Genomic DNA, 72,089 nt, shown 5'->3' with positions numbered 1-72,089 from the left:
AAATATTTTTCGAATTTATGTCCTCGAGAAAGCCCTAGATCGCCCCTGAGATAAATATTGAAAGCTGATTGGGGATTATCTCCTCGCCCTGATTTAACTTCATCCGAAAAACGAAAAGATTCAGGCCAGTGTTTCTCAGCACTGAAAAGTTTTGTTAAGTTCAAATGTTTTTTGAGTTTTTGAGGTACCCGAGACTTTGTTTTTGAGTCTTTGAAGTACCTAAAATCGTGCTTTAATTGTTTGTTGAGCCTTTGTGGTAGTAAAAACGCAAATTTTTGAGTGTTTTTTGTGCCTTTGTGGTACCTGAAATCGCGCTGAAAAAGCAAGCTATACACATAAATTCATTTCCACTCCACAAGTAATCGGCACAACAACCTACGCAAAATTTTACCCATGTAAGTTTCCAGATACTGCTAGTTGAAAAATTGATCTGTTTTTTAACGGATCTGCGTAGCGAAATATTAATCGATAGAAAAATTGATCTGTTTTTTAGCGGATCTGCGTTGCGAATTATAAATCAATATATTAATTAATTCTTAGGATATTTTTTATATATTAGAGACTCCATATAGTTTATTATACATCGATAGTGGGGAAAAATATATTAGTTTGATAGATAAATCCAGACCTGTATATAAAGAAAGATAAGCAACCCAAAAACCAGAATTGAAGAACCTATTCTGAGTTTTCAGCTTGAATTACATCAACTGCAACTTCCAGTTTCTCGACGCCTTCCAGAACATTCTCCTCAAAGTCATCAGTCGAGCCTGACAAATCGGTTGCGTAATCGATTATATCATAACACAGAGCTTTGATCTCCTCTTTGGTATCTTTTGCGTCTCGTTGCGACTCGTAAGTTGACTGATTGTCTTCTTCCACCATGTTAAACATGTCTCGGCCAGCCGTTATGATGTTCTCGGCATTCTCCAGAAACGACTCGGAAATATCTGCGAAGTCTTTGGCCGAGCAGTCGAGAAGGCAGTCGAGGTCTTTCACGTCGTCCTTTGTATCATCAACCGAGCTTGGCTCAGTTAATTCTGTTTCGATTATTGCTAATTTGTCTCGAATCTGATCGTCGCTTTTGTTGTTTTTCTCAATGCAATCATCTGCCAAATTGATTATTCCTGTAGCCTATTCCAAAACAGAGGAGTTTGGTACAAGTATGATATTTGGGTCTCTAAAATATAGTCGGGTTCCTTGAGAAAAAATATTTAGCTTTTCGGAACACTTTTTGCATTCGTTGACTTGAATTTTTGAGCTTTTTCTTGAAAATATGGACATATTTATCTTTCATACTTGCTTTTTTCTTAGACCCAACTATCAATCGTACTTTTACCGATGTTTTTATGTTTAAACGTATTTTGATCACAAAAAGGCCGTTTCAGTTAGCTGTCTGTACGTCGGTCTCATTACCTATTTTCGATCAGATAGGATTGTGCTGCTGCATAGTCCAATATTGCATCAAATTCGTTCTCTTATTGCTCTGACCCTTCGAAAAATATGGAGGAACTTTGTATTCGGGTGTGTTTTAGTTTTGTACTTTTTCTCTTTTTTCCACAAAAATCAGGTCACACAAATAATCATTTGAATGGGTAGAGTGATAAGCAAAAATAAAGCCCTTTCATTCGTGATTCGAACGACATTAAAATTTTTATTACGTTTTCGAAGTATCGAGAAAACTGGTTTAACTTTTTTGATTTTGATTTCAATGTTGCGAGTGAGCAGGCTAACAATAGCGTAATTATGCTTAATTAGGGCCCTGAAAACTTAATTTTTAGCTATTTAAATTAATTTTTGAAGTTTTGAGGGCCATTTTTGGAACCAAAAACTCGAAAAAAAATTCTATATTTTTTCTGCAGAAAAATCGTGAATTTTTTTCCTTTTTTTTGATTTTTTGCTCTTCTAGTCAATTACAACAAAATCTTGTGTTTAATTTGCCTATATTATTATGACTGTCTAAAATGCTTAAAATACAGTCTAGCGTCAGGTCCCTTTATCACGCCACGCAAAAAAAAAAACTTTTGGATCATTCTGTGCTACTTGCACACTAATAGGCTAACCTTGCTTTTTTTCGTATATAAATGGTAAAATATCTGTTTTGCGAGGTCGGAACTGAGATCAGAAAGCAAGTCTCTCTGCTTAGAACTTTATAATACTAACAAGAATAGCCCGTTGCTGTACAGCAAGCACAGAATGTTAGGATGTTTTATTAGGATCTTTTCTTCTCATTCAAATGTCTTAAGCGAGGTGTGATGAAAGAACTATATAAACGTGTAGAACAACAGTAATATAAGGATAATCGACAACAGTTGTCCTCAAAAAATGAACAACCTTTCCTTATGTTTTTTGCACAATGATTTTTTCAACTTTTTTAAGAAAGCTGTTACAGCCAATGAAGCGCTAAATGATATTATTTTTCGTAAGTAATATTAACTTTTTTGCCGAAAAGTTTCTTTTTTTATGAGTGTTCGAATTTAGACTCGCATGAGATGAGACTCGCTTAAGTCGATCAAAATTTGACGAAAACTCAAAAGATTCAGGCCGGTTTTTCTCAACACTGGGATCATTTCTAGAATATTCCACAATTTTGTTCAACCCATCCCTATAACTATTTGTGGTAGCCTAAAATGAAAAAAAACTAAAACACACCCAAATAAACATGGTTTCTTTTCATTTTCAAAGGTTGTAGCTATGGGTCTTGTTAGATGGATCATGATTGACAAGTTCAAACATTTTATCTGACAATATTTTCAGTAAAATTTGATATGGAGCAAAAAGCCAAAATTACAAAATTTTTAAAGCCAAAATTTACAGAGCTTGCGTTACAGTATGAAATCTTTTTTTTCCAACCTAAGTCGCAAATATTGTTACGACGCAAATATTGTTGCGACAAAATATGTTCAATTTGATCAATATCCAGCTATTAAGTACAGCCAATGTTGAGGATATTAAGACAGACTATTACATTACAAATAGAACTTTAGCTTCAAGGTATCATGGACCTGTAGAGTAGAGGTAGGTAAGGAGACCCGCTATAAAAGAAGAGGATTCGAACCCTGCATGGTCGGCTGTTTTTAAGGATTTTTTTGTATACTAGTTAAAATACGTCCGCTCTACAATTTGAGGCATGTTAGCTGGGAATTTTGTAGGCTCAAAGTTGTTTTACTCACTCAGTTTTTCCCAGTAGCGTTATTGGTCATATTTTGCATGTGCATGCGATGTGCAGCTTTCTTTCTGTGTAAAAATATTAAATCAGTTTACAGACGACATTAATAGCAAAACAAAATTTTCATGAAAATATTTTTGTACTGTGCCTAAAGCTAGAACTGATTTTCTCAAAAATCGCAGATTCATAAACTATGCTTCAATTTTGAAAAAGCAATATATTTTAGTCAATTAGGTGGAATTTGAAACAAACTGCAAAAAAAATCGTGAGATTATCTAAACGATCTGATTTGAAGATGGATTTTTGCTTGCATTATTCTTATAGCAGTAGAAAAGACGTCAACCATATTTAACATTCAACAAAAAACCAGTTAGTCTTAGAAAAACTTATTGGAAGTGTGTGGTTGTATGTTAAAATTTTTATCTGCATATATTTTGTCTTGATTTGGCTTTTTATCTTTTCGTAATTTTTTTAGTCTAATTTCATTAATTATTCCCTCCATAGCAAAAAGGAGTGAACGTTTGACTAGCATAAAAAACAACGGGCAAAAATACTGAAAATGTATCAATGAGCCCATTTCTTTTAAATTTTGGTTTAATGTTTCGTAAGAGATGCGAACAACTATAGTCAGATGTTAAGACATTTTTTTGAAATACCAGTATCTGAGAAGTATAAGCAAGTCGAAAAGTGAGTCATGTGAATGAAATGTGCATGATTTTGTTAACTGTGACATAATTGTTAAATAACTATTATGCAAGAGCTACGTATTTTCCGCTGATTTAAATGGTAGCTGGTTTGTCTACCACTGTCTGAATCTGTAACCTGTGAGATGATGTAGTCGATGGACACGTGTACTTCAGGGGTGACCAAGGGACTGGTGATGGTGATCTCGTCGTAGCCATCACTCGCCTGCAGCACGATCTCCTCTGCCTTCTTCTTCACCTATCACATCACCAGAAAAAGTATATGCTGGAGAAAGAAAGTAACGCAACCAAACAGTTTGTTAGGACTTTTCAAATTTCTTTGAAGAGAGCCTTTAAACATGAAATCTTTTCTATATATAAGTTTAAAAAAAACAAATTTGACCATAACTGAAAATGTTCGATCACATATAGTTTGCAAAAAATTAACTTTTAAGACGTTGAAACTTGATTCAGATAACAAATTGGTGGAATTTGTTAGTCTAAGGTGAGTTTTTGTGCACAGTAGTGCAAAAAAGTTTGAAAAAGTGTAGCTTACAGCTACAAATCAAAATGTCAAAAAAGGTAGTTTTTCAGAAATGAAAATAGTGCTTTGGGTTTAATTTTATCTTTTCGTACCAAAAAAAAACCTTTTTACTTGGGATGAACAATTGCCTCAATCAAAGCCAAATTAATAGCTACTACCCTAAAGATAACTGAAAAAGATTTTTGTACTATAGGAAATGTTTTTTTTTCAACTTAACTCGATGCGTTACTTCTTTCAGCAGTATATTATAGTTTTGCATGAAAAGCAAACTGAGCGTGTCAGAAAACTCACCTTGCCATGAAGTGTTGTCTTTCATGATTTACAGTCTCTTATAAGCTTTACAACCTCAAAAAAATTTGGTTTTTCTTTTTTTTTTCGTTTTCGAGGTGTCATCATAAGCAAACATTGGCGCGGTAGATATCCTAACTAATGAGTTATTGTCATCAACTTAGGCCCAATGCAAAACCCTTTATCGTTGCAAAAATGACCACATGTGATACACTTTTTAATTTTAAGCCCAAAACATCAATATCTTTCAAACTTTATTGCTGGTTTGAGTGCCGAAAAATGACTGGTAAAAAAACCCCCAACACAGATACTCCGTCACTTTCTTCGAAAGTCGGAACAACTAGATTGCCTTTACGCAACTAAAACCGATTTTTGAGTCGGACTTTATCACTGATCGCGCTTTAAGACCAACATTTGTTGCGTTTTGAGTATGCAAAAAAGGCCTGAACATTTCGAACCCCAAAATGTGCAAAAACTTGTCATAGAAAAAAAACTCATTCTTACATGCTCACCGAGATTTGGAACAATTATCAAAAAAAATTGCCACCATATTTATGAACAAAAAAAACTTGCCCGCAAAGAATCTTTTTTGTTGTTATCTTTATCTTTATGTGCCTTTGAAAGTCTATGGAAATTCGTTTTGTAGCGCATTTCTCAAACTTCTTTGTTCTGACTTATATTATCTTACAAGTGCTAAGGAACTTTGATTTGGGCGCTCAAAACAATTACGGTTTTTTCAGAAACCTTTTAATGTAGGCAGATGGATTACCTTGTCACAAAGTCGTGTTCTCTCGTCTCGTTCTTTTTCTGACTCGTAAGCTATCTCGACCGAGGCATCCTCGGCATCTTCGATCACAATATCCATTGAAGTGCTCTCACAAATGATGGGAGCTAACGACAACACAGCCACGACGAATAGGGCTAGTCTAAAAGACATCTCTGAAACACAAAACTAGGACACTAGAATTCTGGCTCGCTTGATACAATACATCAAAATTGAAGGATAAACTACAGTTTCAAGAAGCTTTTGCTTTTTGATTACTTATTTCTGTGGAAAAAAATGAAGTATATCTGATAAATATATGAGGCAAATTTCAATACAAAAGTATGGGTATTTTCGAAATCTCCTAAAACCGCTTGCTATAATTGTGTCATTCTGCTTAAAATATACGCTGAAATACTTACTTCAAAATCAAGCAGATGACTTATTTTTTCCTTGAGCACTTCGTTTTTATATAATTGCTTTGGAAATGACTATGTGGAAGTTTGGTGTTTATATATGAATTATGGAATCCAAACAAGAAACAAATTGCGTCTTAGAAATGGATCAGCGATCACAAGGACTTGAATCTTCAGCATCTCATTCTCATAACATTTTTTATAACTTTTGTGGTCATTTTAGATACATTTTTCACTACAGCATAACTACACATCAATTAACCATGTTTACATAACACGAAAACTATAGAAAGTGGAGATCCCTGGAAAGTCGACAGCCTGTTGTGATGGAAAATGCCCTGTCCCAGTGTTTTTCGATCTACAAACATATAGCGAACTGTTATTGTGTTTATTTGCCATTTAAGCTATACTTAAACATTGACTACCTTACTGTATATAAACCAATGGAAACAAGAATAATATTTGGAAAAAAAGTATGTGCGTATGGCTGCCCGGACTGACGTTCATTTAAGAAAAAAACCTATCATGCAATTTCATATATAATGAGATCTATGGAAAAAAAAACTATAAAAACGATTACCATAAAAAGAAACTTTATGACCCGCATTATTTCAATCGAAGTTTTTGAAATTTATATCAAATGATTTTAAAACTCAAACAAAACAAAATTGTGGCACTTTTTGTTATATCAGAAGAACATTGGCAACAAAAAATAGTTTGTCACATAATTTTCATTCCAGAAAAAGAAATGATATCCATTTTTTCACATAGTAAATGTAAAATTTTTTTGCCCGTTGATTTTTTTTCCCGTTTTTTATTGTCAACTCGCTTCTATGCTCAATTAAAAATTTAACGAAAAAAAAAATTTTGCCTAAAAATTTGATATGTATTTGTCTATAAGACAGTCCAGGCTGAATTTTCTACCAAAAAACAAATCCAGAAAACTTAAGCAAAAATTGTCAGACGCAATATAAAAAAACCGATGATCAAGATGATCAAACGTTTTTTACTGTCTTTATATGCTAAGACTAACCTAGATCTGTCAGACAAAAGGCAATATTTTTCAACCACTGAGTTTCGCTGAACAAAAACCAATTTTTTTTTAAAAAGTTTCGAACAAAAAAGGATTATCATACATTTTCATAGCATGGAAAAACTGCGTGTCATACAGCTTTATAGTATTCTTTTGTGTATGCAATTTTCATAAAAGTTTTATTGAAAAAAAGTATGGCAAAAACCATGTTATTTCTTTACAGATTGAAAAAAAATTGCTTACTTTGCTTTTTTTGTACTTTCTTATGAAACTGTAGAAATTACAGTGAATTAATCATCGAGTATACGCTCCTCAGGTGTTTTTTGTTCAAAACAAGAGTTAGCTCTTTACTTCACGCGCTTCGCAAACTTCTCGAAAATTTTATCGCATCATAACTGTCTGAAAATTTTTCAAGCCGCCATCGATACTACTCTTAGTAGGCTTGGCTAAGTAGGCATGGCGGCAAAAATCAGAGAAAATGGCATCTGATTTATCAAGATATTACTTAAGTAGGGACAAAATTTTAGTGCCATTGTACACTCTAGACCAAGCGGCACTGAAAACAGAGAAAATTTTCATCTCCACAAGTAATGTCAACTTAAACATTGTCAAAGATATCATGTCTATGTGAAAATCTTGAAATAAAAGTTTTAAAAAGAAAAATAAGGAGCTCCACTTGCCCACATTCTTCAATCTCAAGACTCTTCTTTCGCTTAGGCGCTAGAATCACCGCATTACTACCCTGAAGCTTAACCGTTTATCACCGAACAACCACAGAGCCATAATAAATTGCTTGCAAGCTGAGGCCTTAAAACGACAAGAGACTCCGTCTTGCAAAATGTTGTCATACTATTGTTGATTTGTTTATCTCTCAAATTAGGCCATCATCAAGTTTATTTCAATTTTAGTAAATTTCCATGATATGAAGTTAATCATTTGAAAATTGGAAGAATAGTACTAAAATGAAATGAAATGTCTCAGAGTACCTAGAAAGCCAGATCTTTACTCAAAATTTGAAATCAATATCACAAAACGCCAATGCTTTGTACAGAAAGCGGTTGAGAAAAATCATGAGCTAATTACTGGATTACTGTGGCCGTTAAATGTGAAAACCGAAATAGATTTGTATCTGCACATGGTGTGTGGCTTCAATAACTGACTCTGAAAAACGATACTGTTTTGCATACAAAAGCAAATGTCTCTGACCCAGCCGAGAAGCACGAGGCAGATAACGTCTCTAAATCTCCTCATCCGCAAATCTAAGTTGACTAGCAGATTTGTCGGCACATGGCCGGCCACCCGATTCCAGCCCTTCAGTATCTTCCTACTTTGCCAAATGCGCTCGTCTTCTAGGAATCGAGCAACTCATTTCATTTGTGATTACAAAAGAGGTTATAGTGGAGAGCATCAGTCCTAAAACGTTTATGACAGATCCTATAACGTTATGGACAGAACGACTTCTTCTTTTAAAAAATGTTCACTTATTTCTATTAGGTGTTTGCTTCTGAAAATCTTTCGTTTAAAAACTTCCATATTATCCTTAATACTCAGTTTTGAGGCCAATTTCTTTCTCGATTGCTATATCCGGCTCTGGTCGATTTACAAGTCTATTTGTCCGAAATAACAATTGAAAACTTAGTGTTTCCGCTTTAAGAAATGAAAACTCAAAACAAAGATCTATGCTTCTTGCTCGTAATGTAGTTTTCCCAGACAGACCAAGTTACTTTTGCTGATCAGAATTCGGGCTAGAAACTATCATTGAGCTTGAGGAAAGTGGGTGAGTGAATGATGTTTACTAGACGCAATTCAATCACATACATACTTTTGCAAATCCAGTAATCCAGCAAATCGCTCTTTTGAAATCGATTCAATTGAATTTGATCATTTCGAGATATTCAATTGACAAAAAAACTGATAAACAAGAAAACAAGAAAAAATAGATAAGCAGAAAAAAATTGAATAAAATTAAAAGACCAGCAGTACCGACTGAAGATCTACCAGCTAGAAGAAAAAAAATCAGAATTAGAGAAATGAGAAGAAGTTCGATTAATATGAAGTGAATGTTTTTGAATTGGAACACAAGCTGTCGGACATGACGGAAAAGAATGGTTTAACATAAGTCAGTCCGCGTCATTTTTTGAATTGGAGGAGAAACTGTCGGATATGAGGGGCGAGAATAGTTTACCAGAAGTCGGTCCGCAGCTTGTTGCCAAACATAAACATCTTAGACTTGACTGGGCTTTTAGTATGGTTGAATGTTTATCGAATCCTACTGCAGTTTCTAGTCAATCACAAGAAGTAAATCTGGTCAGCCCAGAAGAAAATCAGATTGCAATCACTTTTACTTTTTAAAAGCAAATTTTACAAAAAAATGAATACTGGTCAAACGGCAACCAAACATTCGTAACTGTTTTTTTAGAGGATCCGGTGTCTTAAATACTGCAAGTTCAAGCACAGTCATGTAAGTTGTTCCTTATAGTTAGTCTCTCTAACAAAATTTGGCACTTTTGCTGCAAGTTTTGCACCGTTCATTTCTGCATTAAACGTACCTCAACCTGAGACCCTACCGGTGAATTTAGACTTGCATAGGCCCATGACTGCTGGCTACCAAATGCCTGTAACCCTATCACAAGCGGTTTTAAGTGTAGCAGCTGGCAGTTCGAACTTTTGGATTGAAAATCAAAATCATTATAGCCATTTAGCAAGGCCAGCTGTTACTGCTGCATTGATGGCACCTTCAAAAGACCTTGCTGCACATTAATGTGTTAATCCGTTCAATACCCTAGTCCCTATACTTGCTCAGCCCTTTACGCAGATTCATGCAAAGCCAGTGCAGTTAATCATTGCTTTTAATCAAGTTACCATCAAGTTTTTCATCAAGTTAATCTTAATCAGTCCTGCGGAGCGTCATTTGAGCATCCACTAATATTAGGGGAGTTGGTATAAATGTTTATGCATAGCCGCAAGAAACATATAAGTGAATGGAAGCTTACGCAGTTTAATCATAATCCTTTTAGCTGGCATCAAGGATTTGGCCAGTTCAAGTCGTCAGTTGAGTCAGCCACGCTCAGTGATGATGAAACCTTCACAGGTTTGAAAATTTTGTTGTGGATACTGGCAAATTCTGACTCGCCGGAATTAACTAGAAGAGAACTTTATGTAGAGATGATTTAAAATCTTCATGGAAACATTGGGCAGCCCATGTTGTAGTAGGAGTGAGTCTGGTTAAATGGACTAATTTTTCAATTCTGAAAAGTCACAACTGATATATTTTGCAACGTTTTTCTTCAAAATTTTTTGGACTAGTCGCTATTGTCAAATCTTTGCTTTACGCCATGACTACGAACTTTCAAACCTAAGCCAAGCCTTCAGCAAGTTTCCTACAATTATTTCCAACACCAAAGGAGGAGAGCTATGAGAGGTTCAAATTGCCTAACTCTAAAAAAAAATTCAGGACACTGTCGAGTTGAAAAGAGCCACTACGTTGGTTGCAAGTAATACTAAGTAAGTGTCAAAACTAGAAAAATACGAAGTTTTCTCCTTGTTTTTTATGTAAAGGACAACATGATCATTAGCACTGTAATGTTTCTAAAGAAAAGATTGCCACACAACAACCAAGTATGTCGCTAAACATACACTTTTTTTTATTGTTTCCAGGGCAACCATAACTTCGAAAAATGCCCAAAATCTAGAAAAAGATTGAAACCTTTAAAACACAAAATGTGAAAGCACTCACAAGGTACTTCTTCACGTACTTCCGTATGAAACTTTTTCTCACCCAGTTGGGTACAAAAGACTTTTCGTAACCAAGAGATGCAATCACCAAAAATGTGTCCATAATGAGGCCATCGGTGATGTCATTAGATGCTGAGGAATCAACCAAAGTTCTCTATCTAATTGCATCACTTGCCAGAAAATCCAGGTAGTCAATTGCAAGTTCTCTGTTATAGTGATTCCATGCGTTCTTGGCTATCCGCTGCTCTGGTAAAACCCTGTAAATTGGTTGGCATCTCCGTTTTTATCACCACAAAAAAAATCAATTCTGCTACAGTGTCAAAAAGTCATCTAAAGAGATTTTAAGTTTCTGCAGAAGCTCGTGTTATCAAACAAAAAAAAGAGGAAGTTGAGATAATCATACGGCAAATTTTCTTGTTTAAAATTAGAACCGTTGAATAATTTCTATGGGAGGACTCAAAATTACGGTGCGCCGTACGACTTCCGATAGCTTGAGCCGTTAGCGGTTGGTTACACCCGTCCGTCGGCTGAAACTCGTTTTGCTTTAAGTATATTGTTGAGGATACTTCTTTGGCTGATCAAGTTGAAACCTTGTATAGGTCGAGGCCATTTGGAATTTTCGGGCATGTAAACGCCAGTTCCGCTGCTGAAAAACATGAATTTTCAATTTTCCTAAATGAAACTTTTCACAAACGTGAAAAGTATGTCATAGCATAGGTTTGAATTCAAAATTAAATTGACTTGCTTGAGATTTATTTTTCTCCAATGTCACAAATTGTGTTGTTAAAGAACATAACGAACGAAGAACTGGCGCTTAGCTGAAACTGTTCAAAGACAAACACGGATGATATTAGGAGGAGATACGTCTTTACCATTTGCCCACATAATCCAAGTTTGTGAACCGACCAAGATCTGTATTTCCTGCATCATCCAGTGATGAATCCGAGCAAAACTGGCAAGGTACGCCGTGTCCTCAGTAGATCAATAAATTCAATGGATTTTCCTGGATAAATCTCTGTTTTTGGGTTCGGATCTTCTGCAATATAAGTATGCCGTTTCAGTTTTTCTTGAAGAGTTTTTGCCACTTGGAGTTTTCAAACGAGAACAACTTTCAATCCGTTTGTGTGGCGGGAGGACCCCACATTGAATGTGATTTTTTTACCTTTACACGCTGCATTTGTTGGCTCTCTTGATTCGACAATAAGATATGTTTTCACCGACTAAATCCATCTCCATAAAAAAGCTTAAAACTGAGGCCTAAAAACGAAAAGTTACTCTGTCATGCAATTTGTTGTCATATTGATGTCGACATAATTATTCAAAAAACTGTTCACTTTTAAAATTTGATTAAAACTGAACAAGTTTCTGTGATATGAACCGCATAACCTCGGTGTAAAATGGGACGATAAAGAAGATATTTTTCTAGTTTTTAGAGGCGTTGATAAATCACTCTACAAAGCAAAACCCCCGTTCAAAATTGAATTTTGTATCCTCGGCTTTTGATTCGAATGAATAATTAGCTCCAAATATCGTGCGGGCTTGCCTGCGTTATAAACAAATATGTACAACCATCAAAACGGAACGGTGATCTCCGAAAAAAATGAAACAGCAATTCCCTGAGTGGCACTCAGTACTTCTTTTATCAGGCGCACTGACAAACGTTGTTATTTCATAAAAAAATTTTCGACGAAAACGAATTTGATTTGTTCAGTGATAGTTCGCAGGATATATTCAGCGCCGTATGTTTCCTTCGTGCGCGACTTACGAATTCGCACTAGACCAAAATAGCCTTCCCGTTTGTCACATCACAAGTAGCGCCCAGGAAACTGCTTCAGGGTCCCAAGTTAAAGCTTCAAGCAGCTGTTCTGGCAGCACGCTGGAAAGAGGAAACCTGAAAAAGCCTTCTTTTTTTGAGTTACCGACGTCTTTAAGACAACAGAAACCGACGTCTTTAAGCAGTGGCGTAACTCGTGCAACAATTTACTCGTGTTTGTTGGCCATCGCTTTGTTGTGATTCTTATTGGCATCATGTACACAGTGGCAGTTACCCATCTGATATCGGTACACGGTGTTGTTTTCAAAATCCCTCAAGGAAAGCAGTTTGGTTAATGGCCCGAACATGTTGAGAAATAGTTATTCAACTTGCAACCCGAACAAAAAGTGCATCCGTTTTTTCACCGAAATTATGCACAACAATATTAAGAGATCTCTGTACAGAAAATGGAAAAACTAAACTCAATTTTAAGAAAAAAACATGCCATAGCATTTTTGTTGCGTCTGCTACCATTGCATAAATATTTTCGCGCGAACACTATCAAGATAACTGATCCTGCTGAGTGGGATGTAGCAAAGCAGAGCAATCTGAATTGTTTCATGTCAAAATGAAGTTCTCTTATGTCGAAATGAAGTTCTACTAAAACCATTACAAAAAAAACTGAGTTGCCAACCATTTAGTCTTCAGTGGCCCAGCTGGCATCAATCGATTGAAATGATGAATCAGTCGTTTCGTTGATACCGAATAAGCAGTCAATGAAACTTGATGCGAGCCATCTTTTGGCTCGGTTGATGATGAGACAGTTGCATGTAAAGCATTTTCATAAAAGCTCGGTATATATGCATGCAATTGTTTGAATTTCACCGTTCTGAAGTTGGCTACTCTGTTGCCTACTCCGAAAATTTCAAAACAATTGTTTGACATTCCAAAAGCACAAGCCAAATTTGTCTGCACTAAAATGTCTGATCTGCCGGTTGAAAGATTGCGTTACAAGGAAACTTCTTTCCTCAAAAGCGGTCTTGATTACTTCGGTCCGTTCCTAGTTCCGATAAACACAAACACTGAGAAAAGATGGAGGTTTTCTTTTACTTGCTTCACCACTAGAACGTTACGCACATCGAAATCTGCCCATGCAATAACACAAGCTCCGGCGCTGTGGGCGTCAAGTGATTCATTGCAAGGCGCAAAACTCCCTAAATCGTTTTTGCTGACAACGGAACAAATTTTGTGGTTGCTCGGAAGTTTCTAGCTTGCCTTGAGAATTGGAACAGACTTCCTCCAGCAGTTTTTGCTCAAAAAAATCAGTGGAGGTTGAGGTTATCCAGTGATCCACATCAAAGTGCGGGATTGGGAGATCTGTGTAAGACAAGACGAGTCAAGTTACTTTTATATGACATCCCAGGAAACAGGAGAGTGACCGATATTGTTTTAGAAGCAACACTTTGACTCCAAGCTACTTCGTACTATACCAAAACACAGCCAGCTTATCGTTGCTGATTTTCGACAAAACTTTGAGCACAAGAAGCGTTTTGCTCGGGCATAATCGTCCACTAAGTCCTTTTGTTCATGCTGGTTGCGCGAATATGTACTTCCCTGAAAAAAAAAAGTGGCAAAGCAATTTGAACGTCACTTTGAAAGCTGGGGACTTAGTTTGGGTAGTTGAATCCGTAATTTCTTGTGTGCACCACCCACTTGCACCTATATTCTAAATGCATCAAGGTAAAAATGGACGTCCGTAACCATTTTTACCGTAACTCTTTCTTTGAAACCGAGAAAGAGACCAAAAGAGACCAAAAGCCCTCACTAGCGAAATGACCCAAGCGACCCGAATTTAAATAAGGGAATGAAGATACTCGTCAAATGGAACTATAGTTTACTCATTGTCTGAGTCTTTTATAGACTTTTATAGACTAGAAACCATAGAAGATTTTTCTTTAGGTTTGAGCTCTCCACCTGTCCATGTTTTAACATTCTAACAAAAGGTTCACATCCCTTTTGACCATTTATAGCCTTTAATGCTTTCTTTTCAGTTCAGCCTTGATCAAAACTACCCGTCAAAACAGCGATTTCTTTTGAGGTCAATCACCGGTTCATTTGCCTTGTATCGAAAAAAAATTAAAATGGTTTGTATCGAAAAAAATTTATGTCGTGAAGATGATTTCGGTTTTGCTGATGGACTAGGAAACGGAATGCTTATTTTATCAAAAATGCAAGCAAAATGTTACAATTCGATAAATTTTAATTTGGCTAAAGGAAAAAAAGTTTCATATGCCTTGATACGAAGAGTGTTGTTATTGTTTTGTGAGCTTTCAGGTTGATCAGTTTCGTTGTACCTCCTTGCTAAAAAATCAAAATAGTTCAACAAATATGAAGAACCCAAACATAACAACCTAATTCAGCTACTCGCTGAGTTTTTTGTGGCTTTACGTCAAAGCAGGATACCCATAGCCAAAAAAAATTGCTGCCAAAAAGAAAAAATTTTTCAAAAATTTTTCATAGCTTAACATTTATCCATGGGAGAGACTTGTGTTCCTCCATTTCACCAAGCAAACTTTTTTGAGTCGATAACTCCTCTGCTATAGCTGTTTCCCTGTGAAAAGCGACGATTTGAACTGCTATGATATTTTCAACTGCTTGAAGAAAAGAAAACACTAAAAAAACAGTCACGAAATGCAAGAAAACAAGAATAGTTGATTCTTCTCCGCAATTTTAAAATTGCACCGGGTGGTTATATTTGAAGAAAAAGCTAACCCTCCCTGAACGCTATTATTTTGAAACTGATTTTAAAAAAGTTTTTCTGTGTTTTTTTTCGAGTTTGAGGTTAATCATAATAAATTTTTCAGTAAATTTTTTTAAGATTTCTAATCGATTTACACTTTTCATGAAATTCGGTCAAATCAACAAAACAAAATCAAGTTTTTGACAAATCAAACAGCAGCAAACTAAAAATTGTGAAAGCAAAATTGAAAAAATAAATTCAAATCTAAAAACCTTTTCATTAAAAAAATCATATCAAGATGTTCAAATCGACAGAAGTTGTTTCTCGGACTGGAGGCAAACCACTGTTGTTGACAAGCCTTGTCTGGTCATAAGTTGGTTTTTGGACTAGTTGAGGCTAGTTACAAGCCGGCGATAGGTAACATGGAGGCTGCAGATAGACGAAGCACGGAAAATTTACTGCCTTTCATCAAAGCAGTAATAAAAAGAAGTAGGGTCTATTATCCACTAGTTCAAATGGAAGTCTTGCAAAAAGCTGAAAAAATTTACTTTTTGTTTGCACAACTGTCAACCATTTTGTCAATTTGTTGAGTCGACCACTGCTGTTCACATACAAATTAAGAAAATTTGCTGGAAAACACAAAAAAAACGCAATTCAAGTCACGCAAAAAATCGCCCCAATAGGTTAAAATGGTAGCCACATTCAATTTTTGGAGCAAACAGTATGCAAGAAACAATGATTGAGTCACTCAAACTAGGATCATAGCAATTTTTTGCAGGCGCTTGATCATCGAAATTGCTTACTTACAGTTTTTATTAGGAGAGGGAAGATTTTTGAAAAGGTTCGATAGGGCGAAGAGGATTTTTATCTGGACCCCTGGGAAAATTTTAACTTTTGGTGGATCGTTTGTCTCCAAAAGTTCCAAAGTACGAAATTTTTTTCTGATTGAAACAGTTTATGCTATAACTAATAGTCAGTGTTGTGATTGTCTTTATTTCATTAACTTATTTTATTTAACTGGTCTATTACGACCCTGTCTACCGCTAGCGACTTCCATCCGAGTGAGCAAGCTTCAGGGCTATTGTGTTTCAGTAGGAAACAACCCACGTGTCAATTGAACTCTGTTCTTTACCTCTTATTATTCTAAGCTTAGTTGAGTTAGAGCATTAGTATGACGCAAACATCTGTTAATGAATCTGGCATGAGGGAATCCCTCCATTCTGGCAAACGCATACGATCGATCACCCGACCAATAAGGCAAACTGGAGGGATATATTCCAATTGGCCTTAAAAGCAGAAGAGAACTTCAACTAACAAAGTTGGTTGAAGTTTCCTTTGGAATTGCTAAAACCAGAATTTCTACAATTAGAGGAAGAACCACAAAAACAAACGACAACGGCAGAAACGCAGAAAGGAGTAGATTCGACGAATCCAAAACCGCCAGAATTGAACAAGAAACCAAGGCATTCAAGGGAATGCGAATGGAAGAAACAGACTAGTAGATCCGATCTATGCCATACTTAGCACTCAGTAGCGAGGGTAACAGAATTTTCGCACAAAATTTCTCAAAGATCAAAGTCCTCCGGATATATTTCGCTGAACTTTAGGATCTCCTAAACCATTGTGACATTCGAACGCCACAAGCTACTTAATAGACTTTTATAGAAAAAGAGAAAACTTTGAACTATTCTGGGGCGCTGTAGCGGAGATGGCTAAAAAATGCGACTTATCCAGCGGAAGGAATTTACTAACGAAACCTTACCACCTCAAGAAGCTCTAAAATTTGTCCTAATATATAGAAAGGAAATCTCTAATCAACTAAAAATGACAAACAAATTTAAAAATTCTTACCCTGTACATATTAATACTGTAAATAATCACCGTAATTTTAAAAAACGGGAACCAACTTTAGCAGTAGATAGATGAAATTCCTGCATAATAAATTGAAGGAAATTTGTAACGGAACACCTTGCCTTGTGTCCGGCGAAAGATGCGATTTGGACATTTCGTAGTTTTAAGTTCATTTATAGATATTGTAAGCAATCACGAAATTGTAGATACCAACTTTGTACATCCGTCAGATCAACCTGCTGTATATAACCACGTAAATAAAGCATGCTGTGGTGTAACTAATGCATGATCGGTGACAGGACAAAGTGACGGCAACGCATTTTTTGTATTAAACTTGACTGAACTTTTTGATAATGATTGAAAAGAAGTAAATAAATTACTGAATATAGTAATAGGAAAGGAAAGTTTTGTGCAACTAAACATCCAGGTCGACTCAGCAAGACCAGTTAGTTTTTTAAAAAAAAAAACACGCATTACACGAACTGAAACTACGCGAAACATACTTGAAAAACAATGCAGTCGATCAAGCTACGAAAGATCTCTACTGTGGCTTCACAGACGACCCGATAAAGATAGTAGGCCAAATCATCGTACCAATCATATCCAAAGGATGGTCTTACGAGACTATTGAAATGAAATTAAAACTAATTTTTGTACGGTAGCTGACCACAGTTCCAACGGATTAGTAGAAAACTTGTACATACCGTTTAAAAAAAATTTCCAACGATGTTTTTGGTACTACCGAAGACTTCACTAATCGACTCCGTTCTTAAAATCATTTGGAATTTACGGAGCACAAAACAATCAAAAAAAACTTTAAATCAAATGAAAAAAATTCAATTCAACAGAACACTAAACATTCTCTGGAAGACCTTGATCAGTCAAAATGTAATGACCCTTAGACAACGGAAAATCAATTAGGCCAAAGAATAGGGCACACAACTGGGCTTCTGATGACAGAGTAGAGGACGGTTATCTGGATACTACGATGGACGACATAAACCGTAACCCCGAAGAGAAATGATACGACTACACAGAACCAGAAAATCCCAGCGAATTCTGGATACTCTGATGGACGACATAAACCGTAACCCCGAAGAGAAAGGATACCGCTACACAGACCCAGAAAATCCCAGCGAATTCTGGATACTCTGATGGACGACATAAACCGTAACCGCGAAGAGAAATGATACGACTACACAGACCCAAAAAATCCCAGCAAAATGTACAAAAAGACTTTTACTTTCTAACCCACTGAAAAAAGGTAATATCTTTCGAAAGGTTTTAATTCGAATGAACGGGGCAACCTACTAACAACCTCCTTTGAGCAGAAAAATCAGACACTCTTTTGATTCAACAGTGAAACTAGTGAGCGGAGAATCCTACAGAAACCAGATATAGCTATTCGAAAAAATGTATTCGAAACCACCAAAACTTTTTATTTTAGTAATTATTCTGAAGTAGGATAAAAAAAAGTGCAGAAAACAAAACAACTCGAAGAATTCTTCAAAATTCCGAAAACCGACTCAGAATACGACGAGATTCCAATCGAAATGGGCCAAACAAAAGATTATTTCCCACTTTATTTAAAATTTTTCTTATATCTTTTGACAATTCTGACGTTAGCGATTAGGAATGGGTTTTCCTTGCAGGATTGTATGCAGGGAAAGGTTCATTAGTGACCTTAATAATCATTCACCACACCCTAACAACGAACAAGTTTCACCGGATAATCAAATTACACCAGAATATATAGATTGAGATTGAAACACACATGGACCATCAAAAGATAAGCATAATAATAGCACATTTTCCAAACCGCACTGGAGTTTGAACAAATTGAAGTTGAACACATCACTGAGGAACAACCAACAGTGCCAGTGATACTGGAATTAGACGACGAATCTGCATCAGAAATCCCGGTGTACGAAGAGTAGACTCCCCAGAACGTAATAACCGAAATTCTTCTAAACCAAGGTTATATATAGACCAAGGTTTGTTCTAGACCAATGTTATCTATAGATGTTGTAGTTGAACACGATGTCGGGACCGCAGATAAACCATTCATAATAACCGAGAACACAGCCAGCGACAACATTTCGGAAAACGAGAGGAACTGCAGGAAAATCTTGGTTGCACAATCGGTCGAACAGTCTGGCCCCATAATCTCACAAAGTCCGACGAAGTGATTCCCAAAACGAGGACGTTTTTTTTTGACAAAAATGTACAGGAGCTACTCATCTCATTACCACCTTCTGCTGCAAAAAATTCCGAACTTCAGACATCGATTCAGATGTAATCAGACAATGCCAAAAGTTTCTGAAAGGTATTGACCCTGTCTCAAAAAACTAAGACTACTCAAACCCCTAATAGTCTTCCTCTGATTGGGCGATATTCACATCTAAATCAAGAAAAAAGCCTCAAACTTCAGATGAAGCCTTTTAAGCATTGGTGTAGATATTTAATTTTCAATCAAAAACGATTTAAACAAAAAAAATTGATAGTCATTCGGATTATTCACAAAAACCTCATTTGTGGTTTAAAACTTATTTCTTTGCTCCCGCTATACAACTTTGAAGGCTTTGTAATCTTTTAGTGATGTAGATTTCTTTAATTTCAGGCTCCTTTTACATGTTTGCGGATTGAATAAAAAAAAACCAATCGGATAATTAATAGTAATTTAAATTATCAACCTAATAGTAACCTAATAGTAATTTAAAATTTTGCAATTACATTAATTCGATTAATCTTATAAAGTGTTGTACCAGAAAACTTTTCATTAACTACTATCGAGTTTTAGTTAATTTTGGTTTCATATTTTTCTCCTTTTCTAGAAGGAGAAAAGGATCACCCATTTTTCACGCTTTAGGTTCGAATTTTTCTCAGTTAGGGGAAGTGTTGGAATTATCTATATTTCATTATTTTTTTTAATTGGTCTTTTATGACCTTTTCTACCGCTGACGACCTCCATCGTAGTGAGCAAGCTTCAGCGTTATCGTGTTTCAGTTAGAAATAACGTACTTTTTAATTGAACTCTTATTTACTTCTTATTATTTTTAGCTTAGTTTAGTTAGAGCGTTAGTACATTTTATTAGTCATTTTGCACTTGTGAAGATTCCAAGTTTGATTCCGAGGATTTTCTGCTGAAATAATTAAATTTTGCTTAAATTGGTCGTTTTCGTCTTGACTATGACGTTTTTGATATGTGCGTTTTCCATTTTATAACTCTTGAGAGAATTCGGATCTGAAAAAAAATTGAGCATCTTAAGATTTTGGATTTGAAAATTTTTTTTCTACTGACTTTTTTTCCTTTTCAGCTCAACGGGCGTCTAACTAAGTTTTGTTGGCTAACTGGCCGCAAGTTCAGTGAATTTGAATGCTTAATAACGCTTGTGTTTGCGTTTTTTGCTGTTGTTGCGTTGTACATCGAGTGTTGCGGCAGAAAGTTTGAGATTTTTTTTTGTGAAAATCATCCACCCACATGCCATATAAAGTATAAAGTGATAAATGTTGCTGCTAGTAAATAATGAATTGTGGCAAATAAGCCTCTTGGAACGATTTCTAAGACGGATTAAATCTCCGCTTACGCGTTAATAGCGCGAAAAATATCGTCCCAAATTGGCCAAAATGTCAACCTTTGAATCCCCATAATTTTACGAAAAATGATCAGAGGTGAAATATCTTTGCAAGTTTAAATTCAGAAGAACAATCCCTCTTGAATGATATAAAAAAATTTGGTCAAAAAAGGCTAGGTAAAAAGTCAAAATTTGTCTGAAGAAAAAAACCACCCCAAGCACAAATATTCGGAACAAAAAGCAAACTTATTTTTTTAAATGAAACAGCCACTTAATCCGGAACAGCAATAGATTTACTGAAGTAGCCGATTTATCTCCAATATCTACTTTAATCATAAATGTGAAAAGTTGAAATCAGTATATTTTCTGCAATTTGAAGCAAAAAAAAACAAGAAAAAGAGTTCATTTATCCCAAAGACTCAAAAATTTTTGACAGATTAAGGCATACTTTACTAGTTGAAAGGGTAGATTCTTGATTCGAGATAAATAAGATACAAGGATTTGTCTTCAAACTCCACAAACACTAGATAACTCCTCGTTCCGCAATTCTGCACTTGTTTTTCATGCGGAGTCCACATATGCGGAATCAAAAACAAATTGCTAGTCGTTCGTTGGCGACTTCGCGGCAGAATAGTTTTTTTACGAGCATTTTTGGTGGATTTCGATATATGTTGGTTAGTGGATTCCACATACAATTTTTGAGATGTCGATTCTTGAGACATTCTAGATTGTACGTCGATTCTAGAGAAATACAGGCCAACGGGCGCCTGATAAGAGCACAGTTTGGCCTGTTTAGCTAGGACGTTTGGGCAATTTTTTAATGCATGTTTATGGCTCCAGCTTTCCAAATGAGTTTTCAATGAGGAAAGTAATTACAATTAAAAAGAGTTCTGCTCCAACTTGCTGTACGTGAGGAGAAAACTAAAGATTAGTCTCTTTGACCAATTTTCATCAATGCATTTTATGCTGAAAGGTAAAAATGCGGACTTCGTTTGCAAAAAATGTTGAGCTCATTTTCAAAATTTGACAAACACTTCCGTAATTGGGCTTCCTGGAAACTATCCTTTTTTTCTATTTTGAACCACCGGCTCCCTTAAATTAAGCACATACAGGCGACGAAGGCATTGATAGATAACCTTAGGTGCTGCCGGAACATATTTCAGGCACATTTTTTTGAATTAATTTAGGCAGCGGGCTTTCAGTTAATAAGAGATGGAAAATGAATATTATTGAAAAGATATTTTATTCAAATGCTGCAAAAGATTTTTAAGGGCCGGAATCGGAATTATCTTTGAAAAATTTCTATTCCATAAAGCTAATTCTCTTTCAGATTTTTGCGACACCTTTTTGTGAGCTTTCAGAAGCGACACCTTGATTAGATAATCTATATGATTCTCAATTCAATGCCATGGTAATGGTCCGAACAACAAATTATAAATCGGAGTTGATTGAGTAATATTTCAGGGTTTGTTTGCATTACTTTGGGGGATAAAGGCGGCGAACTCCAGTTGTTTTTGATGACAAAAACCTGTTAATTTCAGGAGATTTATATCATTATGTGTATATGTATCAGACGATGTTCGCACAACTAAATGTAAAAAAAGATTAGGAGTGACTCGCCATTTTTATTTCCCCTCAAGTTATCTTTCTCCATAGCAAAAATCTCGGTCTAATCTCTAACATGAAGAAGAGTTGCTGAAATTTTTGTTTGCTTCAAACTTTATATAAGAACCTTTACCATTTGCAACTCTTAATGTCCTTCGAAAAAATAAACAGACCTCGAAATGGCAGTGTAACAATAAAATGGCAAAACTGAATTATTCTTAAGGCCATAATCACTGATGTTTACGAGGCGCAAAGTTCACAACATTTTCTTTCAATAAGCATAGCGGTCAGATAAATTTTAAGTTTCAGTCGCCTTATAACATTTTGTACCCGTTTTGTCCAATAGACTCTGTTGTGTGTTCATTTCTTTATTTTGGAAACTTGTATAGATCCACTTAGAAGATGGTTTTGTCAACTGTTTTAGTTATTTTAATTTCCGCCCACTTTTTGTACCCAATCTTGGGGAAATGCCCAGATGAATGTCATTGCTATCCTTTCAAATGGGGAGACGCATCGGTTGGGGTAGATTGCAAGAGCTCAAATCTTCAAACTATACCAACCAATTTGCCATGGCGTATATCGAAAGCAGACTTCAGGTAAGTTTTTCGGTAAAAAAGCCACGGTTTTAAAAAATTGCTTCTTATATACTTTAGTTCTAATTAATTCTACCTTTACGATAATCTCTCCGAATGATTGAAGATATTGCGTATAAATGATTGTGTAAACCTCTATTTGCTTACACAAAAATTGAATCCAATTTTTGACAAACAAATTTGATTCAAAAAAAGTTCTGACTTTATGATAAATGGTATCCATAAAAATAATAAATCAAGATGAATTTCAACAGCATGAACAAACTTGGAACAACGCAAGATTTCAAGATAGACTTGCCATTCTCTCCTTCTGTAAAACAACTGGATTTTTCTGCCAACTTCCTGGAGTCCAAGCACATCAAAGATATCCCCGACTCAGTCGAGATTTTGGACCTATCGGCTAATTCGATAACCGATTTTTCGTTGGACGACTTGCCCAGACACATTCGAGGGCTAAACTTGGCGAAGAATGGCGCCAATATATTGAATGGGTGTGGCAGGGGGAAGAAACTTGCGAGCAAGGAGCAAATATGGATGCGTTTTGACTACAACTACATTCCAATTATCATCGGTGGGTACTTTGATAGGAAAATAATACAATTATGATTGATTCAAACTAGATTTCATCTTTTGGTTACATTTCAAATTTCCTCGCACTTAATTTTTTGTTTAATTTTAGTGGTTTTGCTCAGATAAGATTTCAACCGTTTAAAATTATATACTGATGTTTCAGCGGACACTTTCGCCAACTGCGGGGCTTCGTTTGGCTATCTCGATTTCTCCAGTAACAATTTGCACACCATCGAACCCCACGCCTTCCGTGGAGTAGCGCCTCGCGAAAACGAATCGCTAGCAATCGACCTCAGCTACAACCAGTTGGAGACTATACCCTTCGAGGCGCTGCAGGATTCCATCTTCGAGAACTTAGGGTTCAACCATTTCTCACTGGATCTGCGGAAAAACCCGATCGTGTGTTCATGCAACATGAGCTGGGTTCCTATGGCTGCGGAATATTACAGGAAAATTGGGCTTAGAGTCACCATTCTGGGAAACTGCTTCTCCCCGTTGGAAAAATCTGGCATCCTTTTGGAAGGTTAGGTTTTGTGTTTAGAGCCAATAACAAAATCGAAAGAATCACGCGTCGAATGGAATAAAGTTTTTTCTAACCATTTCTTAAGATATATACAGCGCTGTTAGAAATTATCCAGGCCAATATCTCATTTAGGTTTAGACAAAAACTGACATAGTCAAAAATTGTGTCGGAATAAGTATAGTGCAATTACTTTGAAAATCTTGGATACAAAAGTTCACCCTTAAAAATGTTCTTTTTGGATGAAAAACAATGCAAAAAAACGGACTAAAGTGTGTTCAAATTATATCATAATGACCCCTCATACTTAACCCAATATTGTTTAAAAAGTTATAGCAAGCGGGCTTCCAGGGACGTTAAATGAAGCCCATAGACTTCAGGAAAGTGGCGCTCCCTTCGCCCACAAATTCACCCTTTTGCGAGAGCCTTTTTACGGACAATTTTGGCACTAACCCAAAAACTGGTATTTAAAAAAACCGTCAGAGGAGCTTTTTGTTCTGATCACTCTCAAAAAATTGGAAGAAACTATGACGGTCTAAGCAGGTTGTTTACGTACCTCGAAACAATCCCATTTGTTATGGAGCTCCAAGAGTTTGAAATCGAAAAAGATGGTTCAAAAGACGTTTCAGTGTCAAGAAATTACGACACAAAAAAAACTCTGGTGTTTTGACAAGTTTTCAACAGGGAAGCGATTGGCAACAATTGATATCTTTTTCAGCTAAGTTATAATAGCTGGTAAAATATACAAAATTGTACGGATTTTGTAAAAACTCGAATTTTCTACGAAGTTTTTCCCTAATTGAGTATGAACTGTCGATTTCTCTGGTTCAATTAAAAAAAAACACATAAAAAGACTTTTGCAAACATTCAAAGGTCTTTTTTGCTCTGTTAGAGAATTCCTGAAATGGTCGGTTGAAAAGATAAACGTCTTACTTGTACTATTCAGCCTAAAGTTATATCTTTAAATTCTTTGCACAAAGGTGAAGCTGAGCTTTGCACCACTTGTGATACAAATATGACTGACTATGAAAATCAAACGGAAAAAAAACTCAAAAAATCGTTTTTGTCAAAAAAACTGCAAAAAATGGCCAAAATGTTGCCTGCACCACAAAAAACTCTTTAAAGAGCTTTGTGAATGCTATACAGAAGCCAAGCTGTCTGAAAGACCTTTCTGCGGAACTAAGCTGACAACAAAAATAAGCAGACAGGCAATAATGTAAATTAGCCAAAACTTTTTCCAAAAAAACATGTCTCAACTGGAATTAAACTCCCAGGCTTTGTCACCTTAAGCATGGGGGTTTAAGAATTAAAGCAACTTGAAATAAAGCTAAACCATCGAGCTACGAGAACTAAGCCGACAAAAATAAACAGACGGTTGATAGTAGGAAAAAGCACAAAAACTCAGTTTGCAAAAAAAGGGTCCGGCCGGACTCGAACCGCAAATCTTTGCAGTCTCAAGTAGTACCTCTGCTCCAGATGCGCCGAATTCTGATTGGATTCGAATTTATAATTATCAAGCGGTAACAAAGCCGAAAAAACCTGAGCAGAAACCCTTCATGCCGGAAAGAAATTCGAAAAAGTTCTAAGCTTATAAGAAATGACGAGTCCCTTTTATCTGAGAGCAGATACATGCGCGCTTTTTTTGCACGTAACGACGCAATAAGAGGCCACTAAGTTGATTCAGCCGAAATTTTTTAAGCTGATGGAAAAAAAAGGGAAAAAACCAATGGAAAAAGAAATATTTCGATCCGGCTAGATTTTATAATGCTAAAAACAACTGCAGTGAAATTCATTTACAGCTAAAAAACAACAATTTTTACATGTGGCAACTAAGCCGACAAAACATAGGCAGACAAATAACCGGCCAAAATTTTTTTTAAATCGGAACATTTACCTTTTGAAAAAAAACGGGTTCTGGTCAGATTCGAACCCAAGACCTGTGCAATCCCAAGGGTATTCCTTGCCACCAGGCTAGGTGTGCGAGAAACAGTATAAAAATTCAACTCATTATGAACCAATGTACCACCAGGAGTCCAATGAGTCCTGTGGTCAAAGTTGTTTACGGGGAAAAAGTCTGGTACCCGATGGCAATACCCTTGCTATTGCAAGGGTAAAAAAACTTGTAAGATAGATTGTGCGCATAAATTACTGGATGATATTTTAAAGAAAAAGTTTGCAGGCTTACAACAGTTTTTCGATGATTGCAGATAGCCACAGTAGCGGATTTGGGGGGGGGGGGGGTGGCGGGGATGCGGACGATTCTTCTTAGGAACTCGAACCCCTGCCGACACAATGTCCCCAATCCCCAATATTCCATTTAAACAGCTTAACAAACCGAGTAAAGATGGTTTTCTCTCGACAATTACACCTCAGATTTTAATATGTTTATGCCAGTCATGTAAGTTTTTGTTTGCCACGCAAAGTCAAATACCACAAGTAATCATTGGAATGGGTTGAGTGACACATCATATTAAAGCCCTTTTAGTCGTGATTCGTCACATTATAAAAATTCCAAAAAAGTTTTCCCAGTTTCGAGAAAAACCGGTTTGGAATTTTTGATTTTTCGTCTTAAGTAGGCTTACAACAGCTGAATTATGCCCAAATTAAGAGCTTAAAACCTTATTTTTTACGGAACATTCTGCGCTACTTGCACAGTAATCGGCTGGCCTAGTTATTATATGCTTTTTGTCAAAAAATGTTTTGCAAACAGTTTTAATAATGCTTTAACTTATTTTACGAGCTATGTTTTTGAAAATTAAATTTGAAACCATGAAGCCAATTTTTTATGATTACAAAAACCAATCTTCTAATTTTCCTTTGAGTAATTACATTAAAAAACCATTGATCAGATGCTTATGAAGTCTCCAATCCTTTTTCTAAACGAAGAGAAGTTTTCTCAAAAGAGATGAACGAGAGCCCGCGAATCCAAAAATTTTAATTTACAATTGTTAAAAACGAATCGGCTGCAATAATTAATCAGCCAGAGGATGAAAAGTGTAACAACGTCTTATTCTCATACAAATTGTTACAAACTATTTTGAATTAGTTAATGATAAATGAATTCACTAAAAAATCAAGACAAAAATTGAGAACTATTTCCTTATATATAAGTCCGATTTACATCAACATATCTTTTTTAAATAACTGTAACATTTTCGGGTTTATGGTTTTTCAAGGTGTCCCTGTATGAGCCTCAGGGTTTGTGAGCAAACCATGCAAGTTAAATGCTGTATACGTAAACTTTTCTCACTAAATTCAAATTCAAAAGGTCAGTCAGCCAAAAATGGATATCTCAAAACAGTACAAAGGGTGCTTTTGTCATCAAGCTGTCCCATCGAACCTATAAAAAAGTTTTTTTTGGCCATAATCCAGTTGAGTTTTGTTATGTATCATGGCCACAAAAATTCAGGAGCTTTTTCGATTGGTTTCTTTGACTCATTGGGCTCGAAAACTTAAACTTCACTAATTTAAGTAACTAGTATCTAAGCGCTTTATTTTTTCAAAAAATAAGTAATTTGTACCATTTATTTTTTGTAGATTTGAACAAACTCGATTTCAAATCGTGCAGTCAGTACAACTGGCTCAAGGCCGAGATGAAAGAGAGGACGGATCAGCGGGTGATGCCCTTTTGGCAGGTGTGCATTGTCGTTCTTGCTCTGCCCGCACTCGTGGCCGCAGTGGTGCTGGCAGTGGGGATCCGGATGCACATGAAGGACTACAGACGCTACAAGGTAGGGGCGTACGATTATTTTGCTTTCTCCTCAGACTTTTAATATTTCATTCTGATTGGCTGATATTATTTTTCCAATATTTGGTCCCGAGATTCACAAGAACCCCCTCTCGTGCACCATGTATATTTACTTCATGTATTATAATCAGCTTAAGTTAATGGTATAAATTTTTACGCAATCAACTATCAGCCTCTATTTTATAGTATTTGAACTAAGCTCAGTGACGAAATCAAAAGTACTGTTCTTCTAAACTATTATCTCTTTTCATGTAGGATTACATCACGATCAAAAAGCAGAGGATGATGGCACAGAAAAGACGCAGACACTTCCGAGCCAGCGGGGCGATGGGGGATGTGTTGCTGAATTCTTCAAACAAACACTTTTAAACTTTTAAATCTCGAGAAAGTCGATAATAACTTGGAAATTTTTAAGGGACCTAGCAAATGCATTCATATCTCGTAATTGCCCTGCAATTGTGGGCGCACTTGACTATACCAAGATTACCATTTGAATGAGGTTTTTTCTCTGAATTTTTTCTAACTATCATTAAATTCAAACTATTGATGGTTATTTTGATTTTAACCACCTTCAGCTTGCTTATGTTTTTCCTACATCGATTTCCTAAATATTTCAGAGTTTCAATAAAATTGTCTCAAAATCTTCATAGTTTTTGATGGATTATAAATGTGTATAACTCTATAACGTTCAGTTAATTGAGATCATTAATAGTTTCAATTTTAATTTCAATAATATGTTCTCTTGAACTTTTGTAATCAATTTTGAGAAAAGGCTACTGGAAAATTTAGAATGCCCCTTCTTTCAGGAATTCCTTCTTTTTTGACACCTAAAAGAATCCTCTGATCTGACGGAACGATTATTGTATTTTGGCTAAATGGTGACTTCATTGATATATCTTCCTAACTGCCACTCTTGTATGTGTTTAAATAGCTTTCGGTACTAAGTTATAAGCGCTAGAAAAAAAAAGATTTAAAAATTTGAAGGTTTTTTGAAAACCTTCCGCCACATAACATGAAAGGTTGAACGTAATCTAAATAGAGTAACCTGACAATAAAAGTAATCTGAGAAAAAACACACACTGCCGAGATTTCAGCTGCATTTTGCTGCAATTTCAATAAATCACAGATTTCAGTATGTCATCAGACCAACCCCTAATTGTGTGGAGAAACATTGGCGTAGGGTGTGCTTTTTACTGCAATATCAGATAATATGCCCGAGTTCAGATGTTTTTACCCGAGTTCAGATGTTCTTACCCGAGTTCAGATGTTTTTAAAACGAGAATGCTGGTCTGAACTTTCAGCTAATCCGACACAGATTTCGAGATGCGGGGATGAAAAAGATGTCTTCATTTAATGAATAAAATTTTGAAAAGAAAACTTATTTGTTTGTTTTATACGCGTGGTGTTATAGCATTTTTGAAAAATGAGAGAATGAAACTGTTTTTGTACTTTCATTCAAAAATTTTTTGGGCATTGATGAGCGGTGCAATTCACCGCTCTGGGCATTGATAAGAGCGGTGCGTTTTTTGTGAATTTACTTTCCAAGTAGTCTTTCAGACTGATGAGAATAGTTTAGGGGGAATGAGCGCATTTTTGATCAACTTCATAAAAGTATTCCGTGTCGAAAGAGTGCACGCCATCGAACAACCTGTAAATCTTCTTTCAATTTTCTCAATTTACACAGGTTAGAAGGCATACACTACCTAACACATAAAGGCCGTTAGCTATTTACTTTTTCAACAAATAATTTGAAGCCCTCTGTGTCTCAACATCAAAATTTCAAAAAAGACTAACCTCCCGAAACCTAATAAAGACCTTAAAATGTCAGAATCTTGCGCCGGATCGCAATTTTAAGCCCAGCTATAAAAAAAACTTTGGAATCTTTAAATCACCCAATCTAAACAAGCACCTGCCCAAAGCCGACCATCAACGGCACTTATCCAGCCCGATGCACTTAATCACTACGGCATTATCACTTATCAATTTTTTTTTATCAGTGATGGATTTAGACAAGGCCATTTTATTACATTGTGTCCTAACGTCCACTATATTAAATTTTACGTGCATGATGCACCATTATCCCCCATCTCCGAAGTTAAACTACAATCATACGCCGACAATTTTAACCCCTTCGTACAGTTGAACAGTTTCCAAAGTCCTCCTCTACTGTATCGAACTACTTAACTCATCAAGAGAGACAATTCTGGTCACCTCCTAGACTTCGGTCAGGCCAATTTTCAATAACGCATGCCCTACATGGTCCCATGCCGCCAGTTTCACGTTAACAAATAAACTAAACAATAAATAAATAACAAACAAAGTAATTTAAAACGCCACTCTCCGCACTATAAAGGGTTCTACAAAATTGAATTCCCCAGAACTAGGGCCTGGGACAACAAGCCGACGGGACTTCAAGCCGAAGGGACTTCAAGCCGAAATTAAAACTTTACAAGCACCTCAAAACACTATTTTATCATCTGTAAAACGTTATTTTTCAAAAGTTTTGGCAAGTTTAGTCGATAATAAACGTTATTCATGACGATGCACCACTTGTGATTGGCATCCGTTAATAACATCAGCCGGTTTTTGAAATGCATAAATTATAAACATGAAAAATGCCTTCAACTATGTTTTACTTTTCAACTTTCCGAAACATCATTTGGAGGCTTAAATTTTATGAAAACGCCAATAACTTGTGAAGAAAAATCATGAAATTCAGAAATTCTTCAAAAAAGTTTTCAAATTAATCATATTTCACGAGTTTATAAAGAACTATTCGGCTTGAAGTCCCTAATTTTACGATTCGGCTTGAAGTCCCGTCGGCTTGATGTCCGGCACCCCCAGAACTTACATTCTGAATGTAAAATTTTTACCACCGTCATCAACTAGTCTCCGCTCAGTTTACCCTATAAACTAATATCCCTCAAACCCCTTCCTTTTTACCGCAATCACCCGAGACCTCCTCAGAACACCCGTCATTCATTGAGATAAACAGTCTCGCACTAGAACATCCTCCAAGATACAGCAAACCCACCTTTAACTATTTTGAGTGCTTTTAACGAACTTAGTTCTTTCGCCTGCAGTTTAAAACAAGTTTCGAGCAGGCAATTGCAGATGCACCTCCCCTAAAAGTCCGCTCGAGGCTAATGACACATTATGACCAGATGCAAAGTGACTAACAGTATCTTCTAAAATAAAATATTTGGCTAGTTCATTTGCAGTGATACCACTAGCAGTCATTGTATGGGACAACAAAGAAAATTTTAATGACACATGTTAAAAAAAAACAAATTGTGTACTCATGAATTCGACATTAATGACTAGAAAAAATTTCAGTTCAGTCTCTCGAACATCTTTCAGTTTCCTCAGCTTTCAGCAAGTATGCGGGATTGTACACATCCCTCTTGCCAATAGTCTCCACAAACAGTTCTGGGTTCTTTTTCGTTCTGGACTTGGACCCTAGACTGGTGTATCCCTGGTCATACAGAATACAGTAGGGTATCTGGAGAGTCCTGATGATGTTCCACACTTCGGAGTAGCGCCAGTTTAGAATTGGGTTCACCCTCAGAAAGTTACCGTATTGAGGATCACATGGCTGGAATTCAGCGGCGTTCTTCCCGCCTGGATCTGTACTGCGAGTTCCCAAAATGATGGCGTAGATATTTGGGCTGTCTTTGTTCAGCTTTTTCAATCCTTCGATTATGTTGGAGCTTTTGATGTGGTAATATCCACCAATTGAATAGCGCTTCTGAATAAGAAACAACTATGATTATTGAAATTATACAACGCGCTGTTCGGCAGAGAAAGTTAATCCAAGGAAATCACACCATTACTGTATGTTTTATCCATAGCAATTTGTACCTGTCGATAAAATAAAAACATACAAAATTGTATAAAAAATCTCAACAAGCGTTGTTCTTACTTTTGAGACAAAATTGTTCTTACTTTTGTAGCTTCAATGAAGTTTTCCAGTTCTTCGAAGGATTCTGCTGTTTCTATGAAGAGCAAATTCGCCTTTTCCGTCGGGAAATGTTTTCTTAACACCGCCTCGTACATATGAAGTAACAGAGTGCAATCTTTTCCTCCGTTGAAAGAAAGAACCACGTTATTTGGCCCATGTTCTTGCAAAGCCTTCTCGATAAGGCTCACTACATTTTTAACTAAACACTACAACGAATCACTACAAACAATAAAGAATATTATTTTATGTTTGTAAAAAATGCTTTCAAATATTACCTAAATCGGAATCAAAATTGTACACAGATTGAGGTAGTAATTGAATTGGGTCATCAATTATATCGTGTCTAATCGAACCTTCCGGAAGTAATTTGGATAGGTAATTTTCGACATCATCAAGAAGTTGCTCGCTTAACGCGTCAATTGTGAACTTGGTTTTGTAGTAATTACTTGTCCAACTGGGGTACGAACCGAGCTGTACTTCTGGTAGCTGGAATTTCTTAAAAACTGCATTAATCTCATTTGAAATTGTCATCTCGCCTTTATCTATGTACACATATCTAGTGAATTTCTCCGAAGTTCCGCCCGTACTTTTGAACTGATCTTCGATCAAGGGAAGCATTTTCTCAAAAATTTGAGGGACTCCTGGTACATTGACGGGCATTGATATTTTAAATTTTACTGGGTCTTTTTTGGTTTCTAACGTCGTTTTTTGGTCAAGACCTTTCGATCTCAAAGCAGCCTCACAATCTAGTCAATGTAAAGACCAAGTTCTACACAGGTGATACAACACAAAACAATGCGTGACATAGTGGAATGAAAAGAGAAACTTGTATGAAAAATTTAAGTTGAAAAATTTAAGTTGAAAAATTAACTGAAACATAGCCAACAGACAAATGGAAAAAAGTTCAAAAAATTTGTTTTTGAAAAAACTTCAACTTCCGAATTTCAAACAAAAAATATACGGCTTCTCTGACTATACGTAAGTTCTCTGAATTTCAAGGGCAATTTATAATTGCCACTTTTTTGTCAAAAGTAAACAAATTTGATAAAACTGGGTTAATAGGAAAAATTTTATTCCGCTGGGAAATCTTAAAATAAAATTCCACCTTTGAAACTAGGAATCGATCATGTTTTTCGTGCCATTTCAACTTCCAAAATTGGAGAGTCCATTTTGTCTACCTTCTAGTAAGTGAACTTGAATTGAACTCAAAAATGCAAATATTCATATGTGCATTTATAAGTATGAATTTATTTTGTTATTTGTCACTTGAAAACTTTTCCTTAAAAACCATAGCGACTTATCTAAGAATCTGAACTGCGTTCAACGTCTCTTAAAAGTTTGAAAACACACCAATGAAAATTATGAAAACTTATGTAATTTATTTATGTAAATTTATGTAATTGTGAAACTTACCGAGGGGCAATTAACGCTACAAAATTTGGGTCGATCCCTGTTGAGCCGAAAAGAAAACTGTTTTAATAAAAATTGAGCTTGAAGTTTTTACGACCCATTGGTATTGAAAAAAATAAAGGCATAACGAAATATTTCAATCTCGAAACTACGCAATATATTTTGATTAAGCTGATAGAACATAAGCCGAAACCGTTTAATTGCACATAGAAACACACTCAATTCAGAAATTAAAAAACTTTCGATGTTGAAACAGTTTAAATTAATGAAAAACGATGCTTGGGAAAGAAAGCCCTAACAAAGTTATCACACAATATAAATTGCATTAAAAAAAGGAAAATGAACTGTCGGAAACTAGTACAGAAACCACGAATACGACAAAACATTTAGTTGAAAAAATAACTGCCTAAAATGACGGTAGTTTTATTTGAATTCTCAAGAAATTGACCATTTAGCAGTCTGCATGACAGCAGTCGTGAAATCCGCCATTCCAAGTAAATTGATCATTCTGTGAACAAACTTATTTACAGGAAACAACAGTCTAGTACCCGATTGCAATGCCCTTGCTAATCGCAAGGGCAAACAAAGAGTTGTTTCATCTGTTCAATATTATTACCCGCGGCGGTTATAAGATTTTCGAGAAGAGACGAATTTAAAAAAATTGAGACCTTTTTTAAGACATAACTGGCATTCCGAGGTCTCCCAAATCACGTTCAAGACCAGTTTTCGACCAAATTTTTTGCGCTGTAGGCAAATTTTTGAAATGTTTTGACCAAAAATAGCGTTTTTCGACACGCGCTCCTCGCACAAAATTTTCTACACCCCATGCAATCTTTCGAAAAAATAGGCCAAAAAGCGTTTTAAAGGACTTTTTGTATCATTTTGACCGAAAAGGCGCATTTTTTCGGAGCGCGTTCCCTCATCAAAATTAGAATATATTGGCGCCGAAGGCGATTTAGAAAATTTTCAGGGTTAAAAAACCAAAAATGGATATTTTAAACTAGTACCAAATGTGAGCCCTTGGGTCCGCAGGGGCTCGAATCCCTGTGGGAGGGGGCATCCCCCCTAAATCCGCTACTGATAATTACTATTGATGAAAATAAATTTCCAATTAGCTTTCGCGGTTTTTAAATGCTCGTCAATTTCCTGGTAGGATGAAGACGTTTTCAACAGTAACAATAGGGTAGTCTCTAGATGGATTCCAAACAAGTTTCGAGTTGGAGGGAATGTTAGCTAGCCTGTATATGGCGTCACTCGAATCTTTCTTCCCAAAAAACGACTCAACTGCAGCTGATATTTGGTCGTTCAGTTTCAAATCGACACCAAACGCCTGAAACAAATAATATTACTATGAGTCAATTACAAAAGCTAAGTTCTTAGTCATCTGTTATCAGGGATTTACCTTCATTTAACTTGATTATAGGGAATTATTGAGGGTAAGTCGAAGTACCATATCAATAAGTGAGGGGACCAATGATCAATAAACTAAGCGCATTTGCGACTTAAGCAAATTGTGAATTAATTGTTTTCACTGGTTGTCGCAAACGTTTGTTGCCATCGTTTCTCGATAAACGGAGTTTGCATTTGTCTTAACAAAGGAAATGAGCCGAACTTAAAATTAAATCAAAAGTCAAACCGCGAAAAAGTATTTTTGAGCCTGACCAAACTTAAAGAATTTTCATGAAGAAAAATCATCGCGACCATATAGAGTCTGAACTAAGTTCATCATCTCTTAAAAAGTTTATCTAGTTTTTTTTAGAAGCGTGCATTAAAATGTATATCAGGACTAGGATGAACTTTTTTATTTCAGGCTACGGCGTTAACCTTCGGTTTTTTGGAAAATTAAAAGTGAATTCGATTTCAAAAAACACCTCCCGTGTTAATCGATTTAGAGTTATAAAAAACAAAGTAGCCAAAAAAAATAAGTGTGTCGATTACTCATTTGCTCTGAACGAGATGTCAAAATGTCCGAAGATGTCAAAATTTTCCCGAGCAACTTCTAGACGAGCAGAAAAAGCATTAACCTCAACTATAAAAATAAAACCAGCCCACCACAAAACATACAGCAAAAGAAGCTAGGGGAACATTTCGTTGATGACAAAAACAACACTGCTTCTTGGCAAAAACTTCAAAACACAATAAAATAATCAAAGAAAGGTTGGAATTTCAAGTAAACGCAGAGGCGGAGCTTCGCAGAGACAGAACTTCGTACCACAGGTGATATCACCAAAATAGAGCATTGCAAGCTAGCAAACAAAAAATGAACCAAAAGCTACTAAATCCTAAAAATTTGAAAAAATTATCTAAACCACATTTGCAAAGATGATAAATGTGTCAAACATGTTGAATTTGAGGAAAACACATTCAGTAATACAAACGCCGGCGCGAAATAAGTATACAGAAAACATTGGTGAACGGAAACTAAGTTGTATACAATTGGTTTAGCTCCCGTTGAGCCGAAAACAAAATTGTTGTCAATGTTCTGAAATTGTAGATTTTTATCCTTTTTGTGTTTTCGGAAGGAAAGCAGACGTGAGCTATAATTTTTTTTTTTCAAAAATGACGCAAACTTAGGTCACTACGCCAATAAAAAATAAGCTAAAAATTGTCTGTCCCTTTGAGGCACGCGAACTAGCGTGAACTAACTTAGGAACCTTTTCCGAAGAAAAAATAAATTATTACGACCTATATGAGAGCTCATTCTATATAAGAGTTCACCTATAAACTATGTTCATTGATATTTACAATACAGACTACGAGTTTCGAACCATGAACTCCAGAGCTACGGTCACTTGTCTAATATTGTTGCTAGTATTAGCCCGATTTTTGAGGCGCGTCCGACGAGCTCCCGCCTAGTCTATGGAGCGTCCTGGCCTCCATCGGCAGGAGTCACAAGTCAATTTGAGTCAGGAAAAATGGGTTTTGCGGTCAATTAAAAAGATTTGGGGCTGTTAGGCAGTGAGGGCAATTAGGATTGGCGTGCAGTCTGCCCTATTTTAAAGGGTATTACTGTTAGGGCTGTAGCCGGATCCTATTTGTACGAGAGTGCTCCTTGTTGAGCGAGGAGACTCAGTTCTCGCTATGTCTTTGAGACTTAGGGAGTCTTATTGTGAGAAATTTTGGTGATAGGAGGGGCTGGTGCTTCGTCAATTGCTTTTTAAAATTATATGAGAATAAATGAGCTTTCAAGATTTAAGAACGCTGGGAAAATTATTTTTTAGAATTGGTCTCATTTGCTTCGTCCTCTGGTGAGTATGGTGAAAATTCAATGGTCTTAACGCCACTTAAGCTTTGAGGGTGAACTGAGATGCGAGCAGTTTATTGAGCAGCTAATCTATGAGTGGTCAATAGGGCTCATTTTAGCGCAACCCTCACTATCCCAATAGCTGCATTTTTCACTGTTTGCAATTTATTAATTGAGTTATCACTAGCGGCATGCGCCCTGACTGTTCCTCCAAGAACGATAACCTTCGCTGGGTTTTTCAGATTTTCTGCTGATAAGTTAACTGCTGGGTCGAAATGGACGCCGAAAATTTTAGGGTCCTTCAATATGTGCCAATCTTTTAGGAAAAAAGGACCCACAGTATAACAAAACGTTTGCACGCTAGTTCTCTTGTGCAGATAACAGAATAAAGATTGCGTTCTCTGGTCTGCTGCTTTCGCTCAAGAGTCTGTGGGACGCCGATAAGTTTTATGTGGAGAAGCTAAATGATAGTATCGAAGATTAAAATGAGAAGTTGAAGTAGTTTTTGAGAATATAACTTGTTTTTATAAAGTTTAAAGAACAGCATCAAATTTCACGTGATTTACAACATCAAATTGGCAAGCAGGCGCATTTCAACTCTCCTGTATCCGCTTGAGACGCTCTTGTAAACAGCCCAAAAACAGCATAGACTTTTCTTTCGATTTGAGTCATATGAACTCGGTGAAGAAAATCAAAACATTTATCTACTCGATTTGGCTTTCAACTTTCTGCAAAAAAATGGAAGTTCAATGTGATGCCTGGATTCTAATCCACAATTGAAAAAAAACGTTTTCAAGTTCAGTTGAGAGATTTTAATTATTCAAGGTTGGGTTTGAAAAAATCTTGAAGATGCAGATTTAAAACTTAAATTCAAATCTGAGAGCCCGAGGCAGACACGTTATGCCACAAAGATGTGTCATTGCAGCCAAAAAAAATCATAAATTGAGTCACAGCAATTCCATACCAAGAGCCAGCTTCAAACAAATTAGAGGAAAACAGAACACACAGCTCATACAAGGAACAGTGAAAGCGAAAATTAGAAGAAAAAAAGCAAAGCGAAAATTAGAAGAAAAAAAGCAGAAACTATAGACTGCGAAAAGGAAGCTGTAAATTGGCTCAATGTTGAACGCTTCAGTGAGTTATCGTTGCACATGAATAAATCAAAATTTAGTAACCAGTGAACAAGTATAAAGGGGCTTTAGCATCCAAAACAAAAACTGAAGCCCAAAATCAGGAGTAGTATTAATGAGACACATAACTAAAAAAAAAGGAGTATAAAATCAAAAAACATCTCTTAGCATCAAAAGAAATGCTCAAAAAAGCCAGGATTTGAGCTTCAAATGATATAAAAAAAGTGAATAAAATTATCCCAGAGCATGATTTAGTTCAAGCATGCATGTTTAAATAAAAACAATGCGATTTGGCACAAAACCGATGCTGGGTGCAAACTCGCAGCGCAGCAGTAGCGCTTAAACATATTTGCTCAGCATAGCTCTATAAATATCGACTATGTAGAGATAGCGTATAATGCTTATTACGTAACCTTGGCTTAACACAGCTGGGAGATGTCTCGCCCAGTTAATTTTTATGGTCATTCTCAGAAATGTACAATCTAGACTGTACTCTCGTCACGATTTTGGATTTAGATAAAAAAATCTTGAAGATGCAGATTTAAAACTTAAATTCAAATCTGAGAGCCCGAGGCAGACACGTTATGCCACAAAGATGTGTCATTGCAGCCAAAAAAATCATAAATTGAGTCACAGCAATTCCATACCAAGAGCCAGCTTCAAACAAATTAGAGGAAAACAGAACACACAGCTCATACAAGGAACAGTGAAAGCGAAAATTAGAAGAAAAAAAGCAAAGCGAAAATTAGAAGAAAAAAAGCAGAAACTATAGACTGCGAAAAGGAAGCTGTAAATTGGCTCAATGTTGAACGCTTCAGTGAGTTATCGTTGCACATGAATAAATCAAAATTTAGTAACCAGTGAACAAGTATAAAGGGGCTTTAGCATCCAAAACAAAAACTGAAGCCCAAAATCAGGAGTAGTAATAATGAGACACATAACTAAAAAAAAAGGAGTATAAAATCAAAAAACATCTCTTAGCATCAAAAGAAATGCTCAAAAAAGCCAGGTTTGAGCTTCAAATGATATAAAAAAGTGAATAAAATTATCCCAGAGCATGATTTAGTTCAAGCATGCATGTTTAAATAAAAACAATGCGATTTGGCACAAAACCGATGCTGGGTGCAAACTCGCAGCGCAGCAGTAGCGCTTAAACATATTTGCTCAGCATAGCTCTATAAATATCGACTATGTAGAGATAGCGTATAATGCTTACTACGTAACCTTGGCTTAACACAGCTGGGAGATGTCTCGCCCAGTTAATTTTTATGGTCATTCTCAGAAATGTACAATCTAGACTGTACTCTCGTCACGATTTTGGATTTAGATAAAAAAATCTTGAAGATGCAGATTTAAAACTTAAATTCAAATCTGAGAGCCCGAGGCAGACACGTTATGCCACAAAGATGTGTCATTGCAGCCAAAAAAAATCATAAATTGAGTCACAGCAATTCCATACCAAGAGCCAGCTTCAAACAAATTAGAGGAAAACAGAACACACAGCTCATACAAGGAACAGTGAAAGCGAAAATTAGAAGAAAAAAAGCAAAGCGAAAATTAGAAGAAAAAAAGCAGAAACTATAGACTGCGAAAAAGAAGCTGTAAATTGGCTCAATGTTGAACGCTTCAGTGAGTAATCGTTGCACATGAATAAATCAAAATTTAGTAACGAGTGAACAAGTATAAAGGGGCTTTAGCATCCAAAACAAAAACTGAAGCCCAAAATCAGGAGTAGTATTAATGAGACACATAGCTAAAAAAAAAGGAGTAGAAAATCAAAAAACATCTCTTAGCATCAAAAAAATGCTCAAAAAAGCCAGGATTTGAGCTTCAAATGATATAAAAAAGTGAATAAAATGATCCCAGAGCATGATTTAGTTCAAGCATGCATGTTTAAATAAAAACAATGCGAGTTGGCACAAAACCGATGCTGAGTGCAAACTCGCAGCGCAGCAGTAGCGCTTAAACATATTTGCTCAGCATAGCTCTGTAAATATCGACTATGTAGAGATAGCGTATAATTCTTAATTACGTAACCTTGGCTTAAACACAGCTGGGAAATGTCTCGCCCAGTTAATTTTTATGGTCATTCTCAGAAATGTACAATCTAGACTGTACTCTCGTCACGTTCATGTTCACAAAAGTGGCCGCTATCCATCCCGCAAATCTCTACCTTACAGTTTCTGGCATCATACAACCAAACTGACAAATATATTACCCACCTGGGTAAACTTCTACAACAACAATGGGTTACAGAGCAGACTTTTGAAACTTTTTTTTGAGCTTCATTCAAAGCTCGTTTCATCATACTGGTAACAGGTACCTGGCTTTCTCTGCGCTGCTGCTTTCGCTCAAGAGTCTGTGGGACGCCGATTAGTTTTAAGTGGAGAAGCTAAATGATAGTATCGAAGATTAAAATGAGAAGTTGAAGTAGTTTTTGAGAATATAACTTGTTTTTATAAAGTTTAAAGAACAGCATCAAACTTCACGTGATTTAAAACATCAAATTGGCAAGCAGGCGCATTTCAACTCTCCTGTATCCGCTGGAGACGCTCTTGTAAACAGCCCAAAAACAGCATAGACTTTTCTTTCGATTTGAGTCATATGAACTCGGTGAAGAAAATCAAAACATTTATCTACTCGATTTGGCTTTCAACTTTCTGCAAAAAAATGGAAGTTCAATGTGATGCCTGGATTCTAATCCACAATTGAAAAATCGTTTTCAAGTTCAGTTGAGAGATTTTAATTATTCAAGGTTGGGTTTGAAAAAAATCTTGAAGATGCAGATTTAAAACTTAAATTCAAATCTGAGAGCCCGAGGCAGACACGTTATGCCACAAAGATGTGTCATTGCAGCCAAAAAAATCATAAATTGAGTCACAGCAATTCCATACCAAGAGCCAGCTTCAAACAAATTAGAGGAAAACAGAACACACAGCTCATACAAGGAACAGTGAAAGCGAAAATTAGAAGAAAAAAAGCAAAGCGAAAATTAGAAGAAAAAAAGCAGAAACTATAGACTGCGAAAAAGAAGCTGTAAATTGGCTCAATGTTGAACGCTTCAGTGAGTAATCGTTGCACATGAATAAATCGAAATTTAGTAACCAGTGAACAAGTATAAAGGGGCTTTAGCATCCAAAACAAAAACTGAAGCCCAAAATCAGGAGTAGTATTAATGAGACACATAGCTAAAAAAAAGGAGTATAAAATCAAAAAACATCTCTTAGCATCGAAATTAATGCTCAAAAAAAGCCAGGATTTGAGCTTCAAATGATAAAAAAAGTGAATAAAATTATCCCAGAGCATGATTTAGTTCAAGCATGCATGTTTAAATAAAAACAATGCGAGTTGGCACAAAACCGATGCTGAGTGCAAACTCGCAGCGCAGCAGTAGCGCTTAAACATTTTGCTCAGCATAGCTCTGTAAATATCGACTATGTAGAGATAGCGTATAATTCTTAATTACGTAACCTTGGCTTAAACACAGCTGGGAAATGTCTCGCCCAGTTAATTTTTATGGTCATTCTCAGAAATGTACAATCTAGACTGTACTCTCGTCACGTTCATGTTCACGAAAGTGGCCGCTATCCATCCCGCAAAGTTCTACCTTACAGTTTCTGGCATCATACAACCAAACTGACAAATATATTACCCACCTGGGTAAACTTCTACAACAACAATGGGTTACAGAGCAGACTTTTGAAACTTTTTTTGAGCTTCATTCAAAGCTCGTTTCATCATACTGGTAACAGGTACCTGTCTTTCTCTGCGCTGCTGCTTTCGCTCAAGAGTCTGTGGGACGCCGATTAGTTTTAAGTGGAGAATCTAAATGATAGTATCGAAGATTAAAATGAGAAGTTGAAGTAGTTTTTGAGAATATAACTTGTTTTTATAAAGTTTAAAGAACAGCATCAAATTTCACGTGATTTACAACATCAAATTGGCAAGCAGGCGCATTTCAACTCTCCTGTATCCGCTTGAGACGCTCTTGTAAACAGCCCAAAAACAGCTTAGACTTTTCTTTCGATTTGAGTCATATGAACTCGGTGAAGAAAATCAAAACATTTATCTACTCGATTTGGCTTTCAACTTTCTGCAAAAAAATGGAAGTTCAATGTGATGCCTGGATTCTAATCCACAATTGAAAAAAAACGTTTTCAAGTTCAGTTGAGAGATTTTAATTATTCAAGGTTGGGTTTGAAAAAAATCTTGAAGATGCAGATTTAAAACTTAAATTCAAATCTGAGAGCCCGAGGCAGACACGTTATGCCACAAAGATGTGTCATTGCAGCCAAAAAAAATCATATATTTGAGTCACAGCAATTCCATACCAAGAGCCAGCTTCAAACAAATTAGAGGAAAACAGAACACACAGCTCATACAAGGAACAGTGAAAGCGAAAATTAGAAGAAAAAAAGCAAAGCGAAAATTAGAAGAAAAAAAGCAGAAACTATAGACTGCGAAAAGGAAGCTGTAAATTGGCTCAATGTTGAACGCTTCAGTGAGTTATCGTTGCACATGAATAAATCAAAATTTAGTAACCAGTGAACAAGTATAAAGGGGCTTTAGCATCCAAAACAAAAACTGAAGCCCAAAATCAGGAGTAGTATTAATGAGACACATAACTAAAAAAAAAAGGAGTATAAAATCAAAAAACATCTCTTAGCATCAAAAGAAATGCTCAAAAAAGCCAGGATTTGAGCTTCAAATGATATAAAAAAGTGAATAAAATTATCCCAGAGCATGATTTAGTTCAAGCATGCATGTTTAAATAAAAACAATGCGATTTGGCACAAAACCGATGCTGGGTGCAAACTCGCAGCGCAGCAGTAGCGCTTAAACATATTTGCTCAGCATAGCTCTATAAATATCGACTATGTAGAGATAGCGTATAATGCTTATTACGTAACCTTGGCTTAACACAGCTGGGAGATGTCTCGCCCAGTTAATTTTTATGGTCATTCTCAGAAATGTACAATCTAGACTGTACTCTCGTCACGATTTTGGATTTAGATAAAAAAATCTTGAAGATGCAGATTTAAAACTTAAATTCAAATCTGAGAGCCCGAGGCAGACACGTTATGCCACAAAGATGTGTCATTGCAGCCAAAAAAAATCATAAATTGAGTCACAGCAATTCCATACCAAGAGCCAGCTTCAAACAAATTAGAGGAAAACAGAACACACAGCTCATACAAGGAACAGTGAAAGCGAAAATTAGAAAAAAAAAGCAAAGCGAAAATTAGAAGAAAAAAAGCAGAAACTATAGACTGCGAAAAAGAAGCTGTAAATTGGCTCAATGTTGAACGCTTCAGTGAGTAATCGTTGCACATGAATAAATCAAAATTTAGTAACCAGTGAACAAGTATAAAGGGGCTTTAGCATCCAAAACAAAAACTGAAGCCCAAAATCAGGAGTAGTATTAATGAGACACATAGCTAAAAAAAAGGAGTAGAAAATCAAAAAACATCTCTTAGCATCAAAAGAAATGCTCAAATAAGCCAGGATTTGAGCTTCAAATGATATAAAAAAGTGAATAAAATTATCCCAGAGCATGATTTCGTTCAAGCATGCATGTTTAAATAAAAACAATGCGATTTGGCACAAAACCGATGCTGGGTGCAAACTCGCAGCGCAGCAGTAGCGCTTAAACATATTTGCTCAGCATAGCTCTATAAATATCGACTATGTAGAGATAGCGTATAATGCTTATTACGTAACCTTGGCTTAACACAGCTGGGAGATGTCTCGCCCAGTTAATTTTTATGGTCATTCTCAGAAATGTACAATCTAGACTGTACTCTCGTCACGATTTTGAATTTAGATAAAAAAAATCTTGAAGATGCAGATTTAAAACTTAAATTCAAATCTGAGAGCCCGAGGCAGACACGTTATGCCACAAAGATGTGTCATTGCAGCCAAAAAAAATCATAAATTGAGTCACAGCAATTCCATACCAAGAGCCAGCTTCAAACAAATTAGAGGAAAACAGAACACACAGCTCATACAAGGAACAGTGAAAGAGAAAATTAGAAGAAAAAAAGCAAAGCGAAAATTAGAAGAAAAAAAGCAGAAACTATAGACTGCGAAAAAGAAGCTGTAAATTGGCTCAATGTTGAACGCTTCAGTGAGTAATCGTTGCACATGAATAAATCAAAATTTAGTAACCAGTGAACAAGTATAAAGGGGCTTTAGCATCCAAAACAAAAACTGAAGCCCAAAATCAGGAGTAGTATTAATGAGACACATAGCTAAAAAAAAGGAGTAGAAAATCAAAAAACATCTCTTAGCATCAAAAAAAATGCTCAAAAAAGCCACGATTTGAGCTTCAAATGATATAAAAAAGTGAATAAAATGATCCCAGAGCATGATTTAGTTCAAGCATGCATGTTTAAATAAAAACAATGCGATTTGGCACAAAACCGATGCTGGGTGCAAACTCGCAGCGCAGCAGTAGCGCTTAAACATATTTGCTCAGCATAGCTCTATAAATATCGACTATGTAGAGATAGCGTATAATGCTTATTACGTAACCTTGGCTTAACACAGCTGGGAGATGTCTCGCCCAGTTAATTTTTATGGTCATTCTCAGAAATGTACAATCTAGACTGTACTCTCGTCACGATTTTGGATTTAGATAAAAAAATCTTGAAGATGCAGATTTAAAACTTAAATTCAAATCTGAGAGCCCGAGGCAGACACGTTATGCCACAAAGATGTGTCATTGCAGCCAAAAAAAATCATAAATTGAGTCACAGCAATTCCATACCAAGAGCCAGCTTCAAACAAATTAGAGGAAAACAGAACACACAGCTCATACAAGGAACAGTGAAAGCGAAAATTAGAAGAAAAAAAAAAGCAAAGCGAAAATTAGAAGAAAAAAAGCAGAAACTATAGACTGCAAAAAGGAAGCTGTAAATTGGCTCAATGTTGAACGCTTCAGTGAGTTATCGTTGCACATGAATAAATCAAAATTTAGTAACCAGTGAACAAGTATAAAGGGGCTTTAGCATCCAAAACAAAAACTGAAGCCCAAAATCAGGAGTAGTATTAATGAGACACATAACTAAAAAAAAAGGAGTATAAAATCAAAAAACATCTCTTAGCATCAAAAGAAATGCTCAAAAAAGCCAGGATTTGAGCTTCAAATGATATAAAAAAGTGAATAAAATTATCCCAGAGCATGATTTAGTTCAAGCATGCATGTTTAAATAAAAACAATGCGATTTGGCACAAAACCGATGCTGGGTGCAAACTCGCAGCGCAGCAGTAGCGCTTAAACATATTTGCTCAGCATAGCTCTATAAATATCGACTATGTAGAGATAGCGTATAATGCTTATTACGTAACCTTGGCTTAACACAGCTGGGAGATGTCTCGCCCAGTTAATTTTTATGGTCATTCTCAGAAATGTACAATCTAGACTGTACTCTCGTCACGATTTTGGATTTAGATAAAAAAATCTTGAAGATGCAGATTTAAAACTTAAATTCAAATCTGAGAGCCCGAGGCAGACACGTTATGTCACAAAGATGTGTCATTGCAGCCAAAAAAAATCATAAATTGAGTCACAGCAATTCCATACCAAGAGCCAGCTTCAAACAAATTAGAGGAAAACAGAACACACAGCTCATACAAGGAACAGTGAAAGCGAAAATTAGAAGAAAAAAAGCAAAGCGAAAATTAGAAGAAAAAAAGCAGAAACTATAGACTGCGAAAAGGAAGCTGTAAATTGGCTCAATGTTGAACGCTTCAGTGAGTTATCGTTGCACATGAATAAATCAAAATTTAGGAACCAGTGAACAAGTATAAAGGGGCTTTAGCATCCAAAACAAAAACTGAAGCCCAAAATCAGGAGTAGTATTAATGAGACACATAACTAAAAAAAAAAGGAGTATAAAATCAAAAAACATCTCTTAGCATCAAAAGAAATGCTCAAAAAAGCCAGGATTTGAGCTTCAAATGATATAAAAAAGTGAATAAAATTATCCCAGAGCATGATTTAGTTCAAGCATGCATGTTTAAATAAAAACAATGCGATTTGGCACAAAACCGATGCTGGGTGCAAACTCGCAGCGCAGCAGTAGCGCTTAAACATATTTGCTCAGCATAGCTCTATAAATATCGACTATGTAGAGATAGCGTATAATGCTTATTACGTAACCTTGGCTTAACACAGCTGGGAGATGTCTCGCCCAGTTAATTTTTATGGTCATTCTCAGAAATGTACAATCTAGACTGTACTCTCGTCACGATTTTGGATTTAGATAAAAAAATCTTGAAGATGCAGATTTAAAACTAAAATTCAAATCTGAGAGCCCGAGGCAGACACATTATGCCACAAAGATGTGTCATTGCAGCCAAAAAAAATCATAAATTGAGTCACAGCAATTCCATACCAAGAGCCAGCTTCAAACAAATTAGAGGAAAACAGAACACACAGCTCATACAAGGAACAGTGAAAGCGAAAATTAGAAGAAAAAAAGCAAAGCGAAAATTAGAAGAAAAAAAGCAGAAACTATAGACTGCGAAAAGGAAGCTGTAAATTGGCTCAATGTTGAACGCTTCAGTGAGTTATCGTTGCACATGAATAAATCAAAATTTAGTAACCAGTGAACAAGTATAAAGGGGCTTTAGCATCCAAAACAAAAACTGAAGCCCAAAATCAGGAGTAGTATTAATGAGACACATAACTAAAAAAAAAGGAGTATAAAATCAAAAAACATCTCTTAGCATCAAAAGAAATGCTCAAAAAAGCCAGGATTTGAGCTTCAAATGATATAAAAAAGTGAATAAAATTATCCCAGAGCATGATTTAGTTCAAGCATGCATGTTTAAATAAAAACAATGCGATTTGGCACAAAACCGATGCTGGGTGCAAACTCGCAGCGCAGCAGTAGCGCTTAAACATATTTGCTCAGCATAGCTCTATAAATATCGACTATGTAGAGATAGCGTATAATGCTTATTACGTAACCTTGGCTTAACACAGCTGGGAGATGTCTCGCCCAGTTAATTTTTATGGTCATTCTCAGAAATGTACAATCTAGACTGTACTCTCGTCACGATTTTGGATTTAGATAAAAAAATCTTGAAGATGCAGATTTAAAACTTAAATTCAAATCTGAGAGCCCGAGGCAGACACGTTATGCCACAAAGATGTGTCATTGCAGCCAAAAAAAATCACAAATTGAGTCACAGCAATTCCATACCAAGAGCCAGCTTCAAACAAATTAGAGGAAAACAGAACACACAGCTCATACAAGGAACAGTGAAAGCGAAAATTAGAAGAAAAAAAGCAAAGCGAAAATTAGAAGAAAAAAAAGCAGAAACTATAGACTGCGAAAAGGAAGCTGTAAATTGGCTCAATGTTGAACGCTTCAGTGAGTTATCGTTGCACATGAATAAATCAAAATTTAGTAACCAGTGAACAAGTATAAAGGGGCTTAATCATCCAAAACAAAAACTGAAGCCCAAAATCAGGAGTAGTATTAATGAGACACATAACTAAAAAAAAAGGAGTATAAAATCAAAAAACATCTCTTAGCATCAAAAGAAATGCTCAAAAAAGCCAGGATTTGAGCTTCAAATGATATCAAAAAAGTGAATAAAATTATCCCAGAGCATGATTTAGTTCAAGCATGCATGTTTAAATAAAAACAATGCGATTTGGCACAAAACCGATGCTGGGTGCAAACTCGCAGCGCAGCAGTAGCGCTTAAACATATTTGCTCAGCATAGCTCTATAAATATCGACTATGTAGAGATAGCGTATAATTCTTAATTACGTAACCTTGGCTTAAACACAGCTGGGAAATGTCTCGCCCAGTTAATTTTTATGGTCATTCTCAGAACTGTACAATCTAGACTGTACTCTCGTCACGTTCATGTTCACAAAAGTGGCCGCTATCCATCCCGCAAATCTCTACCTTACAGTTTCTGGCATCATACAACCAAACTGACAAATTTATTACCCACCTGGGTAAACTTCTACAACAACAATGGGTTACAGAGCAGACTTTTGAAACTTTTTTTTGAGCTTCATTCAGAGCTCGTTTCATCATACTGGTAACAGGTACCTGGCTTTCTCTGCGCTGCTGCTTTCGCTCAAGAGTCTGTGGGACGCCGATTACTTTTAAGTGGAGAAGCTAAATGATAGTATCGAAGATTAAAATGAGAAGTTGAAGTAGTTTTTGAGAATATAACTTGTTTTTATAAAGTTTAAAGAACAGCATCAAATTTCACGTGATTTACAACATCAAATTGGCAAGCAGGCGCATTTCAACTCTCCTGTATCCGATTGAGACGCTCTTGTAAACAGCCCAAAAACAGCATCGACTTTTCTTTCGATTTGAGTCATATGAACTCGGTGAAGAAAATCAAAACATTTATCTACTCGATTTGGCTTTCAACTTTCTGCAAAAAAAATGGAAGTTCAATGTGATGCCTGGATTCTAATCCACAATTGAAAAATCGTTTTCAAGTTCAGTTGAGAGATTTTAATTATTCAAGACTGGGTTTGAAAAAAATCTTCAAGATGCAGATTTAAAACTTAAATTCAAATCTGAGAGCCCGAGGCAGACACGTTATGCCACAAAGATGTGTCATTGCAGCCAAAAAAAATCATAAATTGAGTCACAGCAATTCCATACCAAGAGCCAGCTTCAAACAAATTAGAGGAAAACAGAACACACAGCTCATACAAGGAACAGTGAAAGCGAAAATTAGAAGAAAAAAAGCAAAGCGAAAATTAGAAGAAAAAAAGCAGAAACTATAGACTGCGAAAAAGAAGCTGTAAATTGGCTCAATGTTGAACGCTTCAGTGAGTAATCGTTGCACATGAATAAATCAAAATTTAGTAACCAGTGAACAAGTATAAAGGGGCTTTAGCATCCAAAACAAAAACTGAAGCCCAAAATCAGGAGTAGTATTAATGAGACACATAGCTAAAAAAAGGAGTATAAAATCAAAAAACATCTCTTAGCATCAAAATTAATGCTCAAAAAAGCCAGGATTTGAGCTTCAAATGATATAAAAAAGTGAATAAAATTATCCCAGAGCATGATTTAGTTCAAGCATGCATGTTTAAATAAAAACAATGCGAGTTGGCACAAAACCGATGCTGAGTGCAAACTCGCAGCGCAGCAGTAGCGCTTAAACATATTTGCTCAGCATAGCTCTGTAAATATCGACTATGTAGAGATAGCGTATAATTCTTAATTACGTAACCTTGGCTTAAACACAGCTGGGAAATGTCTCGCCCAGTTAATTTTTATGGTCATTCTCAGAAATGTACAATCTAGACTGTACTCTCGTCACGTTCATGCTCACGAAAGTGGCCGCTATCCATCCCGCAAAGTTCTACCTTACAGTTTCTGGCATCATACAACCAAACTGACAAATATATTACCCACCTGGGTAAACTTCTACAACAACAATGGGTTACAGAGCAGACTTTTGAAACTTTTTTTGAGCTTCATTCAAAGCTCGTTTCATCATACTGGTAACAGGTACCTGGCTTTTTCTGCGCTGCTGCTTTCGCTCAAGAGTCTGTGGGACGCCGATTAGTTTTAAGTGGAGAATCTAAATGATAGTATCGAAGATTAAAATGAGAAGTTCAAGTAGTTTTTGAGAATAAAACTTGTTTTTATAAAGTTTAAAGAACAGCATCAAATTTCACGTGATTTACAACATCAAATTGGCAAGCAGGCGCATTTCAACTCTCCTGTATCCGCTTGAGACGCTCTTGTAAACAGCCCAAAAACAGCATAGACTTTTCTTTCGATTTGAGTCATATGAACTCGGTGAAGAAAATCAAAACAATTATCTACTCGATTTGGCTTTCAACTTTCTGCAAAAAATGGAAGTTCAATGTGATGCCTGGATTCTTATCCACAATTGAAAAAACGTTTTCAAGTTCAGTTGAGAGATTTTAATTATTCAAGGTTGGGTTTGAAAAAAATCTTCAAGATGCAGATTTAAAACTTAAATTCAAATCTGAGAGCCCGAGGCAGACACGTTATGCCACAAAGATGTGTCATTGCAGCCAAAAAAAATCATAAATTGAGTCACAGCAATTCCATACCAAGAGCCAGCTTCAAACAAATTAGAGGAAAACAGAACACACAGCTCATACAAGGAACAGTGAAAGCGAAAATTAGAAAAAAAAAAAAAAAAGCAAAGCGAAAATTAGAAGAAAAAAAGCAGAAACTATAGACTGCGAAAAGGAAGCTGTAAATTGGCTCAATGTTGAACGCTTCAGTGAGTTATCGTTGCACATGAATAAATCAAAATTTAGTAACCAGTGAACAAGTATAAAGGGGCTTTAGCATCCAAAACAAAAACTGAAGCCCAAAATCAGGAGTAGTATTAATGAGACACATAACTAAAAAAAAAGGAGTATAAAATCAAAAAACATCTCTTAGCATCAAAAGAAATGCTCAAAAAAGCCAGGATTTGAGCTTCAAATGATATAAAAAAGTGAATAAAATTATCCCAGAGCATGATTTATTTCAAGCATGCATGTTTAAAAAAAAACAATGCGATTTGGCACAAAACCCATGCTGGGTGCAAACTCGCAGCGCAGCAGTAGCGCTTAAACATATTTGCTCAGCATAGCTCTATAAATATCGACTATGTAGAGATAGCGTATAATTCTTAATTACCGAACCTTGGCTTAAACACATTTGGGAGATGTCTCGCCCAGTTAATTTTTATGGTCATTCTCAGAAATGTACAATCTAGACTGTACTCTCGTCACGTTCATGTTCACGAAAGTGGCCGCTATCCATCCCGCAAAGTTTTACCTTACAATTTCTGGCATCATAAAACCAAACTGACAAATATATTACCCACCTGGGTAAACTTCTACAACAACAATGGGTTACAGAGCAGACTTTTGAAACTTTTTTTGAGCTTCATTCAAAGCTCGTTTCATCATACTGCTAACAGGTACCTGGCTTTCTCTGCGCTGCTGCTTTCGCTCAAGAGTCTGTGGGACGCCGATTAGTTTTAAGTGGAGAATCTAAATGATAGTATCGAAGATTAAAATGAGAAGTTCAAGTAGTTTTTGAGAATATAACTTGTTTTTATAAAGTTTAAAGAACAGCATCAAATTTCACGTGATTTACAACATCAAATTGGCAAGCATGCGCATTTCAACTCTCCTGTATCCGCTTGAGACGCTCTTGTAAACAGCCCAAAAACAGCATAGACTTTTCTTTCGATTTGAGTCATATGAACTCGGTGACGAAAATCAAAACAATTATCTACTCGATTTGGCTTTCAACTTTCTGCAAAAAAATGGAAGTTCAATGTGATGCCTGGATTCTAATCCACAATTGAAAAAACGTTTTCAAGTTCAGTTGAGAGATTTTAATTATTCAAGGTTGGGTTTGAAAAAAATCTTCAAAATGCAGATTTAAAACTTAAATTCAAATCTGAGAGCCCGAGGCAGACACGTTATGCCACAAAGATGTGTCATTGCAGCCAAAAAAAATCATAAATTGAGTCACAGCAACTCCATACCAAGAGCCAGCTTCAAACAAATTAGAGGAAAACAGAACACACAGCTCATACAAGGAACAGTGAAAGCGAAAATTAGAAAAAAAAGCAAAGCGAAAATTAGAAAAAAGCAGAAACTATAGACTGCGAAAAGGAAGCTGTAAATTGGCTCAATGTTGAACGCTTCAGTCAGTTATCGTTGCACATGAATAAATCAAAATTTAGTAACCAGTGAACAAGTATAAAGGGGCTTTAGCATCCAAAACAAAAACTGAAGCCCAAAATCAGGAGTAGTATTAATGAGACACATAACTAAAAAAAAGGAGTATAAAATCAAAAAACATCTCTTAGCATCAAAAGAAATGCTCAAAAAAGCCAGGATTTGAGCTTCAAATGATATAAAAAAGTGAATAAAATTATCCCAGAGCATGATTTAGTTCAAGCATGCACGTTTAAATAAAAACAATGCGATTTGGCACAAAACCGATGCTGGGTGCAAACTCGCAGCGCAGCAGTAGCACTTAAACATATTTGCTCAGCATAGCTCTATAAATATCGACTATGTAGAGATAGCGTATAATTCTTAATTACGTAACCTTGGCTTAAACACAGCTGGGAGATGTCTCGCCCAGTTAATTTTTATGGTCATTCTCAGTAATGTACAATCTAGACTGTACTCTCGTCACGTTCATGTTCACGAAAGTGGTCGCTATCCATCCCGCAAAGTTTTACCTTACAGGTTCTGGCATCATACAACCGAACTGACAAATATATTACCCACCTGGGTAAACTTCTACAACAACAATGGGTTACAGAGCAGACTTTTGAAACTTTTTTGAGCTTCATTCAAAAATCGTTTCATCATACTGGTAACAGGTACCTGGCTTTCTCTGGGCTGCTGCTTTCGCTCTAGAGTCTGTGGGACGCCGATTAGTTTTAAGTGGAGAATCTAAATGATAGTATCGAAGATTAAAATGAGAAGTTGAAGTAGTTTTTGAGAATATAACTTGTTTTTATAAAGTTTAAAGAACAGCATCAAATTTCAGGTGATTTACAACATCAAACTGGCAAGCAGGCGCATTTCAACTCTCCTGTATCCGCTTGAGACGCTCTTGTAAACAGCCCAAAAACAGCATAGACTTTTCTTTCGATTTGAGTCATATGAACTCGGTGAAGAAAATCAAAACAATTATCTACTCGATTTGGCTTTCAACTTTCTGCAAAAAAATGGAAGTTCAATGTGATGCCTGGATTCTAATCCACAATTGAAAAAACGTTTTCAAGTTCAGTTGAGAGATTTTAATTATTCAAGGTTGGGTTTGAAAAAAATCTTCAAGATGCAGATTTAAAACTTAAATTCAAATCTGAGAGCCCGAGGTAGACACGTTATGCCACAAAGATGTGTCATTGCAGCCAAAAAAAATCATAAACTGAGTCACAGCAATTCCATACCAAGAGCCAGCTTCAAACAAATTAGAGGAAAACAGAACACACAGCTCATACAAGGAACAGTGAAAGCGAAAATTAGAAGAAAAAAAGCAAAGCGAAAATTAGAAAAAAAAAGCAGAAACTATAGACTGCGAAAAAGAAGCTGTAAATTGGCTCAATGTTTAACGCTTCGGTGAGTAATCGTTGCACATGAATAAATCAAAATTTAGTAACCAGTGAACAAGTATAAAGGGGCTTTAGCATCCAAAACAAAAACTGAAGCCCAAAATCAGGAGTAGTATTAATGAGACACATAGCTAAAAAAAAAGGAGTATAAAATCAAAAAACATCTCTTAGCATCAAAAGAAATGCTCAAAAAAGCCAGGATTTGATCTTCAAATGATATAAAAAAGTGAATAAAATTATCCCAGAGCATGATTTAGTTCAAGCATGCATGTTTAAATAGAAACAATGCGAGTTGGCACAAAACCGATGCTGAGTGCAAACTCGCAGCGCAGCAGTAGCGCTTAAACATATTTGCTCAGCATAGCTCTGTAAATATCGACTATGTAGAGATAGCGTATAATTCTTAATTACGTAACCTTGGCTTAAACACAGCTGGGAAATGTCTCGCCCAGTTAATTTTTATGGTCATTCTCAGAAATGTACAATCTAGACTGTACTCTCGTCACGTTCATGTTCACGAAAGTGGCCGCTATCCATCCCGCAAAGTTCTACCTTACAGTTTCTGGCATCATACAACCAAACTGACGAATATATTACCCACCTGGGTAAACTTCTACAACAACATTGGCTTACAGAGCAGACTTTTGAAACTTTTTTTGAGCTTCATTCAAAGCTCGTTTCATCATACTGGTAACAGGTACCTGGCTTTCTCTGCGCTGCTGCTTTCGCTCAAGAGTCTGTGGGACGCCGATTAGTTTTAAGTGGAGAATCTTATTGATAGTATCGAAGATTAAAATGAGAAGTTCAAGTAGTTTTTGAGAATATAACTTGTTTTTATAAAGTTTAAAGAACAGCATCAAAGTTCACGTGATTTACAACATCAAATTGGCAAGCAGGCGCATTTCAACTCTCCTGTATCCGCTTGAGACGCTCTTGTAAACAGCCCAAAAACAGCATAGACTTTTCTTTCGATTTTAGTCATATGAACTCGGTGAAGAAAATCAAAACATTTATCTACTCGATTCGGCTTTCAACTTTCTGCAAAAAAATGGAAGTTCAATGTAATGCCTGGATTCTAATCCACAATTGAAAAAACGTTTTCAAGTTCAGTTGAGAGATTTTAATTATTCAAGGTTGGGTTTGAAAAAAATCTTTCAAGATGCAGATTTAAAACTTAAATTCAAATCTGAGAGCCCGAGGCAGACACGTTATGCCACAAAGATGTGTGATTGCAGCCAAAAAAAATCATAAATTGAGTCACAGCAATTCCATACCAAGAGCCAGCTTCAAACAAATTAGAGGAAAACAGAACACACAGCTCATACAAGGAACAGTGAAAGCGAAAATTAGAAAAAAAGCAAAGCGAAAATTAGAAGAAAAAAAGCAGAAACTATAGACTGCGAAAAGGAAGCTGTAAATTGGCTCAATGTTGAACGCTTCAGTGAGTAATCGTTGCACATGAATAAATCAAAATTTAGTAACCAGTGAACAAGTATAAAGGGGCTTTAGCATCCAAAACAAAAACTGAAGCCCAAAATCAGGAGTAGTATTAATGAGACACATAACTAAAAAAAAGGAGTATAAAATCAAAAAACATCTCTTAGCATCAAATGAAATGCTCAAAAAATCCAGGATTTGAGCTTCAAATGATATAAAAAAGTGAATAAAATTATCCCAGAGCATGATTTAGTTTAAGCATGCATGTTTAAATAAAAACAATGCGATTTGGCACAAAACCGATGCTGGGTGCAAACTCGCAGCGCAGCAGTAGCGCTTAAACATATTTGCTCAGCATAGCTCTATAAATATCGACTATGTAGAGATAGCGTATAATTCTTAATTACGTAACCTTGGCTTAAACACAGTTGGGAAATGTCTCGCCCAGTTAATTTTTACGGTCATTCTCAGAAATGTACAATCTAGACTGTACTCTCGTCACGTTCATGTTCTCGAAAGTGGCCGCTATCCATCCCGCAAAGTTCTACCTTACAGTTTCTGGCATCATACAACCAAACTGACAAATATATTACCCACCTGGGTAAACTTCTACAACAACAATGGGTTACAGAGCAGACTTTTGAAACTTTTTTTGAGCTTCATTCAAAGCTCGTTTCATCATGCTGGTAACAGGTACCTGGCTTTCTCTGGGCTGCTGCTTTCGCTCTAGAGTCTGTGGGACGCCGATTAGTTTTAAGTGGAGAATCTAAATGATAGTATCGAAGATTAAAATGAGAAGTTTAAGTAGTTTTTGAGAATATAACTTGTTTTTATAAAGTTTAAAGAACAGCATCAAATTTCACGTGATTTACAACATCAAATTGGCAAGCAGGCGCATTTCAACTCTCCTGTATCCGCTTGAGACGCTCTTGTAAACAGCCCAAAAACAGCATAGACTTTTCTTTCGATTTTAGTCATATGAACTCGGTGAAGAAAATCAAAACATTTATCTACTCGATTTGGCTTTCAACTTTCTGCAAAAAAATGAAGTTCAATTTAATGCCTGGATTCTAATCCACAATTGAAAAACCGTTTTCAAGTTCAGTTGAGAGATTTTAATTATTCAAGGTTGGGTTTGAAAAAAATCTTTCAAGATGCAGATTTAAAACTTAAATTCAAATCTGAGAGCCCGAGGCAGACACGTTATGCCACAAAGATGTGTCATTGCAGCCAAAAAAAATCATAAACTGAGTCACAGCAATTCCATACCAAGAGCCAGCTTCAAACAAATTAGAGGAAAACAGAACACACAGCTCATACAAGGAACAGTGAAAGCGAAAATTAGAAAAAAAGCAAAGCGAAAATTAGAAGAAAAAAAGCAGAAACTATAGACTGCGAAAAGGAAGCTGTAAATTGGCTCAATGTTGAACGCTTCAGTGAGTAATCGTTGCACATGAATAAATCAAAATTTAGTAACCAGTGAACAAGTATAAAGGGGCTTTAGCATCCAAAACAAAAACTGAAGCCCAAAATCAGGAGTAGTATTAATGAGACACATAACTAAAAAAAAGGAGTATAAAATCAAAAAACATCTCTTAGCATCAAATGAAATGCTCAAAAAATCCAGGATTTGAGCTTCAAATGATATAAAAAAGTGAATAAAATTATCCCAGAGCATGATTTAGTTTAAGCATGCATGTTTAAATAAAAACAATGCGATTTGGCACAAAACCGATGCTGGGTGCAAACTCGCAGCGCAGCAGTAGCGCTTAAACATATTTGCTCAGCATAGCTCTATAAATATCGACTATGTAGAGATAGCGTATAATTCTTAATTACGTAACCTTGGCTTAAACACAGTTGGGAAATGTCTCGCCCAGTTAATTTTTACGGTCATTCTCAGAAATGTACAATCTAGACTGTACTCTCGTCAGGTTCATGTTCTCGAAAGTGGCCGCTATCCATCCCGCAAAGTTCTACCTTACAGTTTCTGGCATCATACAACCAAACTGACAAATATTTTACCCACCTGGGTAAACTTCTACAACAACAATGGGTTAAAGAGCAGACTTTTGAAACTTTTTTTGAGCTTCATTCAAAGCTCGTTTCATCATGCTGGTAACAGGTACCTGGCTTTCTCTGGGCTGCTGCTTTCGCTCTAGAGTCTGTGGGACGCCGATTAGTTTTAAGTGGAGAATCTAAATGATAGTATCGAAGATTAAAATGAGAAGTTTAAGTAGTTTTTGAGAATATAACTTGTTTTTATAAAGTTTAAAGAACAGCATCAAATTTCACGTGATTTACAACATCAAATTGGCAAGCAGGCGCATTTCAACTCTCCTGTATCCGCTTGAGACGCTCTTGTAAACAGCCCAAAAACAGCATAGACTTTTCTTTCGATTTGAGTCATATGAACTCGGTGAAGAAAATCAAAACATTTATCTACTCGATTTGGCTTTCAACTTTCTGCAAAAAAATGGAAGTTCAATGTAATGCCTGGGTTCTAATCCACAATTGAAAAAACGTTTTCAAGTTCAGTTGAGAGATTTTAATTATTCAAGGTTGGGTTTGAAAAAAATCTTTCAAGATGCAGATTTAAAACTTAAATTCAAATCTGAGAGCCCGAGGCAGACAGGTTATGCCACAAAGATGTGTGATTGCAGCCAAAAAAAATCATAAATTGAGTCACAGCAATTCCATACCAAGAGCCAGCTTCAAACAAATTAGAGGAAAACAGAACACACAGCTCATACAAGGAACAGTGAAAGCGAAAATTAGAAGAAAAAAAGCAAAGCGAAAGTTAGAATAAAAAAAGCTGAAACTATAGACTGCGAAAAGGAAGCTGTAAATTGGCTCAATGTTGAACGCTTCAGTGAGTAATCGTTGCACATGAATAAATCAAAATTTAGTAACCAGTGAACAAGTATAAAGGGGCTTTAGCATCCAAAACAAAAACTGAAGCCCAAAATCAGGAGTAGTATTAATGAGACACATAACTAAAAAAAGGGAGTATAAAATCAAAAAACATCTCTTAGCATCAAATGAAATGCTCAAAAAATCCAGGATTTGAGCTTCAAATGATATAAAAAAGTGAATAAATTTATCCCAGAGCATGATTTAGTTCAAGCATGCATGTTTAAATAAAAACAATGCGATTTGGCACAAAACGGATGCTGGGTGCAAACTCGCACCGCAGCAGTAGCGCTTAAACATATTTGCTCAGCATAGCTCTATAAACATCGACTATGTAGAGATAGCGTATAATTCTTAATTACGTAACCTTGGCTTAAACACAGCTGGGAAATGTCTCGCCCAGTTAATTTTTATGGTCATTCTCAGAAATGTACAATCTAGACTGTACTCTCGTCACGTTCATGTTCACGAAAGTGGCCGCTATCCATCCCGCAAAGTTCTACCTTACAGTTTCTGGCATCATACAACCAAACTGACGAATATATTGCCCACCTGGGTAAACTTCTACAACAACAATGGGTTACAGAGCAGACTTTTGAAACTTTTTTTGAGCTTCATTCAAAGCTCGTTTCATCATACTGGTAACAGGTACCTGGCTTTCTCTGCGCTGCTGCTTTCGCTCAAGAGTCTGTGGGACGCCGATTAGTTTTAAGTGGAGAATCTAAATGATAGTATCGAAGATTAAAATGAGAAGTTCAAGTAGTTTTTGAGAATATAACTTGTTTTTATAAAGTTTAAAGAACAGCATCAAATTTCACGTGATTTACAACATCAAATTGGCAAGCAGGCGCATTTCAACTCTCCTGTATCCGCTTGAGACGCTCTTGTAAACAGCCCAAAAACAGCATAGACTTTTCTTTCGATTTGAGTCATATGAACTCGGTGAAGAAAATCAAAACATTTATCTACTCGATTTGGCTTTCAACTTTCTGCAAAAAAATGGAAGTTCAATGAGATGCCTGGATTCTAATTCACAATTGAAAAAACGTTTTCAAGTTCAATTGAGAGATTTTAATTATTCAAGTTTGGGTTTGAAAAAAATCTTGAAGATGCAGATATAAAACTTAAATTCAAATCTGAGAGCTCGAGGCAGACACGTTATGCCACAAAGATGTGTCATTGCAGCCAAAAAAAATCATAAATTGAATCACAGCAATTCCATACCAAGAGCCAGCTTCAAACAAATTAGAGGAAAACAGAACACACAGCTCATACAAGGAACAGTGAAAGCGAAAATTAGAAAAAAAGCAAAGCGAAAATTAGAAGAAAAAAAAGCAGAATCTATAGACTGCGAAAAGGAAGCTGTAAATTGGCTCAATATTTAACGCTTCAGTGAGTAATCGTTACACATGAAAAAATCAAAATTTAATAACCAGTGAACAAGTATAAAGGGGCTTTAGCATCCAAAACAAAAACTGAAGCCCAAAATCAGGAGTAGTATTAATGAGACACATAGCTAAAAAAAGGAGTACAAAATCAAAAAACATCTCTTAGCATCAAAAGAAATGCTCAAAAAGCCAGGATTTGAGCTTCAAATGATATAAAAAAGTGAAAAAAATTATCCCAGAGCATGATTTAGCTCAAGCATGCATGTTTAAATAAAAACAATGCGATTTGGCACAAAACCGATGCTGGGTGCAAACTCGCAGCGCAGTAGTAGCGCTTAAACATATTTGCTCAGCATAGCTCTATAAATATCGACTATGTAGAGATAGCGTATTAATTCTTTATTACGTAACCTTGGCTTAAATACAGCTGGGAAAGGTCTCGCCCAGTTAATTTTTATGGTCATTCTCAGAAATGTACAATCTAGACTGTACTCTCGTCACGTTCATGTTCACGAAAGTGGCCGCTATTCATCCCGCAAAGTTCTACCTTACAGTTTCTGGCATCATACAACCAAACTGACAAATATATTACCCACCTGGGTAAACTTCTACAACAACAATGGGTTACAGAGCAGACTTTTGAAACTTTTTTTGAGCTTCATTCGAAGCTCGTTTCATCATACTGGTAACAGGTACCTGGCTTTTAGCCTGCTTCTGTTCAAACTGTCGAGAAACTAATCCTCGGCTCAACTTTCTAAACATAGCAAACAGACAATTGGGAAGTCAAATGATCGCAAACAAACAGGAAAAAAATTCAAATTCTCAAATAAGTTTCAAATTCGCAAAAAATGGCCCTAAGGCCCAGTTATTTTCTAAAAAAAAGGTTGATTGACACTTCTTTTATAAAGTTAACTCCATTCGAGAAGACTGCATCTTTAGGTAACATTTCGCTGGAAAAGTTGATAATTAAATTCCATTTTAAAAATTAGAGGTCAATCACATTTCCGTGATCTTTACAAAATCGCTTTTTACTAGTGGAATTTACCTTCCTTTTAAAAATTGAAAAGAACAGAATTTACAAAGAAATCAATCTAAAAAGGTTTATTTGCGCCTGAAACAACAGGTTTTTCCTAAAACCTAAGAGAAAAAAATCAATACGACCAATAAAAGAGTCTGAACTACGTTCATCGAATCTTAAACATAGACTAGGGAACATTTGCCATTAATTGAATTCAACATAATAAACATAGCCAACAGACAGTAGGAAAAGAGTCAATGAACGCAAACAGAAAAACAAATACTGACAGTAGGAAAAGAGTCAATGAACGCAAACAGAAAAAATACTGACTTGTTTTTTAGAAAAAAATATAAGTTTTCGAAGTCCATAGAAAAATAGATTGCTTCAAGCACCATGAAATTCTAGAAAAAAATGAGCTAACATTAAAAAAATTAACCAAATTTGAGAAAACTGGATCAATCGGTGAAATTTTTATTTTGCTGGTAATTCAACTATGCAATTCCACTTCCGAAACTAGAAATCGATCACGTTTTTCACGACCTTTACACTTTCGGTGATCGATAGTGGAGTTTGCCTTAATTTCATTAAAGGAAAAGCACTGAACTTAAGGAATCAAAAGTCAAACCACGAAAAAATTCGCTGAGAAAAAACCACCTTATTAGAAGGCTAATCTACATTCGTCCATTCTTAATAATGAAATTAATAATATTCGACAGACGAAGCGGAGCTTCGCAGCAATTATTTCCCTTTCGAATAAAAAAAAGATCTGGCCTAGTTCAAACACAGGACCTTTTTCACCTCAGGCGTAGTACTTTTCTCAAAAACCATATGTGCCTAGAGAGCTAATAAAATTTGATTTTGATGCAAGCCAAGCTTTTCTGTAAATATTTTGTGAAACAAGAAAATTCCGTGATGCGGCAACTAAGCCAACAAAACATAATCAGACTAACGATAGTCCGAAATTTTTTTGGCACGGAATTTGTCTGCAAAAACAAGACATTACTTCTTAAAAGCACTGTCAAAGTACTAACAATAGACCGGTAGAACTTAAATTTGCACGTGAATGAAGTCTAGTGATTCAAGTGATTTTGTTAATTAGGTTTTTAACCCGAAAAAACGTCTATATTCCAGTTTAAAAACGCTTGCTTATCGCAAGCGTAATTACCCAGCTATGTAAACTTCTACAACGACACTGGGTTAAAGAGCAGAATTTAGAAACTTTTTTCAGCTTCATTCAAAGCTCTTTTCAACATACTGGAGCCGAGTACCTGGCTTTTATCCTGCTTTTGTTCAAAATGTAGAGAAACTAAACTAACCCTCGTCTCAACCTTCTAAACATAGCTTACAGACAGTTGGGAAAACTCTGCCTTGATTTTTTTTGAAAAACCTCATGTTTCGAACTCGCAAGAAAAAATTGATTGCCCTAAAGCTCGTTGATTTTCTAGAAAAATTGGCGATTGAAACTTTTTGATGACTAATTCGAGAAGGTGGATAAAAAGGTAAATTTTAATTCATTTTCAAAATTAGTGTTCTATCACATTTCTCGTGATCTTTACATTTTCCCTGTTCGGTAGTGTAGTTTACCTTCAATTTAAAAATTGAGAGGAACAGAATTTATAAAGAAAACAGTCCAAAAAAAGTTAATTCCTAGAACAAAATTTCAAGGTTTTCTTAAAAATAAACGAAAAAAAAATCAACACAGCCTATATAGGAGTCTCACCAACGTTTATCGACTCTTCAAATATAGACTAGGGTGCATTTGCCATTAATTTATTTCAACATAATACACATACCCAACAGACAGCACCAAAAGTATCAATGAATGCAAACAGAGAAATAAATGCCGACTTATTTAAATTATCAATTTTCAAATTTCATAGAAAAAAAATTCTTTCAAGCAACTTCAAACTTTAGAACAAAATAACATTTTTTTTGAAAAAATTAAACCAAATTGAAAAAAAAACTCATAGGTAAAATTTTTAATTTACTGGGGAATTTTGATTATTCAATTCCACTTTCGAAGCTAGAAATTGATTACGTTTTTCGCGACATTTACATTTTCGCTGATCGATTTGGAGTTTACCTTCCTTTCAACAAAGGAAAAGCACTGAACTTAAGTAATCAAAAGTCAGACCGCGAAAAATTTAGCTGAGAAAAAAATCGTCGCAAACTTATTGACAGACTGAACTAGATACATCCACTCTTAACAAAGAAGTTAATAAAATTCCACAGAGACGAAGCGGAGCTTTGCAATAATTGCGATAAAAACAAAACATTGAATTACAAGTCAATTTTTAGAAAACATCAGCTGAAAGAAAATTACTTAAGAAACGAAAAAACTATATCTACAAAAAATCTATACCTTTGTCTCATATAAGACTCATAAACAGAGAATCAAGCGAGAACACGCGAGAAAAGCGATAAGCATTCAGCTACGACTAGGATTATGAGTCTCATAACCACTCAGCCACGGACGCTTATTAAATGACATTAAGTAGCCACAAATAAAGCAGAAAACAAGTATTATGAGTCTCATAATCACTCAGCCACGGACGCTTAATAAATGATAACAATTAGCCACAAATAAAGCAGAAAACAGATGCTATACAATTTCCAATGCTACAGTGAAATTTCCATATAAGTGAACATTTTTTATTTGCGAGTTAATGTATTAGTACGAACCTTCTTTTTTTTCAAATCTAACGCTCGCAAGCTGGCTAGTAAAATAAAGCAAGTTGAATGTATAAAAAAAGTTGTTCACGGGAAAAAGTCTAGTTCCCGATAACAAGACACTTGCTTTCGCAAGAGTAATTACTAAAAAAATACACTCAGCAAATACGCAGACTAAAATTAGAACGAAATCAATTAAAGCTACAATGAAAAATTTATCTGCAAATTAGTTTTTTAGCTATAGACTCAGTAACTCATTAACTCAAGATCAGAACTAGAGCTGCTAAAAATGCAATTAGGATGAAACTGGAGGTCTTCTAAAATTGGAGATCCTGTGAACTAAGTTTTTCGTAGGGAAAAAATCTAGTAACCGTTTGCAATACCCCTGCTTATCGCTAAAGTAATAATAAACAATAGGTTGCCTGAAAAGCTGTGACGATCAACTCCCTGCGGAACGCGAAACAGCAAGTGGGCCGAACTCGGGCGCTCATCGGAAAAGTGGCGGAATACGCTGACCACTAACAATTAGCGACTGGTCAATTAAAAGTATAATGAGCTCGCTCGCTCGTCAGTACAGATGGCGAAAACGCCACCCACCAATTGCATCATTTATACTTAAACTAATAATTATCTTTTAATCAAAATTTGAAACAACAATCTCACTTTTGCAACACCTTCATAAGTAACATCGTCTTCAGTGGGGCCTATTCCTCCTGATGTCACGACGTAGTCAAAAATCATTGAGAACTTCGATACTTCTTCGCTGATGATTTCAACGTCATCTGGTAAAATAGACATCTTTTTGACGCTCGTGCCCAATTGTGAGAATCTCTTGAGGGCAAATTGAGAATTCGTATCGACAACTCGTCCATTCAAAATTTCTTCTCCGATAATGATTAACCCAACAGTAACACGTTTGGATGACATCTTTCGTACAAAATGACTATACATAGTAAACAGACAGTTGGAAAACAGCCATTAACGCAAGGAAACAGAAAAAAGACTGACTTATTTCAACTTTCGAATTTGAAAGAAAAAAATGATGGCTAATTGAATTTCAAGAAGAATTTATGATGAACTTTTTTATATTATTACCCCATCTTGAGAAAACTGCATCAATACACTACAGAACAAAATTAAATTTACCACCTTACTCTCTAAAATGCCAATTTCAAGGACTTTTTTCAACACAGGCAAAGCGGAGCTTCGTATCACTTGCGATACCAATCAAGCGTAAAAAAACATTAAAAGTACAAAAAACCAGGTCTACTAAAATTTTCGTATGTCTCGATAAAATTTAAGTCTAGGTAAACATGCTAATCAAAATGTTTGAAAAATAAATTAGCAACGGAACAAAACTGAAAAAGCGGAAACAAAGCCGACAATTTTTGAGCAGACACCAGTTGAGCCGGAAAAAACAAAGATTTTAAAAAATTCCAGGTCCCCTAAAGACAGAATGAACAACACTTGCAACTATAATGATCATAGCCAAATGACGGTTGGAAAAGAGAAATGAACGCAAAAAAAAAACAAAAAGTGACTTGTGTTTTGAAAAAATGTGAAACTTCGAACTTCGAAGAAAAAAGAAAAAAATAGATGGCTTTAAACCTCTTTGAATTTTTAGAACAATTTATAATTAGCCCTTTTTTGATAAAGCTAACCCAATTTAAGCAAACTGGATCATTGATAAAAGTTTCATTCCGCTGGGAAATCTGATAATAAAATTCCATTTTCAAAATTAGAAGTCGATCACGTTTTTCGTGATTTTTACATTCTTTAGTGGTGTTTGACGTGCTTTTACCAAAGCAAACGAACTGAACTTAAAAAGAAAGGAAAAGTCAAGCCGCGTAAAAGTAAAATTTGAGCTTGAAGACATTTTTGAGCTTGAAGACCGTACCACCACACTACTCGACCCACATTTTCATGAAAATTACCTTCATTAATGAAACAAGCTATGAAATGATCAAGTGATTCTGTTAAACTAGTTGTTGACTAGAAAAAAGGGCTCTTTTCCAGTTACCACCTTTGATTTTTTCTAATTTTCATTGTACAAAAGTCGACTTATATCGATTTATCATGATAAAAATTGCATTACAACATGTCAGCGTGAACAAATCTTTACAACATTTCTTACTTGCAAAACGCCGTGTGAACAATTTTTCAATAATTTTATTTTGTAATTTTACGAGGGGGTTAGGAAACTGGAAAAGAGCCGAAAAAGGTCTATATTCCAATTCGATAACGCTTGCTTCTCGCAAGCGTTAAATATTTAATAAAATTTTACCAAAATGTTTACATGGAGCGATAGTTGACTTGAAGTACTTTCCGGGTCTGAAAATGCCAGTTTTCACCATTTGTATTAAATTTTGGGATTCAACACTTTGACGAATGAGCGAAGTAGGAAAATGTAATCTCGTGCGTTGTGAAACTTTTTAAAAGAGAAAATTGAGTTGTTCAGTGTGACGAATTTCCTCTATTTTGTTTTTTCTCGTAATTTCAAACTCTTGCTACAAATTTTTGCAACTCAGAAACACTGGTTTCTTCTTACCCGTAGTAAGCTGGGTTTTCAAATTTAAAAAATGAGATTTTTAGAATGAGTTGTTCAGATGATTTTCGCTGTAATAATTGTGGTAAAAAACTAATTAAATATGAAAAAAAAATTGTTCTTCAAATTAGGTATTTAAGAGAAAAAAAAGCCTGAACTTGCGTTTAATTTTGTCTAAAAGTGAAGGCAATTTTCCCAAAAACGGAATTTAAGCGCAAACAACTTTTAAGAATTTCCTGAAAACAAAAACCTTCAAGGCCTATCTATAAAAGAGTATTATGTACGTTCATGACTCTTTGAAAAGCAACAAAGGTTAAAAACAAATTCATCGTTAAATAGTTGAATATTACTTCCTAATACAAAACGAATAATTACCGGTGGTTAATAAGGCATATGCTGCGCACCCACGGTACTATCATCAGTGGTTCCTCATACTTGTTTGATCTGAAAACAACTCGTGAAACATAAAACCATCAATTGAGTTTTTCTTGCTCCGAATAGAGACCAAGAGTAGCGGCTCCAGTAAGCGCTCTGGAAGATCAGTTCAAAGTAGTAGACTACTGGACGGCTAGACTGCGGGACTACTGGACCCTTTGCAGTTAAGTGACACAGCAAGCCCAAAAATATCAAATATATTACCTAATTCTTGAATTATTCCCTCGGAATTAACTCGAGCGGAACTATTTCGAGTTGTTACTTTTTGAGCTCCTTGAATAAAAAACCTGATTTTATTTCATCTGAAAAGATGAGATAAGGTTGTCTTTGTTCCTGATAAAAAACAAAAAGACTGGTTCCTTGAAGCAGTGTGGAAGAACATAAGATTCCTGGACAACTCAACCAAATTAAATTTCTAGCGATCAGTCGGTTCATTTTCACAACCAAATTAAATTTCTAGCGATCAGTCGGTTCATTTTAATGTCTTATTTTTAATTTCGCTTTTAATCGCCAACATGTTTGACCTCGAAACTTTCCGAAATCTGAACGACGAATTGAAATACGAGCTGTATAAAGACTTAGTCGAAAATGTTACTTATTTTAAACGAATTATCGAAAACTTAACTGTATCAACGAAAGAGGAAGAAAGAGGAAACAAATTTTTTTATCTAGAAAATTTTAAAAACACGGGCAATTCGAAAATTACAGAAAACAAATTTGAAAACGAATGGAGCAAGATTGGAACTCGGAGCAGAAATCAGAACAAACGAAGCGAAAATAACCAAGAAAGCAAGAATAACCAAGAAATCAAAATACAAGCAACCAATATTCAAGAAGAAAAATTCGACCAGCAACGAAAACATTTATTTTTACCACGAGAAGGAGAATATTCTGGCCTATTACTGGGAGACTCAATTGTTAACAGAATCAATGGGGAACAAATATCGGAAAATGTGTTGGCGAGAGGATTTGGTGGGCACAAAATTTCTGCATTGCTGGAACGCGTGAGAAACAGTAAATCGCGACATTTTAAACATGTAACTACGCTAATTGGAATAAATGACTGCCTCTCAAGTGATTTCGACGCGAAGGAAGCCGTGAGTAGCTTAGAAAAACTAATTTATCTCATAAATCATAAATTCTCCCCAGAAACAATTTCACTATGTACTGTAACTCCCTTAGGCGCTTTTAGAAAAGATTTTAATCCAAATGTACAGAAGCTAAACAAGCAAATTCTTAATTTAGTACGGAATGTAAAAGACTTGGGCGAAGTAAAATTGGATATTTTAGACATAAACAAAATTTTTAGTCAAAATACAGATGCTCTTAGCTCGGATGGTTTGCATCCTTCTGATGGGGGTGTTGAAATTTTGGTGCAAAGTTTTAGAGATTCTTTTAGGGGTTCTGATATTAATGCAAACACATGTGAGATTACAACCCGCCCCAGAATGAAGCAAACCCAACAATCATCAAATTTAGATCCAAAAACGGCAGAAATGTTACAATTTTTCCAAAACGGTGCAAAATTTTTTAGGAAATACTAGTTTCGCATTTTTTCTTGGTGCAAACTTTGGCGATTATTTAATTTATTTAACCTATTATGCTGAATATTAAATTCTGGTTGTTTTGTGCAATTTTTCTAATTTCCAAGGCTCAGATGGAAACTAAAGAAAAAACTATTGTTTACTGGGGCTATCTAAGCTGCCAGCAAAAGATATTATCAACGAAATGTGGGATAAATGAGCGGAGAGCTACCACACTGACTCATCTTTTCCTTTTCGCGTTGTTACTGACCCAAAGTGGGGATGTTGAAAAAAACCCTGGTCCTATCGAAACCATTGAAACAGTCTACGGTATCTGCTCAAAAAATTGTGCAAATCTTAAATTTGTTCATTTGAATTTTCAAAGTATTATTAGAAAACGGATGCAATTGAAAAAATTTCTTGATGATATGGGCGAAAACACAATTATAGGAATTTCCGAAACGTGGCTTAAAAAAGAAGATAGTGACAATTTATGGAATTTCCAACCTAGAACGCATGCGATGTTCAGATATGATAGGCAATCATTGGTAAAAAAGAAAGGCGGTGGCGTTTTGTTATATATACCAGTCAAATTGGCTCCGAAATTGAGGCCTGATCTAAATTTATTTGATAAAGAAAAATATGAGTCAGTGTGGGTTGAGTGCAAATCTACATTTAACATTTCGAGTAAAGAAAAAATGTTAGTTAATTTGTGTTATAACCCAAGCAGATCAAACTTTATTGATTTTTTGGAACAATTAACGCTTAACATAGATAATGCTTTTTCAGTTTCTAATAAAATTACGCTTTTGGGTGATTATAACATAAATTATCTGGATAGCAAAGAAAAAGAAAATTTAGATTCTATAATTATTCCATATGGATTGAAGGTTTTTTGTCCAAACGATGAGACCAGAATTAGTTCCTCAACAAAAACTCATATCGACTACATAATCAGTGACTATGAAACAAACGGCATTGAGTTTTGTTTTGATACACCTTATAAAACCGACCATTTTGCTTCATTTATTTTGACGGATATAAAATGCGGCAAAATTTTACCGAGGATAATTACGACTTTCAATAAGAAAAATTATCAGAAAAATGAATTTTGCAATTCACTCTCCGCTCTTCCTTGGTATCTCTTATATCAATGTACAGACGCACAAAACATGTTCTCGACGATGATTTATTTAATTTCTTGTGCTCTACAGCAACATGCTCCTATCGAAAAAAAGTTTGTTCGTAATTTTAAACCAAAAAACGTGTTGAAAACGGAATGGTTCGATTCAGAATGTCAGCAATTGTTGACTAAGAAACAGAATTCACTCAGATCATATCGCAGTCAAAGCACAAGCGATAATTGGTCAAAAAACCAGTTTTTACGTAATCAAATGAGCAAATTGATTAGAAGTAAACAATTCGATCATTCAAAAAATTGTTTTTCACTTCTCAGCACTATCCAACAAAAATGGAAATATATTAACCAAGTTAGAGGTACATGTTCTGGCAACCATCGAATTACAGTTCTACGAAATTCCTTCAGTGAAATGATAACCCAAGACAAAAAAATTGCCAATCATTTAAATTATATTTTTTCAAACTTAGGCGAATTTTTCGGCGCTAAAAAGCCTCCGAATTACAACAAATCTGCCTCTGAATCTGCATCTTTTCATTTTCAACACATTACAGTGAAGCAATGCTTTGATATAGTTCGAAAAATCAATGTTGGAAAACCTCTCGGACCTTGTACCGTACCTGCTTGGGCAATCATTGACGGTCAATCAGTTATAGTTCCACATTTAACTTTTGTCATAAATACTTGCTTAGATGAGAACATTTTCCCGATCGAACTGAAAAAAGCAAACGTAACCCTTTTGTTCAAAAAAGATGACCCAATGGATGCAAAAAATTATCGGCCAATATCAATAACTTGTGCTTTTTCTAAAATTTTTGAAAAAATTTTACATGCCCAAATAACAGAACATCTTGACAAATTTCAAATAATGACACCATTTCAATTCGGATTTCGCAAAAACATTTCAACACAAGATGCTCTTGTTTATGTGACAGAAAGTATTCGAAATCAAATAGATTCAAAAAAAATCGTACATGCAGCTTTATTAGATCTGTCCAAGGCTTTTGATTCTATTTCGCATGAAGTTTTAATTGAAAAAATGCTTTCTCTCGGTTTTTCAAATGGAGCAAATGCTTTAATTGCTAGCTTCCTAAACAAACGTATTCAAAGAGTAAACGTCAATGGAATTTTTTCAGACTGGATTGAAATAAAACGAGGTGTCCCACAAGGAACGGTACTTGGTCCGTTGTTGTTCAATATTTATGTTAATGACATACAAGAGCGATTATATGAGGGTTGTACTTTAGTTCAATATGCTGACGACTGTATGGTTTTTTCCTCTTCTATAATTTCTGAGGATGCTTTGAATCGATTGCAAAAATCACTCAATAATCTAACGGAATTTTTTGCAGAGAACCAATTGAATCTGAATGCATCTAAATCGGAATTTATAACATTTTGTCAAAAAAATGATAGCAAAAATGTGGATACTGATAAACTAGTAATTAGTGGGCATTATGTAGCCAAAAAATCAGAATGCAAATATTTAGGCATAATTCTTGATTCAAGTTTATCTTTTCATGCTCAAATCAAAACAATTCTCCAAAAAATGGCCCAAGGGATTAAAACTATTGATACAATTGGACAACAACTGCCGACATTATCATTAGTTGCCTTGCTTCATTGTCTTGTTTTATCACATTTAGATTATTCAGCAATTTTTTTACAACAAATTAATGCTACTTTGATGCTATCTCTGGAGAAACAGTTGAACTGGGCGCTAAAAAGAACATATTTCAGATCGAATTTTAAATCTTCTTCCCTTCTTCGCATTAGCAAATCGTTCATTGGAATCGAGAAAAGAATTGAGTTAAAGTGTATAACATACTTATACCAATATCTTACAAACAAAAAGAAGGCTTTTGAAAAGACACTGAGACTACCGACTGCCAATTATAGGCTCAACGAAAGAACGAAACAAATTATTTTTGACAAACATTGTTCGACTGCTTCTCTACAAAAATCATTTTTTCATTTGACTTCTAAAAAATGGAATTCACTGCCCATAATTTTGCGCAATTTAGAAAAATCGAAAACAGAATTCAAGAAAAAATTGAAAGAATTTTACGTGAGTGAATTGAGAAACAATCCTATATGTACTAATACAAATACGTGGCGTGATTACCGTTTTTGCTAGTTCTATATTTTTTAATTCAGTTTAATTTTTCACACATTGCTTGAAAGAGAAACTGTATATACTCTGCATATACGTTGTATAATTGGACTATCTGTAAAATTGTTTGTAAAGTTTTATTACCAGCTTGTTCCTAATTCTTAAATCTTTAATTTTCTATAGTATCCGAAACTTCATATACTTTAATCAACCAATTTCCGAACTGTAACCGATTTTGTTTTTTTTTTGTTTTGTTTATTGCTTGTTTTCTGATGTTTTGTTTTTGTTTGATGTAACCAATGAATTTATAACCAATTTTATTATTTACACTTTGCTACACTGATGCCTCGGCTTTTTATTGTATAGTAATTCAAGTGTTCTTTCTTCTTCTTCTTCAACTAGACAGAAGAGTTTCTCCAATGAAGTGACCTGTCGGTCCGAAAAATTATCAAAACCTTAAAAGAGTTCTTGAGCATTGTAACATTCGCCCAAATACTACACAGCGACGGAGCGTAGAAAAAGTACCTATTAACGACTGGCAGGCGTCAGTTACCTTAATCCTACTCGTTTTTCACCGTCTCGACCTTGCCAGTTGATTTTCTGGTCTGTTTAGGGCTAAGTAAAAAGTTACTATTTTTAGGCCATCAGTCAAACGACTTTTGATCAGCTTTCGTTTACATGCGAACACAACCACATAGCTGAGTCTCGGATCCTCAGACTACGTGATTGCCATTAAAAACACGGCTCGAACAACCTATTTTAATATGTTTTTGTGTGACAGTTCTATATTAAATCCATTGGAGATGGATTTATAACATTCGCCCGGAAGATACATATCGACGGATAACAAAACTAAGTCTTAAGACGACTGGCTAGCGTCTAAACAGAGCTTTGCATGTTTTTCACCGTCTCTACCAAGCCAGTACTTTTCGGTGGTCTTTCTTACATCGGGTCGACAAAAACGTTACTGTTCTCCGGCTTCGACCAGAACGCTCAAATTAACTGAATTACATGCAAAAATAGTGAGCTCATGGCTGGGTCTCAGTATCCCCAGACCACGAGGTCACTCCTAAAAACAGGGCTACTACTTATTATATTACTATTGTTTTTGTTCAGTAGATAAAAATCATCATCTCCATCGAAGATGGATCAACCCTTCCCCCCCCCCCCCCCCCAACTCTTAGCACCTCATCCTTGTCAAAACTAATCCAAATATCAATTAAATTCAAGTCAGAACATGACAGGATGCTAAAAGTTCATATGAGTCAATAAAAGTTTTCCGTCCCGAGACCCTTCCGGATTCTTGAATCCGGTGAATCAAGCTCCTTAAGTTCGATTTCACGACAACACGGAAGGCTGGTTTCTTACCCTTCACCGTTGTTCGCAACGGCCTTGCAACTATTGTAGCAGCACAATAGTTGCAACTCGGAACGTTCTCTGCAATCTGCTGCTGTTTTTCTTCAATTTCGACTTCTTCAATTTCGATAAAGTTGTTCTCGTCCGCGCAACTAATGTGGTTGTTGTGTTCTTTCACTCGTTTTTTGTTAAAATGGCCGTTTCGGCATTTCTCAGAAATGTGACGTCATCATTCGAATTTTTGAAATTTTAAAATACTAGAATATTCCAGCCTTCACCGTTTGGCTAAACGTTCCAATAACGCCCTTAGTTCATAAAAACCACCAATCCGGAAGGCTTACTGCTAAAATTCCGAATTCTGCAGAGATTGTATTTTTCACATTCTGGTCGAATGTCACATACTCCCCGGACAGTCCGGTCAATGTCCTCATTGAATCGCGCAATGTTCTAAATGGTTACAGTGTCATCGAACAGAATTTACAAAATGCACGAAATTACTTTTATCTACGTCACATCGACTCACTGCAGAATATAAATGGCATCATACTACATCACTATAGCCTTCAAATTCTCTCATTAACATGCACTCTGAGGATATGACTTAAGATAAAACATTTTTTCTGACTTCCAGTGTCAATGTCCCGATTAAAACTTCTTCTCTTATATTTAAAAGGTGTTGGCTTGCAGGACAGTCCTGCCAACCAACAAGCTAAAATTATCCTACTACGCTCCTTCCCTTCGGAAATCTTGCTTGTTTATTGTCCTGAATATTAAAACTAAGAAACTTTGTGGTTAGAAAGAACAATGCAACAACCTCCCTCTTCAAGAGATTACTCAAGCCTTCCACGTCACCACAAAGTGATCAATCTTCCTAAGTGATTAAAAACAATCATGCAGGCTGGAATATTGAAATATACTCTTCCCTTAAGCCTTTCTAAATAAACAATAAGTGTCTCTAAAGCCACTTCTGCTAAAATCAAAATGCAAATTTATAAATGCAACAATTTCAAAACTCAACAAAATGTTTCAGTTTTCAATTACAACTTGGTTGCTTGGTTTCTCACTTGAGTTTTTCACACACACAAAACAATTCTGACATTTGACTTTT

The 72,089-nt window shown here is 35.7% G+C and overlaps 3 protein-coding genes across 3 annotated transcripts; 1 reads left to right on the top strand and 2 right to left on the bottom strand.

The window, feature by feature from the left end:
• Positions 1 to 541: 541 nt before the first annotated feature.
• Positions 542 to 5,996, bottom strand: LOC134857029 (uncharacterized). The gene is made up of 4 exons (XM_063873359.1): positions 5,867 to 5,996; positions 5,451 to 5,620; positions 3,989 to 4,108; positions 542 to 1,131 (listed from the first exon to the last, which is right to left on the bottom strand). The coding sequence occupies exons 2-4, from the start codon at positions 5,616 to 5,618 to the stop codon at positions 676 to 678; spliced, it is 744 nt and encodes a 247-aa protein (XP_063729429.1). The 5' UTR covers positions 5,619 to 5,620; positions 5,867 to 5,996; the 3' UTR covers positions 542 to 675.
• Positions 5,997 to 22,420: 16,424 nt separating this feature from the next.
• Positions 22,421 to 28,258, top strand: LOC134857028 (reticulon-4 receptor-like 1). Its single transcript, XM_063873358.1, has 5 exons — positions 22,421 to 22,748; positions 23,000 to 23,316; positions 23,479 to 23,838; positions 27,373 to 27,566; positions 27,839 to 28,258. Exons 1-5 carry the CDS (start codon positions 22,555 to 22,557, stop codon positions 27,950 to 27,952), a joined length of 1,179 nt encoding a protein of 392 aa, XP_063729428.1. The 5' UTR covers positions 22,421 to 22,554; the 3' UTR covers positions 27,953 to 28,258.
• Positions 28,259 to 30,835: 2,577 nt separating this feature from the next.
• LOC134848873 (FAD synthase-like) lies at positions 30,836 to 64,862 on the bottom strand. Its single transcript, XM_063866389.1, has 6 exons — positions 64,792 to 64,862; positions 62,535 to 62,653; positions 34,107 to 34,284; positions 31,820 to 32,191; positions 31,529 to 31,743; positions 30,836 to 31,331 (listed from the first exon to the last, which is right to left on the bottom strand). Exons 2-6 carry the CDS (start codon positions 62,610 to 62,612, stop codon positions 30,921 to 30,923), a joined length of 1,254 nt encoding a protein of 417 aa, XP_063722459.1. The 5' UTR covers positions 62,613 to 62,653; positions 64,792 to 64,862; the 3' UTR covers positions 30,836 to 30,920.
• Between the last annotated feature and the right edge of the window lie 7,227 nt (positions 64,863 to 72,089).

The sequence above is a fragment of the Symsagittifera roscoffensis genome, chromosome 1, assembly GCF_963678635.1.
Source record: "Symsagittifera roscoffensis chromosome 1, txSymRosc1.1, whole genome shotgun sequence".
NCBI lineage: Eukaryota > Metazoa > Xenacoelomorpha > Acoela > Convolutidae > Symsagittifera > Symsagittifera roscoffensis.
The sequence above is the reverse complement of the archived record's forward strand: the minus strand, read 5'-3'. Positions and strand labels throughout refer to the sequence as shown.

What these genes read in the sequence shown, in the direction of transcription:
- LOC134848873 (XM_063866389.1), bottom strand. Translation starts at nt 62,612, where the DNA reads ATGATTTTTGACTACGTCGTGACATCAGGAGGAATAGGCCCCACTGAA. An exon ending in CTTATGAAGGTGTTGCAAAA is followed by an intron (nt 34,285 to 62,534) that starts GTGAGATTGTTG and finishes TATTTGTTTCAG; the next exon opens with GCGTTTGGTGTCGATTTGAA. An exon ending in CAATTTTGATTCCGATTTAG is followed by an intron (nt 31,744 to 31,819) that starts GTAATATTTGAA and finishes TGTAGTGTTTAG; the next exon opens with TTAAAAATGTAGTGAGCCTT.
- LOC134857028 (XM_063873358.1), top strand. Translation starts at nt 22,555, where the DNA reads ATGGTTTTGTCAACTGTTTTAGTTATTTTAATTTCCGCCCACTTTTTG. An exon ending in ATATCGAAAGCAGACTTCAG is followed by an intron (nt 22,749 to 22,999) that starts GTAAGTTTTTCG and finishes GAATTTCAACAG; the next exon opens with CATGAACAAACTTGGAACAA. An exon ending in AGGACTACAGACGCTACAAG is followed by an intron (nt 27,567 to 27,838) that starts GTAGGGGCGTAC and finishes CTTTTCATGTAG; the next exon opens with GATTACATCACGATCAAAAA.
- LOC134857029 (XM_063873359.1), bottom strand. Translation starts at nt 5,618, where the DNA reads ATGTCTTTTAGACTAGCCCTATTCGTCGTGGCTGTGTTGTCGTTAGCT. An exon ending in GAACACGACTTTGTGACAAG is followed by an intron (nt 4,109 to 5,450) that starts GTAATCCATCTG and finishes GTGATGTGATAG; the next exon opens with GTGAAGAAGAAGGCAGAGGA. An exon ending in TCGACTACATCATCTCACAG is followed by an intron (nt 1,132 to 3,988) that starts GTTACAGATTCA and finishes GTTTTGGAATAG; the next exon opens with GCTACAGGAATAATCAATTT.